General features: G+C 41.1%; 6 protein-coding genes across 6 annotated transcripts in view; all 6 read left to right on the top strand.

Moving 5' to 3' along the window:
* The window catches only part of LOC140628729 (odorant-binding protein-like), a 6,109-nt gene extending 4,451 nt beyond the window's left edge, over positions 1-1,658 (top strand). Inside the window, exons 4-6 of the mRNA XM_072818226.1 lie at positions 32-142; positions 1,128-1,229; positions 1,636-1,658. Coding sequence (XP_072674327.1) covers positions 32-142; positions 1,128-1,229; positions 1,636-1,658 — 236 coding nt within the window. The remainder of the gene's footprint in view (positions 1-31; positions 143-1,127; positions 1,230-1,635) is intronic.
* Positions 1,659-8,370: 6,712 nt separating this feature from the next.
* Positions 8,371-14,273, top strand: LOC140628121 (odorant-binding protein-like). Its single transcript, XM_072817095.1, has 6 exons — positions 8,371-8,448; positions 8,930-9,069; positions 12,207-12,277; positions 12,778-12,888; positions 13,747-13,848; positions 14,251-14,273. The coding sequence occupies exons 1-6, from the start codon at positions 8,371-8,373 to the stop codon at positions 14,271-14,273; spliced, it is 525 nt and encodes a 174-aa protein (XP_072673196.1).
* A 6,704-nt stretch (positions 14,274-20,977) lies between these two features.
* LOC140628122 (odorant-binding protein-like) lies at positions 20,978-26,880 on the top strand. Its single transcript, XM_072817096.1, has 6 exons — positions 20,978-21,055; positions 21,537-21,676; positions 24,814-24,884; positions 25,385-25,495; positions 26,354-26,455; positions 26,858-26,880. The coding sequence occupies exons 1-6, from the start codon at positions 20,978-20,980 to the stop codon at positions 26,878-26,880; spliced, it is 525 nt and encodes a 174-aa protein (XP_072673197.1).
* Positions 26,881-33,584: 6,704 nt separating this feature from the next.
* On the top strand, positions 33,585-39,515 carry LOC140628123 (odorant-binding protein-like). The gene is made up of 6 exons (XM_072817097.1): positions 33,585-33,662; positions 34,144-34,283; positions 37,448-37,518; positions 38,019-38,129; positions 38,989-39,090; positions 39,493-39,515. Exons 1-6 carry the CDS (start codon positions 33,585-33,587, stop codon positions 39,513-39,515), a joined length of 525 nt encoding a protein of 174 aa, XP_072673198.1.
* A 6,709-nt stretch (positions 39,516-46,224) lies between these two features.
* On the top strand, positions 46,225-52,145 carry LOC140628124 (odorant-binding protein-like). The gene is made up of 6 exons (XM_072817098.1): positions 46,225-46,302; positions 46,784-46,923; positions 50,079-50,149; positions 50,650-50,760; positions 51,620-51,721; positions 52,123-52,145. Exons 1-6 carry the CDS (start codon positions 46,225-46,227, stop codon positions 52,143-52,145), a joined length of 525 nt encoding a protein of 174 aa, XP_072673199.1.
* Positions 52,146-58,847: 6,702 nt separating this feature from the next.
* On the top strand, positions 58,848-64,735 carry LOC140628127 (odorant-binding protein-like). The gene is made up of 6 exons (XM_072817117.1): positions 58,848-58,925; positions 59,407-59,546; positions 62,674-62,744; positions 63,245-63,355; positions 64,214-64,315; positions 64,713-64,735. The coding sequence occupies exons 1-6, from the start codon at positions 58,848-58,850 to the stop codon at positions 64,733-64,735; spliced, it is 525 nt and encodes a 174-aa protein (XP_072673218.1).
* The last annotated feature ends 6,862 nt before the right edge of the window (positions 64,736-71,597 follow it).

Here is a 71,597-nt window from a genome sequence, read left to right as displayed (position 1 = left end):
GACTATACATACATATTTTTGTCTCCTACAGATGCTGGTGGCAATTATCATCAAATTCTTGATGTGACCCCAAATGCTCTCATAGGCTATATTGTCAATGTGGATGACAAAGGGAGAATCACAAAATTAGCTTCCTTGGTTGGTATGTATTACGTCCCGACGATTGTCGTGCCCATATAACGCATTCACTGTCGGCATTTTCATTGAGAAAATCAATACCTATGAACATTATTGATTATCCTGCGAACAAACCCTACGTCTATAGGTGCATTGTGTCAAGGATCCTGGAATTATTCTAAAACACAAATGTGGAAACAAGGGCTGGTTGCTGTGGGAGCTCTTAAACCACCATACATTTAAAGACAAGTCGCAATTGTTAAAATTGAAAATTAAACGAAATTGAGTTTTATTAGAAATACTTTCTAGCAGGTCAACAAATATCAAGTCTCGACTAGTGTCAGGTTGACCCCAATTCCTGCGATTTATGACCATTCTTCTCATACACTCTTCAGCCTTGCAGCTGAAGCTTCTCAAATAAACCTTCACCACATTTAATCCTCCCAATGCATTGTTGTGATACTGACTCTTTTGCCTGTGTATAACCACACACAAGCCCTGAGATGGGTGCTGTGGCCTCTGGGACAGTAGGTGTCAATTTGGAAACAGGCATCTGAGAACTGTGGTTTTAATGAAAAACAAACAAGCCAACTAAGCTGTCTCCCATTATCATGGGTGACACGGCTGCTATTGGTCGGAGGGTGAGAACTGTCCTTGCAGTTGCTTTGGGTCCAGAAGCAACGTGCATGTCAGATCTAGATTCTGGGGCACAGGCCGAGGTGCAGTCGATTGGATTTCTTGCTGGATTGGGTCCAAGATTCATGGAGTTCCTACTGCGTCCCTGGAGTCCTGCTGCTGATGCTGGACAGTGCACGGCTGTGCAGTTGGACAGGGTTTCACGGCTCTTACCCACCAAGTCAGGCAGCTGACATTGCCACAAGGGCAATATATGGTCATTGTTTGAGACTCCATGAAGGACTAGATTTCCCCATAAGTGATTCTCCTTCTGTATTTAGAAATTCTTGGGGTTTCTAATGGGCATTTTCCACTTTATGCATGCTGATTTCCAGGCAGAGGAGCTCATGTTAATGAGGAGGACATTGCAAAGTTCAAGAAGCTGAGTAGAGAAAAGGGTATTCCAGAAGAAAATATTATATACTTAGGCAATACTGGTAATGTGACTCCCGATATTTATTTTCTTGAATCTATCCTTCACTCGATACATAGCTCTGCTCAGGGAAAAAAAAAAAAACCTCAATTTCACCTTTCTCTTTCATGAATGATCTTGTATAAAACCTACTACTGAAAAGAAGAAATCATGGGGCACCTGGGTGGCTTGGGTGGTGAAGCTTCCGATTCTTGATTATGGCTCAGGTCATCACTTCTGGGTTGTGGTTGGAGCTCTGCATCGGATGTCATACTTCTGCCTCACCCTCTCATCCTCTTCCTCCTTGCTCTCCCTCTAAAATATTTTTGAAAAAATTTAAATTAAAAAATAGAAGAAATTCTTACAAACATTGGGAAATGGTCGTGATTGGTTCTTCCTTTTTTCACCTTTTGTATTTGTTTTGTTCCCAGACAACTGTCCCAACCATGAATAACAACAGTAACACCAATTCCCCCTAAATATTGTAAGTAACAATGACCTGTCGTGAGTACTGCTATGTCAACTAACCCAATCGTTTTCCGTAGAGAACATTTTCCATTACAAGAGCTCATACTGTTTACCTTGAGTCTGTTGAGGTTGCATATCAGATGGTGTGATGGATGTTAAAAAGCAGTTACAGGGTCAATGCAGCATCATGCAGGGTCATGCCAATGATAGTCATTCAGAGACAAGCAGTGGAGACAGAAGTTGGCAGGGATGACCGAAAAAAGTTGGAGAGCCTCTACCCATGCGGTGTACCACATGCCTTTAAGGCATATTCTCCTGCAGAAGGTGATTTCCTTACAAGGTGATTTTTGAACTTTCTAAAGTCAGGTGAGCCACAAACCACGATGATGGTATAGCCCCAAAGGCCGCCCTGTGTCACTGCTCTTGGGAAGCAATGGAGGATACAAGAGCAATTGGGGACATTAGCTTCCAAGCGACATATAACATCTTGAAGCCACAGAGCTTTTGGAATTGGAAGAGCAGAGTGTGAGTCCTTCAAAGATCCTGTAAAATCATTTTTGATGGGCCATCTCCATGAGCATGCATTCTGAAATTGTCCAGGTCCTGGCAGGGATCTTCATCATGAAAGGTCCCATCCAATGTATATCCACAAAAAAATTCTCGTGGTTCTTCCTATATTGTAGGGATGGAGCGTCTGAAGTTTCCTCGGACCATGTGTGCTGGGTTAACTTGAACCCTTGACATTATACTCCTTGAGGCCCACTGTCGTAGGCTATTATATGGTCAACTCACTTGAACCTTCTGTCCTGTTTCCCTCCCTCTAGCTGTGTCACGTGTCGTCTTCCTCATGGAATCAGATCAACAGTAGGAAGAAAGCACTCCTTATTTCTACTCGGCATCATCTCTCTTTCTTCATAAACATGTTTCCTTTTGCCATTTCATCTCTCTCGCTACCATTCATGCCTATTGGGTGTTACTGGATTTCATGTGATTAAATAAATTGACTAAACATGTGTTCTGTATCTGTGTTTTTGTGGAGATAGTCACTTATTTATAAATACCCAAATATCCACTTTCAATATAACTATCCAGGAATGTATGGCCATGATAGGATCAATATCCCATCAGGGACAGTTTACATTAGGACTAAAGTGCTATAGTGGTGTCATGAAGAGAGGGAGAAAGAGATCTAACCCATCAGGAGAAAGAGGAAATTCTGAAGGATATATTTACTTATAGGGATGAGGCAATCTGGTCAAGAAAATGTTCCCTAGATGCATCTAATCCACCTCAAGGGACGGGCATAGGTGCCCATCACTGAGATTTATACTGAGACTGTCCTGCACAACATGAGTCATAATCCAGGGGAAATGCGACTCTCACAACACCATCACCTATGATCCTGATGAGAAGAACTGATATTTCTTTACAATAAGATTGTCAGTCATCCAAGGTGGGGCAGCAGCTGAGACCTGGTCAATGCCTAGGGTCATGAAGTCGATGTGATACTTGCAGAAACAGTCAGACTGAGGGCTCAGTTGGGAGGCTGCTAACCTCGTACTTGAGATCTAAGGTGTGCCGTTCCGTTCAGCTTCCCAGAGCAGTGGACACTGCGATGTGTAAGGAATGGCCATTCCGACTGCAATAGGCAAACTCGTTGATCAGCTATCTGTGACACACAGGTGTTCAGCATTGAAGAGATTAGCAGTCTGGATGCAAAACTTGTTCTGATGGTTGAGCCAGAGTTCAGAGATCTACTCCAGGCCCAGGAACATAAAATTAGATATAAACAATATTTAAACAATAAATAGTGTTTTTACGTACAGAGGCATAGCCTCCAAATGGGCTGTAGTTTACACATGTCGAAAGCATCAGTAAAGAAGATTATCATGGCTTCTGTTGGAAGTCACAAACATGTCAAGGGCAATGTTTCATTTGTGCTTCTTGAATAAAACAGTGTATGCATTTGGAGTTCTGACTCTGGTTACAAGATTGTGTCTGGAAATGCTGGAGAGTGAAGTAGATCAATCAATCCTCAACCTCGTGGGCATGTTGAAAGGTGAGCCCGGGCAATAATGTGTTTAAAAAACTGTGAACTATACCACACATACCTATATATCATCGTGTGTGTGTATGTGCATATATACATATGCATGAATATTAAGTGTAAAAATTATACATAATTACAGAAATCTGGTAAAAATAAAAGCCAGAATCTGTTTGTTTGTTTTTTTTTACCTAGTTTCTTTCACTTTTTCATGAAGATATGTGTGTGAGACTAATATTAATAAGGAACGGGTGGTTGTCACCACGGATGGTCTGGAAATTAATAATCACAGAAAACATTTAACAAAATGATGTCAACCAAGTGGGCTTGGTTCAAGTCAGAGAGGGCATCGGGACAGAATTCTATATGCATCCTTTAAACTAACTGCCAATAATATTCAAACACCAATGCTGTAAAAGTCTTGGGCAAATGCCTAAATGTTTTATTTCTATGGAAAGCAACGTACAATGTTGTGTTCTCAGGTTGGTCGGGAAGGTAGTTTTAAAGTATGAATATGCAGCAAGGGGATCTAGTTGGAATATGATGATAGAAATTCATGTGCAGGGCAGCCCGGGTGACTCAGCGGTTTAGTGCCACCTTCAGCCCAGGGCAAGATCCCGGAGACCCAGGATTTTGTCCCACGTTGGGCTCCCTACATGGAACCTGCTTCTCCCTCTGCCTGTGTCTCTGCCTCTGTCTCTGTGTCTCTCATGAATATAAATAAATTCTTTAAAAAAAAAAAAGAAATTCGTGTGCGATGCTATTCAACCGCCTCAATGGTACCTCTCTTGTTGTTTCTTTTTACTAAGAGATGGTATGTTTTTGTTGTGTATGGCTTCCTGACATTAAAATGGTTTATTTGGATGTAAGTTTAGACCTTGGTTTCAATAATAGCTGTAGTAGACAGTGGGGTTGCACAATTCTTGCAAATTTCACTATGAGACCTCGTGAGGAGCTAGGAGAGGGCTGGAGCCCACCCCCTGTCATATGCCTACAATCATGCAACGGGGAACTTTGCTCTCATTAAGCAACTGCTTAGCTTGAGGGCAAGTCCTGCTCAAAGTTAGGTGGGTTTGGAACAGTGTAAATCTGCATCAGCTGAAGAAGAGGAAGATGTTTTAAAAAGTTTCATTACTTAACAACTGGTGTGGGGGTCAATCAACTGAGGAATACGCGGGCTGCAGAAGCCATATTTTCCGACGGGGCAATATCACTAGAATGCAATAATTTATCACTTAAGATCGACAACCAAACACAGGACCTTTCACATTTGTCTGAAAGGATAAACGACATAAGAACCTGGCTATCAAACCACGAACGAGGAGCGTATGCTGAAAATAACAAAATCCTGATGAAAGAATTCAATGAAGCCCCAAAGAAAAGGAGAGTCCTCTCATGTTCAGTGGACTGGAAGACTCAAAATAGTAGAGCTATTTCCTCATCAAATGGCTGTTTAGATTCCACACAAGTAGTCTTCTGTGGAATTGTCAGCAGTGACTTTGGCTCATCGAGACAAGTTTATCTTACACTTTATAGAGGAAGCCAAAGATCTAGACTAGATAGAGAGCAATGCTGAAAAGGAAGGATGAAGTTGGAGGACTCATGCAACCTATGCTTAGACTTTTCTGTAAAGCTACACCAAGTAGTAGAATATGCTATTGTGGTAAATAGGCCTACACATCAATGGATAGAAGAGGAAATCTAACAATACGCTCACAGAAATATACCCAAGTGTTACAGAGAAAGCGATTAAAGGAAAAAATAACAGACTTTTCAACAAATTCAGATAGAGGGATTGGAGAAAAACATTACATCTGAATGCAAACCTTACACCTTATGGAAAAGTCAAGTCAGTTTCATCGTCTTTACGAGTTTTGAATTCGCATGCAGTACATCTGAAACTAATATTATATGTGAACTGTGTTTCACCTAAATTGTTTTTCAGGGTAAAACACAATAAACTCCATATAGATCATAAATATGGTAGTCAAGCAAAATTACATCACATTTTTAAAAAGATTTTATTTATTTATTCACAAACACACACACACACAGAGGCAGAGACACAGGCAGAGGGAAAAGCAGGCTCCAGGCTGGGAGCCTGACATGGGACTTGATCCTCGAACCCCAGGATCATGCCTGGGCCATAGGCAGGCACTAAACCGCTGAGTCACCCAGGGATCCCCTGCATCACTTTTTCTAAGGAAATGTGGAGGAAAACCTTAGGACAGAAGTCATTCAAAGAGATTGCAGAATCAACGCCAAAAAATGACAATTTAAAATAGATTCCTCAAATGATCCAGCAAAAAAAAAAAAAAAAAAGTACTATAAGCAACAGGCTTTAGAAAATATTTGCCCATCCCACAGTGACAAGGACATGTATCCTGAGTGTGTAAAGAATTCTCTAAACTCAACAATAGGTAAACAACCAAGAAAACGCAATCAGAAAGGGGGCAAATTACTCCAATATACATTTCATCAATACAAATGCTGTAGGAGATAGGCCAATCACCACTACACACCTAGTAGAATGACTAAAACAACAAATACCGATAACATTTAAACCCGGTGAACAAGCATCAACCCGGGTAGAAATCTAAACTGAAACAGCCACTCTGAAGATTAATCTAGCAGTTTCTGGGTATTTAAGCCAAAACATATTATATATTCTAGCAATCGTACTCTTGTAAGTTTGTCCCCTTAAGGGGAAAAGGGGACACTTAAGTTTACACGTAAGAAAGAGTGCGATCTTGCCATTTGCAACAGTGTGGATGGAGGGAGAGGGTATTACGCTAAGTGAAATAAGTCAGAGAAGGACACATATCAGACAGTTTCATTTTATTTTTTAAATTTATTATTATTTAATTGATTGATTTTTTTGGAGCTCAATTTGTCAACATATAGCATATCACCCAGTGCTCATCTCAAGTGCCCCCCTCAGTGCCCTTCACCCAGTCACCACAACCCCCAGCAAACCTCCCTTTTCATTACCTCTTGTTTTCTTCCCAGAATCTAAAATAGAAATGTATGAACAAACAAACCCAAAGCAAGAAAAGGCCCATAAACACAGCAACCAAACTGGTGGTTGCCTGAGAGGAGGGGTTGGGGGATGTGCAAAACGGGAGAAGAGGAGTGGGAGGCACAGGCTTCCAGTTACGGCATGAACACGTTCGAGGGCAAACACGTGTCATGTCAGAATAACCCACGTGTAGGATTTCATAAGTTGAGGAAATAAATTTAAAAAAAATAGTACAAGGAAGTATCTTCTTTTAGTCTCTGGTTCAGTATAACATGATTTAAGGTATCTTTGCAATACCAGAATTTAATCTAAGGGCACCTGGGTGGCTCAGTGATTGACCATCTGCCATTGGTTCAGGGCATGATCCCAGGGTCCTGGGAGAAGTCTTGTATCGGGCTCACAGAAGGGGCCTGCGTTTCCCTCTGCTTATTTCTCTACCTCTGTGTCTCACGTGAATAGATAAATAAATAATCTCTAAAAAGTAATCTAAATACTTTTATTAGGTTTTATGGCTTGTGGTTTTAAAGTGAGAGAAATGTCTCTAAAGAAGCCCAAAGTTGCACATGTGCATTCCTCTAAGATTTATTATCATTTTGTTTTTTGTCCTTAGCTCTTCCAATCACCTTGAAGATACTTGGGGGCATAATTTGAGCTGGAATCTACTTTTAAAAATATCCTATTCCATGACTGACCAATTCTTACCCCACAGCCCACTCATCATATTCCATAAATGACTAAATGTGAGCAGAGGATTGCAAGATCCATGTTGTTTTCTTATCTTATTTGATTTTTTTCTTATTTCATTTCAATAACCTGTAAGGATGAGGGGCAAGTTCGTTCAATGTTGAGTAAACTGACCATGGTAAGAGTTTCCTAAAAGACTCGTGTTTTATCGACCGATTCCCTGGTTTTATTAAAAGGTGTTAAGGACAAGGTAAGACCTCATTTCTCCAAACTAAGCACTTTCCTACGTGCTTTCCATAGATACATAATTACCTGATGTTCATTATAAGTTCAGAGGGACAGACATGCTCAGGATACTGCACACCTTGGTCACTAAAAAAACACCACGGTGGTGTCACCCCCAGCTCACGCACTTCAGTGACTTGGAAAGACAGGGCGACCAGATGTCTGCATATTTGCATCTTTGCATTTACATTTATGTGTTTACACATGCCAATGCCCACATGTAGGTCTCCCCATCTTTCCCCAAGTAATAGGGAGCAGTTGTGCTGGGGCAGGAAGGTCATCTCCCTGAAACTCATTCAAGAAAAAGTGATGGTGATGTTTGGTTTTTCCAAGACTGACTGAGAAATGTATCCACGTGACAGGAGATATGCAGGCTTGAGCCAAACAAGACTCGAGGCGGAGGAGCTTCTAAATGTCGTTTCTAGAGATACAGGAAAGAGGTACAATATGTCCCGGGTCTGAGACATCCTTGGGATACATCGCAGCCAACCAGGATGTTTATGTTCAGGGTTGCACAATGATCTCGTGTGAAGAATGACAAGAAGTCAAACATTGCCACATCCATAGACATATAGTATATAAAGTGATGAAAACTGAGAATCTCGTCAACAGGTAACCCAACTCTGAGCTTCTGCAGAGGAGGAATCGAGAGGTGCTGGAGACATGAAGATCCTACTGTTGTGTCTTGCACTCGTTTTGGCTTCTGATGCCCAGCTACCCCTTCCTAATGTACTGACACAGGTATTGTGAACACGCTGAGCTGATAAGGTGGTCTTTATGTGTGTGTACGTGTGTCTGGTTTCTGTGGGGAGGGGAGTTTATATGTATATCCAAATGTATGTACTCCAACGTTAGCCGTCTACTTGAAACTCAGAATGCCTCTGTTAATCGTGTCTTTACATATTTCTACTGGATGTGTTCCCTGTGGTCTAGTAATTGCACATTTCTACATTTCTCCTGTAGTATAAGAGAGAATGTGCATCAGCCAATGAGCTGTTGGGGTGGAGGCCTTGCAGTCGATAAGCATGGTTATGCTATTTTAGGAATACGTCGATTTGTGGTTTTGCTATTGGCTTGGGTTTTCCCAGTATTATATAAATTGTGTGTTGTTCAGTAAAGATACTCTGTGCTGATGCAAAAGAGAAAGGAGAGCCATGATGGCCGATGTTGGAGAAAATGAAAAGAAACTGAGGAAAGTTACTGATGGGAACTTTGCTTTTAGGTTTCAGGACCATGGAAGACGTTGTACGTATCATCCAACAACCTTGACAAGATTGGCGAGAATGGCCCGTTTAGGATTTATATGAGAGGTATCAATGTGGACATACCAAGACTCAAAATGTCATTCAATTTTTATGTCAAGTAAGTAAAAATAACATAGACTAAAATTGCCTGTCAATGCTTGGCCCTCAGGGGGCATCTGATTCCAGGTTTGCAGTGAAATGTCAGGAGTGAAAGGGTGTGATGGTCTGAGTTCTTTATCAAGTTAGTACACCTTGTTGTTTAAAGACATGGTTCTCATGCTTCTGTGACCATAGGGTTCCTGACTTTGGCTTTAACAGTCTACCCTAAAAACTCACAAGTAGTAATTTTTAATCATTATTACATTGCTAAATTCACCAGAGCCTTTGTTGCTTCAAGTTATTCATTAAGAGACCACTCTACTGTAGGCATGTATTAAGAACTCAGAAAACTAAGAGAAGATGAGGAAACTTCTTTGTTCTTGTTGAGCTTCATTGGTCAAAACAGAGCCCGATAGAGATCTGTAAACTAGTCTCAACACTATACATGAGAGTGAAGACGGGGTGGAATGAGAGCAGCCAAAAAAGGCCAACGACTGCATGCGGTGAGTTCAAAGAACACTGGCACAGGGCAGGTGTAGGGTGCTTCTGAAGGTGGACTGGGATGTTCAAACAAAGGAGCAAGGGGACAGACGTTGGCACCCAGATCAATGGAAAGGGCCTGAAATCAACGAGAAAATTTGAGCACCTGCACACATTTCTCTCTGTGACTCTGTCTCAGACATGGACACACATCCTTGAAAGTTACTGGTACATTGGAGGTAACCGTAAGCACATACTTTGACGACTCCATCTGCAAATACCAATCATTTCATCCCAACGTTTAAGTTTCCTCAGAAGGTCCCGAGAAGTATACAATGAAGCAAGAGGGATCACTTAATTCAAAGAAATGGAGAGCGTCCAGAACCACCACATCTTGCAAACAGATCCACCGCCCATAAGATTAAAACCTGTATTTACCTTGGAGGTGGAGAGTTAAGTCTTACTTTTTACTGTTTGCTGTCCTTTCAATCCTGATAGAACTGCGCTGCTGACCGGTGCTAGCTTAGGAGTTCAAAAAGGAGGCAGTATAGAGAAACAGGAAAGTTTGCAAGGCGGAGGGGGACTCAAGCAGAAAACAAGATGTGAAGGAAGTATTGCATGCCTGGGCAAACCTACTGGCTGGAGGACTGATGCCAGGAAAGGCTTGAAAATAAGGAGAGAAAGTTATTCGTCTGTCAGGTTGGGGGAGACACGGGAATAAAAGGGAGGATGATGTTTCTAATGATATATATCAAAAACCATGCCTTAGAAGGAACGGAATGAAGTCCGTGTCTGAGGATCGCAGTTGTAAAGCTGTAAGTGGGCTCCAAGATGTCACACACAGTAGAGACAGACTGTGAGGAATGAAAAACCGAAAAGGATGAGCATTAAGACATTACAATAAGAGGGTTATGTTTGGAGGGATGCAGTTATAAAAGTACACATGTAACTGATGACGTATAAGACATGTAATTTTGTTTAACAATCTGTAATAATTATATACACGCCTGCAGTAGAGCCTGCATTCCATTAATAATACTCGAAGGCTTCCCAAAGTTAGTGATGGAAGAATCTGCTGTATATGATACATAATGAGTATAATAACGTGTGCAATGTTAGGTGGTTGTCGAATTGATTATGATAATACATAGGACCCTGGGTGTCTATGTCACATATGCAGAAAATCAAATCACGCACACATCCTGTCTCAACAGATACATAAAGGATTGTCTACAATATACAACACGGTTGGTTATAGGTCATATATGCAGATAATCAAATTAAACAGACCCTATTCCAAAAGATAAATCTGTTAGGATTTATTTATGTATTTATTTATGTATTTATGTATTTATTTATTTATTTAACAAACACCTTATCATCTTTTTGGTCCTGTTTACAGTTTTTGTGTCCGTCTGCATTTTGTGACTGCGTGTAGCCTCTGCTTCTGCAAGGCTTCCTGAAGCGCAGTGTACACATGATTCCGGGCTTGCACGTGAAGGATAGTTCACTCATTTCTCACATATGTGGGCACGTACCGACGTTTTGAGGCAACACGTGAAACATTTCTATTTGCGCTTAAAGCCTCCTTCTTCCCACTGCATTAACTGTCCACCCATGCGGCCATGCAGAGAACACCTGACGTGCTTTTTGCCCGCTGCTCCAGAACTTCACACAGAGGAAGCACACACCCTGCTTTTTCTTTCCTCCTGCTCTCTTTGCTGCCCATGGGGTTTTTAATATTTTTCGCCTCAGCTCCCCATACACGGTAATTTTTGCCATTGCCAAGTGAAAGTACTCCGTACAGTAACAGTGTGTCCGTGGGTACCAAGTGAAAGTACTTGTACTTCGTACAAATAACAGTGTGCAAGTGGATAATTTTTCCACTTTGGGGTTATTTTGAATCAGTCTGATAGGAATAGCTGTGCGGGAATGTTTGGGTTGACGCGGAATGCAGTTCTCTTGGGTTGTGTGCAACTGCTGCATCACAGTACAGGGGCACCTTAACCACAGGAAACTTAAACTGTTTGCTAACTGACAGCGCCTTTTGGATTATCGCCCGTAATAAAGCAGATATTCAATGGCAACATGGTCTTTCTCAACCCTCCTATTGACATTGTCTGTGATTTTATCCAGTGCTGTGAAAGGGAAATAGGATGTCACTGTGGTTTTACTTTGCAGGTCCCTAAGGACACTTGCTCGAACCACGGTTTCCTGTGGCCATCTTCTGTGACATATCTGCTCAAGAAATTGCCGCATTTTAGTTGGATTGTTTCCTCTTTTATTATTTGTCCTGTATGCATTCTTCGATTTTTCCAATATACGTTTTCGTCATATATACTCACAGAGACATTAAAAAAGGTTTCTTATGTATGTGACATATATATAATTGCTGTATGTAATGTACAAAAAGTTTCCATATATAACAAATGTGTATCACATATATTCATCTATTCCTGTATGCGTCTCTATATCAGACCAGTAGGTAGACAAAGACATCCTTGTGAGGTGATATTTGATCCTGGAAAACCTGTTTCTTTTCTTTCCAATATCACACTGTGTATAGGCACTCGGTGATGCCTCATGCAGGGCCTTGTAGGATTGAAACAAAGAAAATGTTAACCACGGAACAAAGTTGGTTTTCATCCATCCACTTGAAGATTTTTTGTTTTTAAGGGTTGACGGAGAGTGCGTTGAAAACTCTGTTGGGGCATCAATAGGACGAGACAATCTTATCAAGGGTGAATGTAAGTACAAGCGTTTTATTACCAGTGTCTTTTTAAATAACATTGTCACTTTCTTTACTCTCACATGACCTTTCCATTTGCCTGAATCATCAATGTTCTCTTGTTTAATTTTCTCCACTTTGTAACCCTTTTTAACCTAGATTTGGACATGGCGAATTTAAGGGAGAGAAACAGGTCTTGGGGAACTAGGCATTGTAACCAGATAATATAACTAGAGAGAGTTGTCTCACATTGTAACTAGAAAACATTTTAGCAACACGGGGAGGTGTGAAATGGCTTAGTGCACGTGTGAAATATTTAATTGCACGAAGGCAATGTGCCCCCTATGCTCCTTGATATGATTGTCACGTTCACTGAGCTGTTGAGGGGACGTAGACACCAATACAAGAATGTGGTGACAGTATGCTAACTACACCTTGGGAAAGCCAATCTCAATAAATTAACCAATGCAATATATAAATTTTGTCTAGACTATACATATATATTTTTGTCTCTTACAGATAATGGTGGCAATTATTTCCGAATTATTGATATGACCCCAAATGCCCACATAGGCTATGATGTCAATGTGGATAGCAAAGGGAAAATCACAAAAGTGGCTTTTTTGATGGGTATGTATTACGGCTGACAATTGTCGTGGCCATACAACACATCCACTGTTGGCATTTTCATTGAGAAAGTCAGTACATATGCACATTACTAATTAATCTGCAAAAAACCTAAGTCTCAAGGTGCCCTACGTCAAGGATCCTGCAATTATTCTAAAACACAAATGTGGAAACAAGGGCTGGTAGCTGTGGGAGCTCTTAAATCACCAGACATTTAACAACAAGTCACAATTATTAAAATTGAAAATTAAAAGAAATTGAGTTTATTAGAAATAGTTTCCTAACAGGTCAACAAATTTCAAGTCTTGACTACACACTCACTGAGATGGGTGCCGTGGCCTCTGGGACAGTAGGTGTCAATTGGGAAATAGGCATCTTAGAACTGTGGTTTTAATGAAAAAACAAACAAACCAACGAAGCTGTCTCCCATACGGGAGACATTACCATTACATCCCATTACCATGGGAGACACGGCTGCTATTGGTCTAGAGGGTGAGAACGGTCCTTCCAATTGCTTTGGGTCCAGAAGCAACGTGCATGTCAGATCTAGATTCTGAGGCACAGGCCGAGGTGCAGTCGATTGGATTTCTTGCTGGATTGGGTCCAAGATTCATGGAGTTCCTACTGCGTCCCTGGAGTCCTGCTGCTGATGCTGGACAGTGCACGGCTGTGCAGTTGGACAGGGTTTCACGGCTCTTACCCACCAAGTCAGGCAGCTGACATTGCCACAAGGGCAATATATGGTCATTGTTTGAGACTCCATGAAGGACTAGATTTCCCCATAAGTGATTCTCCTTCTGTATTTAGAAATTCTTGGGGTTTCTAATGGGCATTTTCCACTTTATGCATGCTGATTTCCAGGCAGAGGAGCTCATGTTAATGAGGAGGACATTGCAAAGTTCAAGAAGCTGAGTAGAGAAAAGGGTATTCCAGAAGAAAATATTATATACTTAGGCGATACTGGTAATGTGACTCCCGATATATATTTTCTTGAATCTATCCTTCACTCGATACATAGCTCTGCTCAGGAAAAAAAAAAACTCAATTTCACCTTTCTCTTTCATGAATGATCTTGTATAAAACCTACTATTGAAAAGAAGAAATCATGGGGCACCTGGGTGGCTTGGGTGGTGAAGCTTCGGATTCTTGATTATGGCTCAGGTCATCACTTCTGGGTTGTGGTTGGAGCTCTGCATCGGATGTCATACTTCTGCCTCACCCTCTCATCCTCTTCCTCCTTGCTCTCTCTCTAAAATATTTTTGAAAAAATTTAAATTAAAAAATAGAAGAAATTCTTACAAACTTTGGGAAATGGTCGTGATTGGTTCTTCCTTTTTTCACCTTTTGTATTTGTTTTGTTCCCAGACAACTGTCCCAACCATGAATAACAACAGTAACACCAACTCCCCCTAAATATTGTAAGTAACAATGACCTTTCGTGAGTACTGCTATGTCAACTAACCCAATCGTTTTCCGTAGAGAACATTTTCCGTTACAAGAGCTCATTCTGTTTACCTTGAGTCTGTTGAGGTTGCATATCAGATGGCGTGATAGATGTTAAAAAGCAGTTACGGGGTCAATGCAGCATCATGCAGGGTCATGCCAATGATAGTCATTCAGAGACAAGCAGTGGAGACAGAAGTTGGCAGGGATGACCGAAAAAAGTTGGAGAGCCTCTACCCATGCGGTGTACCACATGCCTTTAAGGCATATTCTCCTGCAGAAGGTGATTTCCTTACAAGGTGATTTTTGAACTTTCTAAAGTCAGGTGAGCCACAAACCACGATGATGGTATAGCCCCAAAGGCCGCCCTGTGTCTCTGCTCTTGGGAAGCAATGGAGGATACAAGAGCAATTGGGGACATTAGCTTCCAGGCGACATATAACATCTTGAAGCCACAGAGCTTTTGGAATTGGAAGAGCAGAGTGTCAGTCCATCAAGAGTCCTGTAAAATCATTTTTGATGGGCCATCTCCATGAGCATGCATTCTGAAATTATCCAGTTCCTGGCAGGGAACTTCATCATGAAAGGTCCCATCCAATGTACATCCACAAAAAAATTCTCGTGGTTCTTCCTATATTGTAGGGATGGAGCGTCTGAAGTTTCCTCGGACCGTGTGTGCTGGGTTAACTTGAACCCTTGACATTATACACCTTGAGGCCCACTGTCGTAGGCTATTATACGGTCAACTCACTTGAACCTTCTGTCCTGTTTCCTTCCCTCTAGCTGTGTCACGTGTCGTCTTCCTCATGGAATCAGATCAACAGTAGGAAGAAAGCACTCCTTATTTCTACTCGGCATCATCTCTCTTTCTTCATAAACATGTTTCCTTTTGCCATTTCATCTCTCTCGCTATCATTCAGATCCTGTTTGGTGTTACTGGATTTCATGTGATTAAATAAGTTGACTAAACATGTGTTCTGTATCTGTGTTTTTGTGCAGATAGTCACTTATTTATAAATACCCAAATATCCACTTTCAATATAACTATCCAGGAAGGTATGGCCATGATAGGATCAATATCCCATCAGGGACAGTTTACATTAGGACTAAAGTGCTCTAGAGGTGTCATGAAGAGAGGGAGAAAGAGATCTAAAGCATCGAGAAAGAGGAAATTCTGATGGATATATTAAAGGGATGAGGCAATCTGGTCAAGAAAATGTTCCCTAGATGCATCTAATCCACCTCAAGGGACGGGCATAGGTGCCCATCACTGAGATTTATACTGAGACTGTCCTGCACAACATGAGTCATAATCCAGGGGAAATGCCGACTCTCACAACACCATCACCTATGATCCTGATGAGAAGAACTGAGATTTCTTTACAATAAGATTGTCAGTCATCCAAGGTGGGGCAGCAGCTGAGACCTGGTCAATGCCTAGGGTCATGAAGTCGATGTGATACTTGCAGAAACAGTCAGACTGAGGGCTCAGTTGGGAGGCTGCTAACCTCGTACTTGAGATCTAAGATGTGCCGTTCCATTCAGCTTCCCAGAGCAGTGGACACTGCGATGTGTAAGGAATGGCCATTCCGACTGCAATAGGCAAACTCGTTGATCAGCTATCTGTGACACACAGGTGTTCAGCATTGAAGAGATTAGCAGTCTGGATGCAAACCTTGTTCTGATGGTTGAGCCAGAGTTCAGAGAGCTACTCCAGGCCCAGGAACATAAAATTAGATATAAACAATATTTAAACAATAAATAGTGTTTTTACGTACAGAGGCATAGCCTCCAAATGGGCTGTAGTTTACACATGTCGAAAGCATCAGTAAAGAAGATTATCATGGCTTCTGTTGGAAGTCACAAACATGTCAAGGGCAATGTTTCATTTGTGCTTCTTGAATAAAACAGTGTATGCATTTGGAGTTCTGACTCTGGTTACAAGATTGTGTCTGGAAATGCTGGAGAGTGAAGTAGATCAATCAATCCTCAACCTCATGGGCATGTTGAAAGGTAAGCCTGGGCAATAATGTGTTTAAAAAACTGTGAACTATACCACACATACCTATATATCATCGTGTGTGTGTATGTGCATATATACATATGCATGAATATTATGTGTAAAAATTATACATAATTACAGAAATCTGGTAAAAATGAAAGCCAGAATCTGTTTGTTTGTTTTTTTTTACCTAGTTTCTTTCACTTTTTCATGAAGATATGTGTGTGAGACTAATATTAATAAGGAACGGGTGGTTGTCACCACGGATGGTCTGGAAATGAATAATCACAGAAAACATTTAACAAAATGATGTCAACCAAGTGGGCTTGGTTGAAGTCAGTGAGGGCATCGGGACAGAATTCTATATGCATCCTTAAACTAACTGCCAATAATATTCAAACACCAATGCTGTAAAAGTCTTGGGCAAATGCCTAAATGTTTTATTTCTATGGAAAGCAACGTACAATGTTGTGTTCTCAGGTTGGTCGGGAAGGTAGTTTTAAAGTATGAATATGCAGCAAGGGGATCTAGTTGGAATATGATGATAGAAATTCATGTGCAGGGCAGCCCGGGTGACTCAGCGGTTTAGTGCCACCTTCAGCCCAGGGCGTGATCCCGGAGACCCAGGATTTTGTCCCACATTGGACTCCCTACATGGAACCTGCTTCTCCCTCTGCCTGTGTCTCTGCCTCTGTCTCTGTGTCTCTCATGAATATAAATAAATTCTTTAAAACAAAAAGAATTTCGTGTGCGATGCTGTTCAACCGCCTCAATGGTACCTCTCTTGTTGTTTCTTTTTACTAAGAGATGGTATGTTTTTGTTGTGTATGGCTTCCTGACATTAAAATGGTTTATTTGGATGTAAGTTTAGACCTTGGTTTCAATAATAGCTGTAGTAGACAGTGGGGTTGCACAATTCTTGCAAATTTCACTATGAGACCTCGTGAGGAGCTAGGAGAGGGCTGGAGCCCACCCCCTGTCATATGCCTACAATCATGCAACGGGGAACTTTGCTCTCATTAAGCAACTGCTTAGCTTGAGGGCAAGTCCTGCTCAGAGTTAGGTGGGTTTGGAACAGTGTAAATCTGCATCAGCTGAAGAAGAGGAAGATGTTTTAAAAAGTTTCATTACTTAACAACTGGTGTGGGGGTCAATCAACTGAGGAATACGCGGGCTGCAGAAGCCATATTTTCCGACGGGGCAATATCACTAGAATGCAATAATTTATCACTTAAGATCGACAACCAAACACAGGACCTTTCACATTTGTCTGAAAGGATAAACGACATAAGAACCTGGCTATCAAACCACGAACGAGGAGCGTATGCTGAAAATAACAAAATCCTGATGAAAGAATTCAATGAAGCCCCAAAGAAAAGGAGAGTCCTCTCATGTTCAGTGGACTGGAAGACTCAAAATAGTAGAGCTATTTCCTCATCAAATGGCTGTTTAGATTCCACACAAGTAGTCTTCTGTGGAATTGTCAGCAGGGACTTTGGCTCATCGAGACAAGTTTATCTTACACTTTATAGAGGAAGCCAAAGATCTAGACTAGATAGAGAGCAATGCTGAAAAGGAAGGATGAAGTTGGAGGACTCACGCAACCTATGCTTAGACTTTTCTGTAAAGCTACACCAAGTAGTAGAATATGCTATTGTGGTAAATAGGCCTACACATCAATGGATAGAAGAGGAAATCTAACAATACGCTCACAGAAATATACCCAAGTGTTACAGAGAAAGCGATTAAAGGAAAAAATAACAGACTTTTCAACAAATTCAGATAGAGGGATTGGAGAAAAACATTACATCTGAATGCAAACCTTACACCTTATGGAAAAGTCAAGTCAGTTTCATCATCTTTACGAGTTTTGAATTCGCATGCAGTACATCTGAAACTAATATTATATGTGAACTGTGTTTCACCTAAATTGTTTTTCAGGACACAACACAATAAACTCCATATAGATCATAAATATGGTAGTCAAGCAAAATTACATCACATTTTTAAAAAGATTTTATTTATTTATTCACAAACACACACACACACAGAGGCAGAGACACAGGCAGAGGGAAAAGCAGGCTCCATGCTGGGAGCCTGACATGGGACTTGATCCTCGAACCCCAGGATCATGCCTGGGCCATAGGCAGGCACTAAACCGCTGAGTCACCCAGGGATCCCCTGCATCACTTTTTATAAGGAAATGTGGAGGAAAACCTTAGGACAGAAGTCATTCAAAGAGTTTGCAGAATCAACGCTAAAAAATGACCATTTAAAATAGATTCATCAAATGCTCCAGCAAAAAAAAAAAAAAAATGTACTATAAGCAACAGGCTTTAGAAAATATTTGCCCATCCCACAGTGACAAGGACATGTATCCTGAGTGTGTAAAGAATTCTCTAAACTCAACAATAGGTAAACAACCAAGAAAACGCAATCAGAAAGGGGGCAAAATACTCCAATATACATTTCATCAATACAAATGCTGTAGGAGATAGGCCAATCACCACTACACACCTAGTAGAATGACTAAAACAACAAATACCGATAACATTTAAACCCGGTGAACAAGCATCAACCCGGGTAGAAATCTAAACTGAAACAGCCACTCTGAAGATTAATCTAGCAGTTTCTGGGTATTTAAGCCAAAACATATTATATATTCTAGCAATCGTACTCTTGTAAGTTTGTCCCCTTAAGGGGAAAAGTGGACACTTGAGTTTACACGTAAGAAAGAGTGCGATCTTGCCATTTGCAACAGTGTGGATGGAGGGAGAGGGTATTACGCTAAGTGAAATAAGTCAGAGAAGGACACATATCATACAGTTTCATTTTATTTTTTAAATTTATTATTAATTAATTGATTGATTTTTTTTGGAGTTCAATTTGTCAACATATAGCATATCACCCAGTGCTCATCTCAAGTGCCCCCCTCAGTGCCCTTCACCCAGTCACCACAACCCCCAGCAAACCTCCCTTTTCATTACCTCTTGTTTTCTTCCCAGAATCTAAAATAGAAATGTATGAACAAACAAACCCAAAGCAAGAAAAGGCCCATAAACACAGCAACCAAACTGGTGGTTGCCTGAGAGGAGGGGTTGGGGGATGTGCAAAACGGGAGAAGAGGAGTGGGAGGCACAGGCTTCCAGTTACGGCATGAACACGTTCGAGGGCAAACACGTGTCATGTCAGAATAACCCACGTGTAGGATTTCATAAGTTGAGGAAATAAATTTAAAAAAAATAGTACAAGGAAGTATCTTCTTTTAGTCTCTGGTTCAGTATAACATGATTTAAGGTATCTTTGCAATACCAGAATTTAATCTAAGGGCACCTGGGTGGCTCAGTGATTGACCATCTGCCATTGGTTCAGGGCATGATCCCAGGGTCCTGGGAGAAGTCTTGTATCGGGCTCACAGAAGGGGCCTGCTTTTCCCTCTGCTTATTTCTCTACCTCTGTGTCTCACGTGAATAGATAAATAAATAATCTCTAAAAAGTAATCTAAATACTTTTATTAGGTTTTATGGCTTGTGGTTTTAAAGTGAGAGAAATGTCTCTAAAGAAGCCCAAAGTTGCACATGTGCGTTCCTCTAAGATTGATTATCATTTTGTTTTTTGTCCTTAGCTCTTCCAATCACCTTGAAGATACTTGGGGGCATAATTTGAGCTAGAATCTACTTTTAAAAATATCCTATTCCATGACTGACCAATTCTTACCCCACAGCCCACTCATCATATTCCATAAATGACCAAATGTGAGCAGAGGATTGCAAGATCCATGTTGTTTTCTTATCTTATTTGATTTTTTTTCTTATTTCATTTCAATAACCTGTAAGGATGAGGGGCAAGTTCGTTCAATGTTGACTAAACTGACCATGGTAAGAGTTTCCTAAAAGACTCGTGTTTTATCGACCGATTCCCTGGTTTTATTAAAAGGTGTTAAGGACAAGGTAAGACCTCATTTCTCCAAACTAAGCACTTTCCTACGTGCTTTCCATAGATACATAATTACCTGATGTTCATTATAAGTTCAGAGGGACAGACATGCTCAGGATACTGCACACCTTGGTCACTAAAAAAACACCATGGTGGTGTCACCCCCAGCTCACGACTTCAGTGACTTGGAAAGACAGGGCGACCAGATGTCTGCATATTTGCATCTTTGCATTTGCATTTATGTGTTTCCACGTGCCAATGCCCACATGTAGGTCTCCCCATCTTTCCCCAAGTAATAGGGAGACGTTGTGCTGGGGCAGGAAGGTCATCTCCCTGAAACTCATTCAAGAAAAAGTGACGGTGATGTTTGGTTTTTCCAAGACTGACTGAGAAATGTATCCACGTGACAGGAGATATGCAGGCTTGAGCCAAACAAGACTAGAGGCGGACGAGCTTCTAAATGTCGTTTCTAGAGATACAGGAAAGAGGTACAATATGTCCCGGGTCTGAGACATCCTTGGGATACATCGCGGCCAGCCAGGATGTTTATATTCAGGGTTGCACAATGATCTCGTGTGAAGAATGACAAGAAGTCAAACATTGCCACATCCATAGACATATAGTATATAAAGTGATGAAAACTGAGAATCTCGTCAACAGGTAACCCAACTCTGAGCTTCTGCGGAGGAGGAATCGAGAGGCGCTGGAGACATGAAGATCCTACTGTTGTGTCTTGCACTCGTTTTGGCTTCTGATGCCCAGCTACCCCTTCCTAATGTACTGACACAGGTATTGTGAACACGCTGAGCTGATAAGGTGGTCTTTATGTGTGTGTACGTGTGTCTGGTTTCTGTGGGGAGGGGAGTTTATATGTATATCCAAATGTATGTACTCCAACGTTAGCCGTCTACTTGAAACTCAGAATGCCTCTGTTAATCGTGTCTTTACATATTTCTACTGGATGTGTTCCCTGTGGTCTAGTAATTGCACATTTCTACATTTCTCCTGTAGTATAAGAGAGAATGTGCATCAGCCAATGAGCTGTTGGGGTGGAGGCCTTGCAGTCGATAAGCATGGTTATGCTATTTTAGGAATACGTCGATTTGTGGTTTTGCTATTGGCTTGGGTTTTCCCAGTATTATATAAATTGTGTGTTGTTCAGTAAAGATACTCTGTGCTGATGCAAAAGAGAAAGGAGAGCCATGATGGCCGATGTTGGAGAAAATGAAAAGAAACTGAGGAAAGTTACTGATGGGAACTTTGCTTTTAGGTTTCAGGACCATGGAAGACGTTGTACGTATCATCCAACAACCTTGACAAGATTGGCGAGAATGGCCCGTTTAGGATTTATATGAGAGGTATCAATGTGGACATACCAAGACTCAAAATGTCATTCAATTTTTATGTCAAGTAAGTAAAAATAACATAGACTAAAATTGCCTGTCAATGCTTGGCCCTCAGGGGGCATCTGATTCCAGGTTTGCAGTGAAATGTCAGGAGTGAAAGGGTGTGATGGTCTGAGTTCTTTATCAAGTTAGTACACCTTGTTGTTTAAAGACATGGTTCTCATGCTTCTGTGACCATAGGGTTCCTGACTTTGGCTTTAACAGTCTACCCTAAAAACTCACAAGTAGTAATTTTTAATCATTATTACATTGCTAAATTCACCAGAGCCTTTGTTGCTTCAAGTTATTCATTAAGAGACCACTCTACTGTAGGCATGTATTAAGAACTCAGAAAACTAAGAGAAGATGAGGAAACTTCTTTGTTCTTGTTGAGCTTCATTGGTCAAAACAGAGCCCGATAGAGATCTGTAAACTAGTCTCAACACTATACATGAGAGTGAAGACGGGGTGGAATGAGAGCAGCCAAAAAAGGCCAACGACTGCATGCGGTGAGTTCAAAGAACACTGGCACAGGGCAGGTGTAGGGTGCTTCTGAAGGTGGACTGGGATGTTCAAACAAAGGAGCAAGGGGACAGACGTTGGCACCCAGATCAATGGAAAGGGCCTGAAATCAACGAGAAAATTTGAGCACCTGCACACATTTCTCTCTGTGACTCTGTCTCAGACATGGACACACATCCTTGAAAGTTACTGGTACATTGGAGGTAACCGTAAGCACATACTTTGACGACTCCATCTGCAAATACCAATCATTTCATCCCAACGTTTAAGTTTCCTCAGAAGGTCCCGAGAAGTATACAATGAAGCAAGAGGGATCACTTAATTCAAAGAAATGGAGAGCGTCCAGAACCACCACATCTTGCAAACAGATCCACCGCCCATAAGATTAAAACCTGTATTTACCTTGGAGGTGGAGAGTTAAGTCTTACTTTTTACTGTTTGCTGTCCTTTCAATCCTGATAGAACTGCGCTGCTGACCGGTGCTAGCTTAGGAGTTCAAAAAGGAGGCAGTATAGAGAAACAGGAAAGTTTGCAAGGCGGAGGGGGACTCAAGCAGAAAACAAGATGTGAAGGAAGTATTGCATGCCTGGGCAAACCTACTGGCTGGAGGACTGATGCCAGGAAAGGCTTGAAAATAAGGAGAGAAAGTTATTCGTCTGTCAGGTTGGGGGAGACACGGGAATAAAAGGGAGGATGATGTTTCTAATGATATATATCAAAAACCATGCCTTAGAAGGAACGGAATGAAGTCCGTGTCTGAGGATCGCAGTTGTAAAGCTGTAAGTGGGCTCCAAGATGTCACACACAGTAGAGACAGACTGTGAGGAATGAAAAACCGAAAAGGATGAGCATTAAGACATTACAATAAGAGGGTTATGTTTGGAGGGATGCAGTTATAAAAGTACACATGTAACTGATGACGTATAAGACATGTAATTTTGTTTAACAATCTGTAATAATTATATACACGCCTGCAGTAGAGCCTGCATTCCATTAATAATACTCGAAGGCTTCCCAAAGTTAGTGATGGAAGAATCTGCTGTATATGATACATAATGAGTATAATAACGTGTGCAATGTTAGGTGGTTGTCGAATTGATTATGATAATACATAGGACCCTGGGTGTCTATGTCACATATGCAGAAAATCAAATCACGCACACATCCTGTCTCAACAGATACATAAAGGATTGTCTACAATATACAACACGGTTGGTTATAGGTCATATATGCAGATAATCAAATTAAACAGACCCTATTCCAAAAGATAAATCTGTTAGGATTTATTTATGTATTTATTTATGTATTTATGTATTTATTTATTTATTTAACAAACACCTTATCATCTTTTTGGTCCTGTTTACAGTTTTTGTGTCCGTCTGCATTTTGTGACTGCGTGTAGCCTCTGCTTCTGCAAGGCTTCCTGAAGCGCAGTGTACACATGATTCCGGGCTTGCACGTGAAGGATAGTTCACTCATTTCTCACATATGTGGGCACGTACCGACGTTTTGAGGCAACACGTGAAACATTTCTATTTGCGCTTAAAGCCTCCTTCTTCCCACTGCATTAACTGTCCACCCATGCGGCCATGCAGAGAACACCTGACGTGCTTTTTGCCCGCTGCTCCAGAACTTCACACAGAGGAAGCACACACCCTGCTTTTTCTTTCCTCCTGCTCTCTTTGCTGCCCATGGGGTTTTTAATATTTTTCGCCTCAGCTCCCCATACACGGTAATTTTTGCCATTGCCAAGTGAAAGTACTCCGTACAGTAACAGTGTGTCCGTGGGTACCAAGTGAAAGTACTTGTACTTCGTACAAATAACAGTGTGCAAGTGGATAATTTTTCCACTTTGGGGTTATTTTGAATCAGTCTGATAGGAATAGCTGTGCGGGAATGTTTGGGTTGACGCGGAATGCAGTTCTCTTGGGTTGTGTGCAACTGCTGCATCACAGTACAGGGGCACCTTAACCACAGGAAACTTAAACTGTTTGCTAACTGACAGCGCCTTTTGGATTATCGCCCGTAATAAAGCAGATATTCAATGGCAACATGGTCTTTCTCAACCCTCCTATTGACATTGTCTGTGATTTTATCCAGTGCTGTGAAAGGGAAATAGGATGTCACTGTGGTTTTACTTTGCAGGTCCCTAAGGACACTTGCTCGAACCACGGTTTCCTGTGGCCATCTTCTGTGACATATCTGCTCAAGAAATTGCCGCATTTTAGTTGGATTGTTTCCTCTTTTATTATTTGTCCTGTATGCATTCTTCGATTTTTCCAATATACGTTTTCGTCATATATACTCACAGAGACATTAAAAAAGGTTTCTTATGTATGTGACATATATATAATTGCTGTATGTAATGTACAAAAAGTTTCCATATATAACAAATGTGTATCACATATATTCATCTATTCCTGTATGCGTCTCTATATCAGACCAGTAGGTAGACAAAGACATCCTTGTGAGGTGATATTTGATCCTGGAAAACCTGTTTCTTTTCTTTCCAATATCACACTGTGTATAGGCACTCGGTGATGCCTCATGCAGGGCCTTGTAGGATTGAAACAAAGAAAATGTTAACCACGGAACAAAGTTGGTTTTCATCCATCCACTTGAAGATTTTTTGTTTTTAAGGGTTGACGGAGAGTGCGTTGAAAACTCTGTTGGGGCATCAATAGGACGAGACAATCTTATCAAGGGTGAATGTAAGTACAAGCGTTTTATTACCAGTGTCTTTTTAAATAACATTGTCACTTTCTTTACTCTCACATGACCTTTCCATTTGCCTGAATCATCAATGTTCTCTTGTTTAATTTTCTCCACTTTGTAACCCTTTTTAACCTAGATTTGGACATGGCGAATTTAAGGGAGAGAAACAGGTCTTGGGGAACTAGGCATTGTAACCAGATAATATAACTAGAGAGAGTTGTCTCACATTGTAACTAGAAAACATTTTAGCAACACGGGGAGGTGTGAAATGGCTTAGTGCACGTGTGAAATATTTAATTGCACGAAGGCAATGTGCCCCCTATGCTCCTTGATATGATTGTCACGTTCACTGAGCTGTTGAGGGGACGTAGACACCAATACAAGAATGTGGTGACAGTATGCTAACTACACCTTGGGAAAGCCAATCTCAATAAATTAACCAATGCAATATATAAATTTTGTCTAGACTATACATATATATTTTTGTCTCTTACAGATAATGGTGGCAATTATTTCCGAATTATTGATATGACCCCAAATGCCCACATAGGCTATGATGTCAATGTGGATAGCAAAGGGAAAATCACAAAAGTGGCTTTTTTGATGGGTATGTATTACGGCTGACAATTGTCGTGGCCATACAACACATCCACTGTTGGCATTTTCATTGAGAAAGTCAGTACATATGCACATTACTAATTAATCTGCAAAAAACCTAAGTCTCAAGGTGCCCTACGTCAAGGATCCTGCAATTATTCTAAAACACAAATGTGGAAACAAGGGCTGGTAGCTGTGGGAGCTCTTAAATCACCAGACATTTAACAACAAGTCACAATTATTAAAATTGAAAATTAAAAGAAATTGAGTTTATTAGAAATAGTTTCCTAACAGGTCAACAAATTTCAAGTCTTGACTACACACTCACTGAGATGGGTGCCGTGGCCTCTGGGACAGTAGGTGTCAATTGGGAAATAGGCATCTTAGAACTGTGGTTTTAATGAAAAAACAAACAAACCAACGAAGCTGTCTCCCATACGGGAGACATTACCATTACATCCCATTACCATGGGAGACACGGCTGCTATTGGTCTAGAGGGTGAGAACGGTCCTTCCAATTGCTTTGGGTCCAGAAGCAACGTGCATGTCAGATCTAGATTCTGAGGCACAGGCCGAGGTGCAGTCGATTGGATTTCTTGCTGGATTGGGTCCAAGATTCATGGAGTTCCTACTGCGTCCCTGGAGTCCTGCTGCTGATGCTGGACAGTGCACGGCTGTGCAGTTGGACAGGGTTTCACGGCTCTTACCCACCAAGTCAGGCAGCTGACATTGCCACAAGGGCAATATATGGTCATTGTTTGAGACTCCATGAAGGACTAGATTTCCCCATAAGTGATTCTCCTTCTGTATTTAGAAATTCTTGGGGTTTCTAATGGGCATTTTCCACTTTATGCATGCTGATTTCCAGGCAGAGGAGCTCATGTTAATGAGGAGGACATTGCAAAGTTCAAGAAGCTGAGTAGAGAAAAGGGTATTCCAGAAGAAAATATTATATACTTAGGCGATACTGGTAATGTGACTCCCGATATATATTTTCTTGAATCTATCCTTCACTCGATACATAGCTCTGCTCAGGAAAAAAAAAAACTCAATTTCACCTTTCTCTTTCATGAATGATCTTGTATAAAACCTACTATTGAAAAGAAGAAATCATGGGGCACCTGGGTGGCTTGGGTGGTGAAGCTTCGGATTCTTGATTATGGCTCAGGTCATCACTTCTGGGTTGTGGTTGGAGCTCTGCATCGGATGTCATACTTCTGCCTCACCCTCTCATCCTCTTCCTCCTTGCTCTCTCTCTAAAATATTTTTGAAAAAATTTAAATTAAAAAATAGAAGAAATTCTTACAAACTTTGGGAAATGGTCGTGATTGGTTCTTCCTTTTTTCACCTTTTGTATTTGTTTTGTTCCCAGACAACTGTCCCAACCATGAATAACAACAGTAACACCAACTCCCCCTAAATATTGTAAGTAACAATGACCTTTCGTGAGTACTGCTATGTCAACTAACCCAATCGTTTTCCGTAGAGAACATTTTCCGTTACAAGAGCTCATTCTGTTTACCTTGAGTCTGTTGAGGTTGCATATCAGATGGCGTGATAGATGTTAAAAAGCAGTTACGGGGTCAATGCAGCATCATGCAGGGTCATGCCAATGATAGTCATTCAGAGACAAGCAGTGGAGACAGAAGTTGGCAGGGATGACCGAAAAAAGTTGGAGAGCCTCTACCCATGCGGTGTACCACATGCCTTTAAGGCATATTCTCCTGCAGAAGGTGATTTCCTTACAAGGTGATTTTTGAACTTTCTAAAGTCAGGTGAGCCACAAACCACGATGATGGTATAGCCCCAAAGGCCGCCCTGTGTCTCTGCTCTTGGGAAGCAATGGAGGATACAAGAGCAATTGGGGACATTAGCTTCCAGGCGACATATAACATCTTGAAGCCACAGAGCTTTTGGAATTGGAAGAGCAGAGTGTCAGTCCATCAAGAGTCCTGTAAAATCATTTTTGATGGGCCATCTCCATGAGCATGCATTCTGAAATTATCCAGTTCCTGGCAGGGAACTTCATCATGAAAGGTCCCATCCAATGTACATCCACAAAAAAATTCTCGTGGTTCTTCCTATATTGTAGGGATGGAGCGTCTGAAGTTTCCTCGGACCGTGTGTGCTGGGTTAACTTGAACCCTTGACATTATACACCTTGAGGCCCACTGTCGTAGGCTATTATACGGTCAACTCACTTGAACCTTCTGTCCTGTTTCCTTCCCTCTAGCTGTGTCACGTGTCGTCTTCCTCATGGAATCAGATCAACAGTAGGAAGAAAGCACTCCTTATTTCTACTCGGCATCATCTCTCTTTCTTCATAAACATGTTTCCTTTTGCCATTTCATCTCTCTCGCTATCATTCAGATCCTGTTTGGTGTTACTGGATTTCATGTGATTAAATAAGTTGACTAAACATGTGTTCTGTATCTGTGTTTTTGTGCAGATAGTCACTTATTTATAAATACCCAAATATCCACTTTCAATATAACTATCCAGGAAGGTATGGCCATGATAGGATCAATATCCCATCAGGGACAGTTTACATTAGGACTAAAGTGCTCTAGAGGTGTCATGAAGAGAGGGAGAAAGAGATCTAAAGCATCGAGAAAGAGGAAATTCTGATGGATATATTAAAGGGATGAGGCAATCTGGTCAAGAAAATGTTCCCTAGATGCATCTAATCCACCTCAAGGGACGGGCATAGGTGCCCATCACTGAGATTTATACTGAGACTGTCCTGCACAACATGAGTCATAATCCAGGGGAAATGCCGACTCTCACAACACCATCACCTATGATCCTGATGAGAAGAACTGAGATTTCTTTACAATAAGATTGTCAGTCATCCAAGGTGGGGCAGCAGCTGAGACCTGGTCAATGCCTAGGGTCATGAAGTCGATGTGATACTTGCAGAAACAGTCAGACTGAGGGCTCAGTTGGGAGGCTGCTAACCTCGTACTTGAGATCTAAGATGTGCCGTTCCATTCAGCTTCCCAGAGCAGTGGACACTGCGATGTGTAAGGAATGGCCATTCCGACTGCAATAGGCAAACTCGTTGATCAGCTATCTGTGACACACAGGTGTTCAGCATTGAAGAGATTAGCAGTCTGGATGCAAACCTTGTTCTGATGGTTGAGCCAGAGTTCAGAGAGCTACTCCAGGCCCAGGAACATAAAATTAGATATAAACAATATTTAAACAATAAATAGTGTTTTTACGTACAGAGGCATAGCCTCCAAATGGGCTGTAGTTTACACATGTCGAAAGCATCAGTAAAGAAGATTATCATGGCTTCTGTTGGAAGTCACAAACATGTCAAGGGCAATGTTTCATTTGTGCTTCTTGAATAAAACAGTGTATGCATTTGGAGTTCTGACTCTGGTTACAAGATTGTGTCTGGAAATGCTGGAGAGTGAAGTAGATCAATCAATCCTCAACCTCATGGGCATGTTGAAAGGTAAGCCTGGGCAATAATGTGTTTAAAAAACTGTGAACTATACCACACATACCTATATATCATCGTGTGTGTGTATGTGCATATATACATATGCATGAATATTATGTGTAAAAATTATACATAATTACAGAAATCTGGTAAAAATGAAAGCCAGAATCTGTTTGTTTGTTTTTTTTTACCTAGTTTCTTTCACTTTTTCATGAAGATATGTGTGTGAGACTAATATTAATAAGGAACGGGTGGTTGTCACCACGGATGGTCTGGAAATGAATAATCACAGAAAACATTTAACAAAATGATGTCAACCAAGTGGGCTTGGTTGAAGTCAGTGAGGGCATCGGGACAGAATTCTATATGCATCCTTAAACTAACTGCCAATAATATTCAAACACCAATGCTGTAAAAGTCTTGGGCAAATGCCTAAATGTTTTATTTCTATGGAAAGCAACGTACAATGTTGTGTTCTCAGGTTGGTCGGGAAGGTAGTTTTAAAGTATGAATATGCAGCAAGGGGATCTAGTTGGAATATGATGATAGAAATTCATGTGCAGGGCAGCCCGGGTGACTCAGCGGTTTAGTGCCACCTTCAGCCCAGGGCGTGATCCCGGAGACCCAGGATTTTGTCCCACATTGGACTCCCTACATGGAACCTGCTTCTCCCTCTGCCTGTGTCTCTGCCTCTGTCTCTGTGTCTCTCATGAATATAAATAAATTCTTTAAAACAAAAAGAATTTCGTGTGCGATGCTGTTCAACCGCCTCAATGGTACCTCTCTTGTTGTTTCTTTTTACTAAGAGATGGTATGTTTTTGTTGTGTATGGCTTCCTGACATTAAAATGGTTTATTTGGATGTAAGTTTAGACCTTGGTTTCAATAATAGCTGTAGTAGACAGTGGGGTTGCACAATTCTTGCAAATTTCACTATGAGACCTCGTGAGGAGCTAGGAGAGGGCTGGAGCCCACCCCCTGTCATATGCCTACAATCATGCAACGGGGAACTTTGCTCTCATTAAGCAACTGCTTAGCTTGAGGGCAAGTCCTGCTCAGAGTTAGGTGGGTTTGGAACAGTGTAAATCTGCATCAGCTGAAGAAGAGGAAGATGTTTTAAAAAGTTTCATTACTTAACAACTGGTGTGGGGGTCAATCAACTGAGGAATACGCGGGCTGCAGAAGCCATATTTTCCGACGGGGCAATATCACTAGAATGCAATAATTTATCACTTAAGATCGACAACCAAACACAGGACCTTTCACATTTGTCTGAAAGGATAAACGACATAAGAACCTGGCTATCAAACCACGAACGAGGAGCGTATGCTGAAAATAACAAAATCCTGATGAAAGAATTCAATGAAGCCCCAAAGAAAAGGAGAGTCCTCTCATGTTCAGTGGACTGGAAGACTCAAAATAGTAGAGCTATTTCCTCATCAAATGGCTGTTTAGATTCCACACAAGTAGTCTTCTGTGGAATTGTCAGCAGGGACTTTGGCTCATCGAGACAAGTTTATCTTACACTTTATAGAGGAAGCCAAAGATCTAGACTAGATAGAGAGCAATGCTGAAAAGGAAGGATGAAGTTGGAGGACTCACGCAACCTATGCTTAGACTTTTCTGTAAAGCTACACCAAGTAGTAGAATATGCTATTGTGGTAAATAGGCCTACACATCAATGGATAGAAGAGGAAATCTAACAATACGCTCACAGAAATATACCCAAGTGTTACAGAGAAAGCGATTAAAGGAAAAAATAACAGACTTTTCAACAAATTCAGATAGAGGGATTGGAGAAAAACATTACATCTGAATGCAAACCTTACACCTTATGGAAAAGTCAAGTCAGTTTCATCATCTTTACGAGTTTTGAATTCGCATGCAGTACATCTGAAACTAATATTATATGTGAACTGTGTTTCACCTAAATTGTTTTTCAGGACACAACACAATAAACTCCATATAGATCATAAATATGGTAGTCAAGCAAAATTACATCACATTTTTAAAAAGATTTTATTTATTTATTCACAAACACACACACACACAGAGGCAGAGACACAGGCAGAGGGAAAAGCAGGCTCCATGCTGGGAGCCTGACATGGGACTTGATCCTCGAACCCCAGGATCATGCCTGGGCCATAGGCAGGCACTAAACCGCTGAGTCACCCAGGGATCCCCTGCATCACTTTTTATAAGGAAATGTGGAGGAAAACCTTAGGACAGAAGTCATTCAAAGAGTTTGCAGAATCAACGCTAAAAAATGACCATTTAAAATAGATTCATCAAATGCTCCAGCAAAAAAAAAAAAAAAATGTACTATAAGCAACAGGCTTTAGAAAATATTTGCCCATCCCACAGTGACAAGGACATGTATCCTGAGTGTGTAAAGAATTCTCTAAACTCAACAATAGGTAAACAACCAAGAAAACGCAATCAGAAAGGGGGCAAAATACTCCAATATACATTTCATCAATACAAATGCTGTAGGAGATAGGCCAATCACCACTACACACCTAGTAGAATGACTAAAACAACAAATACCGATAACATTTAAACCCGGTGAACAAGCATCAACCCGGGTAGAAATCTAAACTGAAACAGCCACTCTGAAGATTAATCTAGCAGTTTCTGGGTATTTAAGCCAAAACATATTATATATTCTAGCAATCGTACTCTTGTAAGTTTGTCCCCTTAAGGGGAAAAGTGGACACTTGAGTTTACACGTAAGAAAGAGTGCGATCTTGCCATTTGCAACAGTGTGGATGGAGGGAGAGGGTATTACGCTAAGTGAAATAAGTCAGAGAAGGACACATATCATACAGTTTCATTTTATTTTTTAAATTTATTATTAATTAATTGATTGATTTTTTTTGGAGTTCAATTTGTCAACATATAGCATATCACCCAGTGCTCATCTCAAGTGCCCCCCTCAGTGCCCTTCACCCAGTCACCACAACCCCCAGCAAACCTCCCTTTTCATTACCTCTTGTTTTCTTCCCAGAATCTAAAATAGAAATGTATGAACAAACAAACCCAATGCAAGAAAAGGCCCATAAACACAGCAACCAAACTGGTGCTTGCCTGAGAGGAGGGGTTGGGGGATGTGCAAAACGGGAGAAGAGGAGTGGGAGGCACAGGCTTCCAGTTACGGCATGAACACGTTCGAGGGCGAACACGTGTCATGTCAGAATAACCCGCGTGTAGGATGTCATAAGTTGAGGAAATAAATTAAAAAAAAATAGTACAAGGAAGTATCTTCTTTTAGTCTCTGGTTCAGTATAACATGATTTAAGGTATCTTTGCAATACCAGAATTTAATCTAAGGGCACCTGGGTGGCTCAGTGATTGACCATCTGCCATTGGTTCAGGGCATGATCCCAGGGTCCTGGGAGAAGTCTTGTATCGGGCTCACAGAAGGGGCCTGCTTTTCCCTCTGCTTATTTCTCTACCTCTGTGTCTCACGTGAATAGATAAATAAATAATCTCTAAAAAGTAATCTAAATACTTTTATTAGGTTTTATGGCTTGTGGTTTTAAAGTGAGAGAAATGTCTCTAAAGAAGCCCAAAGTTGCACATGTGCGTTCCTCTAAGATTGATTATCATTTTGTTTTTTGTCCTTAGCTCTTCCAATCACCTTGAAGATACTTGGGGGCATAATTTGAGCTAGAATCTACTTTTAAAAATATCCTATTCCATGACTGACCAATTCTTACCCCACAGCCCACTCATCATATTCCATAAATGACCAAATGTGAGCAGAGGATTGCAAGATCCATGTTGTTTTCTTATCTTATTTGATTTTTTTTCTTATTTCATTTCAATAACCTGTAAGGATGAGGGGCAAGTTCGTTCAATGTTGACTAAACTGACCATGGTAAGAGTTTCCTAAAAGACTCGTGTTTTATCGACCGATTCCCTGGTTTTATTAAAAGGTGTTAAGGACAAGGTAAGACCTCATTTCTCCAAACTAAGCACTTTCCTACGTGCTTTCCATAGATACATAATTACCTGATGTTCATTATAAGTTCAGAGGGACAGACATGCTCAGGATACTGCACACCTTGGTCACTAAAAAAACACCATGGTGGTGTCACCCCCAGCTCACGACTTCAGTGACTTGGAAAGACAGGGCGACCAGATGTCTGCATATTTGCATCTTTGCATTTGCATTTATGTGTTTCCACGTGCCAATGCCCACATGTAGGTCTCCCCATCTTTCCCCAAGTAATAGGGAGACGTTGTGCTGGGGCAGGAAGGTCATCTCCCTGAAACTCATTCAAGAAAAAGTGACGGTGATGTTTGGTTTTTCCAAGACTGACTGAGAAATGTATCCACGTGACAGGAGATATGCAGGCTTGAGCCAAACAAGACTAGAGGCGGACGAGCTTCTAAATGTCGTTTCTAGAGATACAGGAAAGAGGTACAATATGTCCCGGGTCTGAGACATCCTTGGGATACATCGCGGCCAGCCAGGATGTTTATATTCAGGGTTGCACAATGATCTCGTGTGAAGAATGACAAGAAGTCAAACATTGCCACATCCATAGACATATAGTATATAAAGTGATGAAAACTGAGAATCTCGTCAACAGGTAACCCAACTCTGAGCTTCTGCGGAGGAGGAATCGAGAGGCGCTGGAGACATGAAGATCCTACTGTTGTGTCTTGCACTCGTTTTGGCTTCTGATGCCCAGCTACCCCTTCCTAATGTACTGACACAGGTATTGTGAACACGCTGAGCTGATAAGGTGGTCTTTATGTGTGTGTACGTGTGTCTGGTTTCTGTGGGGAGGGGAGTTTATATGTATATCCAAATGTATGTACTCCAACGTTAGCCGTCTACTTGAAACTCAGAATGCCTCTGTTAATCGTGTCTTTACATATTTCTACTGGATGTGTTCCCTGTGGTCTAGTAATTGCACATTTCTACATTTCTCCTGTAGTATAAGAGAGAATGTGCATCAGCCAATGAGCTGTTGGGGTGGAGGCCTTGCAGTCGATAAGCATGGTTATGCTATTTTAGGAATACGTCGATTTGTGGTTTTGCTGTTGGCTTGGGTTTTCCCAGTATTATATAAATTGTGTGTTGTTCAATAAAGATACTCTGTGCTGATGCAAAAGAGAAAGGAGAGCCATGATGGCCGATGTTGGAGAAAATGAAAAGAAACTGAGGAAAGTTACTGATGGGAACTTTGCTTTTAGGTTTCAGGACCATGGAAGACGTTGTACATATCATCCAACAACCTTGACAAGATTGGCGAGAATGGCCCGTTTAGGATTTATATGAGAGGTATCAATGTGGACATACCAAGACTCAAAATGTCATTCAATTTTTACGTCAAGTAAGTAAAAATAACATAGACTAAAATTGCCTGTAAGTGCTTGGCCCTCAGGGGGCATCTGATTCCAGGTTTGCAGTGAAATGTCAGGAGTGAAAGGGTGTGATGGTCTGAGTTCTTTATCAAGTTAGTACACCTTGTTGTTTAAAGACATGGTTCTCATGCTTCTGTGACCATAGGGTTCCTGACTTTGGCTTTAACAGTCTACCCTAAAAACTCACAAGTAGTAATTTTTAATCATTATTACATTGCTAAATTCACCAGAGCCTTTGTTGCTTCAAGTTATTCATTAAGAGACCACTCTACTGTAGGCATGTATTAAGAACTCAGAAAACTAAGAGAAGATGAGGAAACTTCTTTGTTCTTGTTGAGCTTCATTGGTCAAAACAGAGCCCGATAGAGATCTGTAAACTAGTCTCAACACTATACATGAGAGTGAAGACGGGGTGGAATGAGAGCAGCCAAAAAAGGCCAACGACTGCATGCGGTGAGTTCAAAGAACACTGGCACAGGGCAGGTGTAGGGTGCTTCTGAAGGTGGACTGGGATGTTCAAACAAAGGAGCAAGGGGACAGACGTTGGCACCCAGATCAATGGAAAGGGCCTGAAATCAACGAGAAAATTTGAGCACCTGCACACATTTCTCTCTGTGACTCTGTCTCAGACATGGACACACATCCTTGAAAGTTACTGGTACATTGGAGGTAACCGTAAGCACATACTTTGACGACTCCATCTGCAAATACCAATCATTTCATCCCAACGTTTAAGTTTCCTCAGAAGGTCCCGAGAAGTATACAATGAAGCAAGAGGGATCACTTAATTCAAAGAAATGGAGAGCGTCCAGAACCACCACATCTTGCAAACAGATCCACCGCCCATAAGATTAAAACCTGTATTTACCTTGGAGGTGGAGAGTTAAGTCTTACTTTTTACTGTTTGCTGTCCTTTCAATCCTGATAGAACTGCGCTGCTGACCGGTGCTAGCTTAGGAGTTCAAACAGGAGGCAGTATAGAGAAACAGGAAAGTTTGCAAGGCGGAGGGGGACTCAAGCAGAAAACAAGATGTGAAGGAAGTATCGCAAGGCTGAGAAATGCCTGGGCAAACCTACTGGCTGGAGGACTGATGCCAGGAAAAGCTTGAAAATAAGGAGAGAAAGGTGTTCATCTGTCAGGTTGGGGGAGACACGGGAATAAAAGGGAGGATTATATTTCTAATGATATATATCAAAAACCATGCCTTAGAAGGAACGGAATGAAGTCCGTGTCTGAGGATCGCAGTTGTAAAGCTGTAAGTGGGCTCCAAGATGTCACACACAGTAGAGACAGACTGTGAGGAATGAAAAACCGAAAAGGATGAGCATTAAGACATTACAATAAGAGGGTTATGTTTGGAGGGATGCATTTATAAATGTACACATGTAACTGATGACGTATAAAACATGTAATTTTGTTTAATAATCTGTAATAATTATATACACGCCTGCAGTAGAGCCAGCATTCCATTAATAATACTCGAAGGCTTCCCAAAGTTAGTGATGGAAGAATCTGCTGTATATGATACATAATGAGTATAATAACGTGTGCAATGTTAGGTGGTTGTCGAATTGATTATGATAATACATAGGACCCTGGGTGTCTATGTCACATATGCAGAAAATCAAATCACGCACACATCCTGTCTCAACAGATACATAAAGGATTGTCTACAATATACAACACGGTTGGTTATAGGTCATATATGCAGATAATCAAATTAAACAGACCCTATTCCAAAAGATAAATCTGTTAGGATTTATTTATGTATGTATGTATGTATGTATGTATGTATTTATTTATTTCTTTATTTATTTAACGAACACCTTATCATCTTTTTGGTCCTGTTTACAGTTTTTGTGTCTGTCTGCATTTTGTGACTTTGCGTGTAGCCTCTGCTTCTGCAAGGTTTCCTGAAGCGCAGTGTACACATGATTCCGGGCTTGCACGTGAAGGATAGTTCACTCATTTCTCACATATGTGGGCACGTACCGACGTTTTGAGGCAACACGTGAAACATTTCTATTTGCGCAGAAAGCCTGCTTCTTCCCTCTGCATTAACTGTCCACCCATGCGGCCACGCAGAGAACACCTGACGTGCTTTTCGTCCGCTGCTCCAGAACTTCACACAGAGGAAGCACACACCCTGCTTTTTCTTTCCTCCTGCTCTCTTTGCTGCCCATGGGGTTTTTAATATTTTTCGCCACAGCTCCCCATACACGGTAATTTTTGCCATTGCCAAGTGAAAGTACTCCGTACAGTAACAGTGTGTCCGTGGGTACCAAGTGAAAGTACTTGTACTTCGTACAAATAACAGTGTGTACGTGGATAATTTTTCCACTTTGGGGTTATTTTGAATCAGTCTGATAGGAATAGCTGTGCGGGAATGTTTGGGTTGACGCGGATTGCAGTTCTCTTGGGTTGTGTGCAACTGCTGCATCACAGTACAGGGGCACCTTAACCACAGGAAACTTAAACTGTTTGCTAAGTGACAGCGCCTTTTGGATTATCGCCCGTAATAAAGCAGATATTCAATGGCAACATGGTCTTTCTCAACCCTCCTATTGACATTGTCTGTGATTTTATCCAGTCCTATGAAAGGGAAATGGGATGTCACTGTGGTTTTACTTTGCACGTCCCTAAGGACCCTTGCTTGGACCACGGTTTCCTGTGGCCATCTTCTGTGACATATCTGCTCAAGAAATTGCCTCATTTTAGTTGGATTGTTTCCTCTTTTATTATTTGTGCTGTATGCATTCTTCCTATTTTTCCAAATATACGTTTTCGTCATATATACTCACAGAGACATGAAAAATTGTTTCTTATGTGTGTGACATATACATAATTGTTGTATGTAATGTACAAAAAGTTTCCATATATAACAAATGTGTATCACATATATGCGTCTATTCCTGTATGCGTCTCTATATCAGACCAGTAGGTAGACAAAGACATCCTTGTGAGGTGATATTTGATCCTGGAAAACCTGTTTCTTTTCTTTCCAATATCACACTGTGTATAGGCACTCAGTGATGCCTCATGCAGGGCCTTGTAGGATTGAAACAAAGAAAATGTTAACCACGGAACAAAGTTGGTTTTCATCCGTCCACTTGAAGATTTTTTGTTTTTAAGGGTTGACGGAGAGTGCGTTGAAAACTCTGTTGGGGCATCAATAGGACGAGACAATCTTATCAAGGCTGAATGTAAGTACAAGCGTTTTATTACCAGTGTCTTTTTAAATAACATTGTCACTTTCTTTACTCTCACATGACCTTTCCATTTGCCTGAATCATCAATGTTCTCTTGTTTAATTTTCTCCACTTTGTAACCCTTTTTAACCTAGATTTGGACATGGCGAATTTAAGGGAGAGAAACAGGTCTTGGGGAACTAGGCATTGTAACCAGATAATATAACTAGAGAGAGTTGTCTCAAATTGTAACTAGAAAACATTTTAGCAACACTGGGAGGTGTGAAATGGCTTAGTGCACGTGTGAAATATTTAATTGCACGAAGGCAATGTGCCCCCTATGCTCCTTGATATGATTGTCACGTTCACTGAGCTGTTGAGGGGACGTAGACACCAATACAAGAATGTGGTGACAGTATGCTAACTACACCTTGGGAAAGCCAATCTCAATAAATTAACCAATGCAATATATAAATTTTGTCTAGACTATACATATATAATTTTGTCTCTTACAGATAATGGTGGCAATTATTTCCGAATTATTGGTATGACCCCAAATGCCTTCATAGGCTATGATGTCAATGTGGATAGCAAAGGGAAAATCACAAAAGTGGCTTTTTTGATGGGTATGTATTACGGCTGACAATTGTCGTGGCCATACAACACATCCACTGTTGGCATTTTCATTGAGAAAGTCAGTACATATGCACATTACTAATTAATCTGCAAAAAAACCTAAGTCTCTAGGTGCCCTACGTCAAGGATCCTGCAATTATTCTAAAACACAAATGTGGAAACAAGGGCTGGTAGCTGTGGGAGCTCTTAAATCACCAGACATTTAACAACAAGTCACAATTATTAAAATTGAAAATTAAAAGAAATTGAGTTTATTAGAAATAGTTTCCTAACAGGTCAACAAATTTCAAGTCTTGACTACACACTCACTGAGATGGGTGCCGTGGCCTCTGGGACAGTAGGTGTCAATTGGGAAATAGGCATCTTAGAACTGTGGTTTTAATGAAAAAACAAACAAACCAACGAAGCTGTCTCCCATACGGGAGACATTACCATTACATCCCATTACCATGGGAGACACGGCTGCTATTGGTCTAGAGGGTGAGAACGGTCCTTCCAATTGCTTTGGGTCCAGAAGCAACGTGCATGTCAGATCTAGATTCTGAGGCACAGGCCGAGGTGCAGTCGATTGGATTTCTTGCTGGATTGGGTCCAAGATTCATGGAGTTCCTACTGCGTCCCTGGAGTCCTGCTGCTGATGCTGGACAGTGCACGGCTGTGCAGTTGGACAGGGTTTCACGGCTCTTACCCACCAAGTCAGGCAGCTGACATTGCCACAAGGGCAATATATGGTCATTGTTTGAGACTCCATGAAGGACTAGATTTCCCCATAAGTGATTCTCCTTCTGTATTTAGAAATTCTTGGGGTTTCTAATGGGCATTTTCCACTTTATGCATGCTGATTTCCAGGCAGAGGAGCTCATGTTAATGAGGAGGACATTGCAAAGTTCAAGAAGCTGAGTAGAGAAAAGGGTATTCCAGAAGAAAATATTATATACTTAGGCGATACTGGTAATGTGACTCCCGATATATATTTTCTTGAATCTATCCTTCACTCGATACATAGCTCTGCTCAGGAAAAAAAAAAACTCAATTTCACCTTTCTCTTTCATGAATGATCTTGTATAAAACCTACTATTGAAAAGAAGAAATCATGGGGCACCTGGGTGGCTTGGGTGGTGAAGCTTCCGATTCTTGATTATGGCTCAGGTCATCACTTCTGGGTCGTGGTTGGAGCTCTGCATCGGATGTCATACTTCTGCCTCACCCTCTCATCCTCTTCCTCCTTGCTCTCTCTCTAAAATATTTTTGAAAAAATTTAAATTAAAAAATAGAAGAAATTCTTACAAACTTTGGGAAATGGTCGTGATTGGTTCTTCCTTTTTTCACCTTTTGTATTTGTTTTGTTCCCAGACAACTGTCCCAACCATGAATAACAACAGTAACACCAACTCCCCCTAAATATTGTAAGTAACAATGACCTTTCGTGAGTACTGCTATGTCAACTAACCCAATCGTTTTCCGTAGAGAACATTTTCCGTTACAAGAGCTCATTCTGTTTACCTTGAGTCTGTTGAGGTTGCATATCAGATGGCGTGATAGATGTTAAAAAGCAGTTACGGGGTCAATGCAGCATCATGCAGGGTCATGCCAATGATAGTCATTCAGAGACAAGCAGTGGAGACAGAAGTTGGCAGGGATGACCGAAAAAAGTTGGAGAGCCTCTACCCATGCGGTGTACCACATGCCTTTAAGGCATATTCTCCTGCAGAAGGTGATTTCCTTACAAGGTGATTTTTGAACTTTCTAAAGTCAGGTGAGCCACAAACCACGATGATGGTATAGCCCCAAAGGGCGCCCTGTGTCTCTGCTCTTGGGAAGCAATGGAGGATACAAGAGCAATTGGGGACATTAGCTTCCAGGCGACATATAACATCTTGAAGCCACAGAGCTTTTGGAATTGGAAGAGCAGAGTGTCAGTCCATCAAGAGTCCTGTAAAATCATTTTTGATGGGCCATCTCCATGAGCATGCATTCTGAAATTATCCAGTTCCTGGCAGGGAACTTCATCATGAAAGGTCCCATCCAATGTACATCCACAAAAAAATTCTCGTGGTTCTTCCTATATTGTAGGGATGGAGCGTCTGAAGTTTCCTCGGACCGTGTGTGCTGGGTTAACTTGAACCCTTGACATTATACACCTTGAGGCCCACTGTCGTAGGCTATTATACGGTCAACTCACTTGAACCTTCTGTCCTGTTTCCTTCCCTCTAGCTGTGTCACGTGTCGTCTTCCTCATGGAATCAGATCAACAGTAGGAAGAAAGCACTCCTTATTTCTACTCGGCATCATCTCTCTTTCTTCATAAACATGTTTCCTTTTGCCATTTCATCTCTCTCGCTACCATTCATGCCTATTGGGTGTTACTGGATTTCATGTGATTAAATAAGTTGACTAAACATGTGTTCTGTATCTGTGTTTTTGTGCAGATAGTCACTTATTTATAAATACCCAAATATCCACTTTCAATATAACTATCCAGGAATGTATGGCCATGATAGGATCAATATCCCATCAGGGACAGTTTACATTAGGACTAAAGTGCTCTAGAGGTGTCATGAAGAGAGGGAGAAAGAGATCTAAAGCATCGAGAAAGAGGAAATTCTGATGGATATATTTACTTATAGGGATGAGGCAATCTGGTCAAGAAAATGTTCCCTAGATGCATCTAATCCACCTCAAGGGACGGGCATAGGTGCCCATCACTGAGATTTATACTGAGACTGTCCTGCACAACATGAGTCATAATCCAGGGGAAATGCCGACTCTCACAACACCATCACCTATGATCCTGATGAGAAGAACTGAGATTTCTTTACAATAAGATTGTCAGTCATCCAAGGTGGGGCAGCAGCTGAGACCTGGTCAATGCCTAGGGTCATGAAGTCGATGTGATACTTGCAGAAACAGTCAGACTGAGGGCTCAGTTGGGAGGCTGCTAACCTCGTACTTGAGATCTAAGATGTGCCGTTCCATTCAGCTTCCCAGAGCAGTGGACACTGCGATGTGTAAGGAATGGCCATTCCGACTGCAATAGGCAAACTCGTTGATCAGCTATCTGTGACACACAGGTGTTCAGCATTGAAGAGATTAGCAGTCTGGATGCAAACCTTGTTCTGATGGTTGAGCCAGAGTTCAGAGATCTACTCCAGGCCCAGGAACATAAAATTAGATATAAACAATATTTAAACAATAAATAGTGTTTTTACGTACAGAGGCATAGCCTCCAAATGGGCTGTAGTTTACACATGTCGAAAGCATCAGTAAAGAAGATTATCATGGCTTCTGTTGGAAGTCACAAACATGTCAAGGGCAATGTTTCATTTGTGCTTCTTGAATAAAACAGTGTATGCATTTGGAGTTCTGACTCTGGTTACAAGATTGTGTCTGGAAATGCTGGAGAGTGAAGTAGATCAATCAATCCTCAACCTCGTGGGCATGTTGAAAGGTAAGCCTGGGCAATAATGTGTTTAAAAAACTGTGAACTATACCACACATACCTATATATCATCGTGTGTGTGTATGTGCATATATACATATGCATGAATATTATGTGTAAAAATTATACATAATTACAGAAATCTGGTAAAAATAAAAGCCAGAATCTGTTTGTTTGTTTTTTTTTTACCTAGTTTCTTTCACTTTTTCATGAAGATATGTGTGTGAGACTAATATTAATAAGGAACGGGTGGTTGTCACCACGGATGGTCTGGAAATTAATAATCACAGAAAACATTTAACAAAATGATGGCAACCAAGTGGGCTTGGTTGAAGTCAGTGAGGGCATCGGGACAGAATTCTATATGCATCCTTTAAACTAACTGCCAATAATATTCAAACACCAATGCTGTAAAAGTCTTGGGCAAATGCCTAAATGTTTTATTTCTATGGAAAGCAACGTACAATGTTGTGTTCTCAGGTTGGTCGGGAAGGTAGTTTTAAAGTATGAATATGCAGCAAGGGGATCTAGTTGGAATATGATGATAGAAATTCATGTGCAGGGCAGCCCGGGTGACTCAGCGGTTTAGTGCCACCTTCAGCCCAGGGCAAGATCCCGGAGACCCAGGATTTTGTCCCACGTTGGGCTCCCTACATGGAACCTGCTTCTCCCTCTGCCTGTGTCTCTGCCTTTGTCTCTGTGTCTCTCATGAATATAAATAAATTCTTTAAAAAAAAAAAAGAAATTCGTGTGCGATGCTGTTCAACCGCCTCAATGGTACCTCTCTTGTTGTTTCTTTTTACTAAGAGATGGTATGTTCTTGTTGTGTATGGCTTCCTGACATTAAAATGGTTTATTTGGATGTAAGTTTAGACATTGGTTTCAATAATAGCTGTAGTAGACAGTGGGGTTGCACAATTCTTGCAAATTTCACTATGAGACCTCATGAGGAGCTAGGAGAGGGCTGGAGCCCACCCCCTGTCATATGCCTACAATCATGCAACGAGGAACTTTGCTCTCATTAAGCAACTGCTTAGCTTGAGGGCAAGTCCTGCTCAAAGTTAGGTGGGTTTGGAACAGTGTAAATCTGCATCAGCTGAAGAAGAGGAAGATGTTTTAAAAAGTTTCATTACTTAACAACTGGTGTGGGGGTCAATCAACTGAGGAATACGCGGGCTGCAGAAGCCATATTTTCCGACGGGGCAATATCACTAGAATGCAATAATTTATCACTTAAGATCGACAACCAAACACAGGACCTTTCACATTTGTCTGAAAGGATAAACGACATAAGAACCTGGCTATCAAACCACGAACGAGGAGCGTATGCTGAAAATAACAAAATCCTGATGAAAGAATTCAATGAAGCCCCAAAGAAAAGGAGAGTCCTCTCATGTTCAGTGGACTGGAAGACTCAAAATAGTAGAGCTATTTCCTCATCAAATGGCTGTTTAGATTCCACACAAGTAGTCTTCTGTGGAATTGTCAGCAGTGACTTTGGCTCATCGAGACAAGTTTATCTTACACTTTATAGAGGAAGCCAAAGATCTAGACTAGATAGAGAGCAATGCTGAACAGGAAGGATGAAGTTGGAGGACTCATGCAACCTATGCTTAGACTTTTCTGTAAAGCTACACCAAGTAGTAGAATATGCTATTGTGGTAAATAGGCCTACACATCAATGGATAGAAGAGGAAATCTAACAATACGCTCACAGAAATATACCCAAGTGTTACAGAGAAAGCGATTAAAGGAAAAAATAACAGACTTTTCAACAAATTCAGATAGAGGGATTGGAGAAAAACATTACATCTGAATGCAAACCTTACACCTTATGGAAAAGTCAAGTCAGTTTCATCATCTTTACGAGTTTTGAATTCGCATGCAGTACATCTGAAACTAATATTATATGTGAACTGTGTTTCACCTAAATTGTTTTTCAGGATACAACACAATAAACTCCATATAGATCATAAATATGGTAGTCAAGCAAAATTACATCACATTTTTAAAAAGATTTTATTTATTTATTCACAAACACACACACACACAGAGGCAGAGACACAGGCAGAGGGAAAAGCAGGCTCCATGCTGGGAGCCTGACATGGGACTTGATCCTTGAACCCCAGGATCATGCCTGGGCCATAGGCAGGCACTAAACCGCTGAGTCACCCAGGGATCCCCTGCATCACTTTTTATAAGGAAATGTGGAGGAAAACCTTAGGACAGAAGTCATTCAAAGAGATTGCAGAATCAACACCAAAAAATGACAATTTAAAATAGATTCCTCAAATGATCCAGCAAAAAAAAAAAAAAAAAAGTACTATAAGCAACAGGCTTTAGAAAATATTTGCCCATCCCACAGTGACAAGGACATGTATCCTGAGTGTGTAAAGAATTCTCTAAACTCAACAATAGGTAAACAACCAAGAAAACGCAATCAGAAAGGGGGCAAAATACTCCAATATACATTTCATCAATACAAATGCTGTAGGAGATAAGCCAATCACCACTACACAACTAGTAGAATGACTAAAACAACAAATACCGATAACATTTAAACCCGGTGAACAAGCATCAACCCGGGTAGAAATCTAAACTGAAACAGCCACTCTGAAGATTAATCTAGCAGTTTCTGGGTATTTAAGCCAAAACATATTATATATTCTAGCAATCGTACTCTTGTAAGTTTGTCCCCTTAAGGGGAAAAGGGGACACTTGAGTTTACACGTAAGAAAGAGTGCGATCTTGCCATTTGCAACAGTGTGGATGGAGGGAGAGGGTATTACGCTAAGTGAAATAAGTCAGAGAAGGACACATATCAGACAGTTTCATTTTATTTTTTAAATTTATTATTAATTGATTGATTTTTTTTGGAGCTCAATTTGTCAACATATAGCATATCACCCAGTGCTCATCTCAAGTGCCCCCCTCAGTGCCCTTCACCCAGTCACCACAACCCCCAGCAAACCTCCCTTTTCATTACCTCTTGTTTTCTTCCCAGAATCTAAAATAGAAATGTATGAACAAACAAACCCAAAGCAAGAAAAGGCCCATAAACACAGCAACCAAACTGGTGGTTGCCTGAGAGGAGGGGTTGGGGGTTGTGCAAAACGGGAGAAGAGGAGTGGGAGGCACAGGCTTCCAGTTACGGCATGAACACGTTCGAGGGCGAACACGTGTCATGTCAGAATAACCCACGTGTAGGATTTCATAAGTTGAGGAAATAAATTAAAAAAAAATAGTACAAGGAAGTATCTTCTTTTAGTCTCTGGTTCAGTATAACATGATTTAAGGTATCTTTGCAATACCAGAATTTAATCTAAGGGCACCTGGGGGGCTCAGTGATTGACCATCTGCCATTGGTTCTGGGCATGATCCCAGGGTCCTGGGAGAAGTCTTGTATCGGGCTCACAGAAGGGGCCTGCGTTTCCCTCTGCTTATTTCTCTACCTCTGTGTCTCACGTGAATAGATAAATAAATAATCTCTAAAAAGTAATCTAAATACTTTTATTAGGTTTTATGGCTTGTGGTTTTAAAGTGAGAGAAATGTCTCTAAAGAAGCCCAAAGTTGCACATGTGCGTTCCTCTAAGATTGATTATCATTTTGTTTTTTGTCCTTAGCTCTTCCAATCACCTTGAAGATACTTGGGGGCATAATTTGAGCTAGAATCTACTTTTAAAAATATCCTATTCCATGACTGACCAATTCTTACCCCACAGCCCACTCATCATATTCCATAAATGACCAAATGTGAGCAGAGGATTGCAAGATCCATGTTGTTTTCTTAGTTTATTTGATTTTTTTCTTATTTCATTTCCATAACCTGTAAGGATGAGGGGCAAGTTCGTTCAATGTTGACTAAACTGACCATGGTAAGAGTTTCCTAAAAGACTCGTGTTTTATCGACCGATTCCCTGGTTTTATTAAAAGGTGTTAAGGACAAGGTAAGACCTCATTTCTCCAAACTAAGCACTTTCCTACGTGCTTTCCATAGATACATAATTACCTGATGTTCATTATAAGTTCAGAGGGACAGACATGCTCAGGATACTGCACACCTTGGTCACTAAAAAAACACCACGGTGGTGTCACCCCCAGCTCACGAACTTCAGTGACTTGGAAAGACAGGGCGACCAGATGTCTGCATATTTGCATCTTTGCATTTACATTTATGTGTTTACACGTGCCAATGCCCACATGTAGGTCTCCCCATCTTTCCCCAAGTAATAGGGAGACGTTGTGCTGGGGCAGGAAGGTCATCTCCCTGAAACTCATTCAAGAAAAAGTGACGGTGATGTTTGGTTTTTCCAAGACTGACTGAGAAATGTATCCACGTGACAGGAGATATGCAGGCTTGAGCCAAACAAGACTAGAGGCGGACGAGCTTCTAAATGTCGTTTCTAGAGATACAGGAAAGAGGTACAATATGTCCCGGGTCTGAGACATCCTTGGGATACATCGCAGCCAACCAGGATGTTTATATTCAGGGTTGCACAATGATCTCGTGTGAAGAATGACAAGAAGTCAAACATTGCCACATCCATAGACATATAGTATATAAAGTGATGAAAACTGAGAATCTCGTCAACAGGTAACCCAACTCTGAGCTTCTGCGGAGGAGGAATCGAGAGGCGCTGGAGACATGAAGATCCTACTGTTGTGTCTTGCACTCGTTTTGGCTTCTGATGCCCAGCTACTCCTTCCTAATGTACTGACACAGGTATTGTGAACACGCTGAGCTGATAAGGTGGTCTTTATGTGTGTGTACGTGTGTCTGGTTTCTGTGGGGAGGGGAGTTTATATGTATATCCAAATGTATGTACTCCAACGTTAGCCGTCTACTTGAAACTCAGAATGCCTCTGTTAATCGTGTCTTTACATATTTCTACTGGATGTGTTCCCTGTGGTCTAGTAATTGCACATTTCTACATTTCTCCTGTAGTATAAGAGAGAATGTGCATCACCCAATGAGCTGTTGGGGTGGAGGCCTTGCAGTCGATAAGCATGGTTATGCTATTTTAGGAATACGTCGATTTGTGGTTTTGCTGTTGGCTTGGGTTTTCCCAGTATTATATAAATTGTGTGTTGTTCAGTAAAGATACTCTGTGCTGATGCAAAAGAGAAAGGAGAGCCATGATGGCCGATGTTGGAGAAAATGAAAAGAAACTGAGGAAAGTTACTGATGGGAACTTTGCTTTTAGGTTTCAGGACCATGGAAGACGTTGTACATATCATCCAACAACCTTGACAAGATTGGCGAGAATGGCCCGTTTAGGATTTATCTGAGAGGTATCAATGTGGACATACCAAGACTCAAAATGTCATTCAATTTTTACGTCAAGTAAGTAAAAATAACATAGACTAAAATTGCCTGTAAATGCTTGGCCCTCAGGGGGCATCTGATTCCAGGTTTGCAGTGAAATGTCAGGAGTGAAAGGGTGTGATGGTCTGAGTTCTTTATCAAGTTAGTACACCTTGTTGTTTAAAGACATGGTTCTCATGCTTCTGTGACCATAGGGTTCCTGACTTTGGCTTTAACAGTCTACCCTAAAAACTCACAAGTAGTAATTTTTAATCATTATTACATTGCTAAATTCACCAGAGCCTTTGTTGCTTTAAGTTATTCATTAAGAGACGACTCTGCTGTAGGCATGTATTAAGAACTCAGAAAACTAAGAGAAGATGAGGAAACTTCTTTGTTCTTGTTGAGCTTCATTGGTCAAAACAGAGCCCGATAGAGATCTGTAAACTAGTCTCAACACTATACATGAGAGTGAAGACGGGGTGGAATGAGAGCAGCCAAAAAAGGCCAACGACTGCATGCGGTGAGTTCAAAGAACACTGGCACAGGGCAGGTGTAGGGTGCTTCTGAAGGTGGACTGGGATGTTCAAACAAAGGAGCAAGGGGACAGACGTTGGCACCCAGATCAATGGAAAGGGCCTGAAATCAACGAGAAAATTTGAGCACCTGCACACATTTCTCTCTGTGACTCTGTCTCAGACATGGACACACATCCTTGAAAGTTACTGGTACATTGGAGGTAACCGTAAGCACATACTTTGACGACTCCATCTGCAAATACCAATCATTTCATCCCAACGTTTAAGTTTCCTCAGAAGGTCCCGAGAAGTATACAATGAAGCAAGAGGGATCACTTAATTCAAAGAAATGGAGAGCGTCCGGAAGCACCAAATCTTGCAAACAGATCCACCGCCCATAAGATTAAAAGCTATATTTACATTCGAGGTGGAGAGCTGTTTCTTTTTACTGTTTGCTGTCCTTTGAATCCAGATAGAACTGCGCTGCTGACCGGTGCTAGCTTAGGAGTTCAAACAGGAGGCAGTATAGAGAAACAGGAAAGTTTGCAAGGCGGAGGGGGACTCAAGCAGAAAACAAGATGTGAAGAAGTATCGCAAGGCTGAGAAATGCCTGGGCAAACCTACTGGCTGGAGGACTGATGCCAGGAAAAGCTTGAAAATAAGGAGAGAAAGGTGTTCATCTGTCAGGTTGGGGGAGACACGGGAATAAAAGGGAGGATTATATTTCTAATGATATATATCAAAAACCATGCCTTAGAAGGAACGGAATGAAGTCCGTGTCTGAGGATCGCAGTTGTAAAGCTGTAAGTGGGCTCCAAGATGTCACACACAGTAGAGACAGACTGTGAGGAATGAAAAACCGAAAAGGATGAGCATTAAGACATTACAATAAGAGGGTTATGTTTGGAGGGATGCATTTATAAATGTACACATGTAACTGATGACGTATAAGACATGTAATTTTGTTTAATAATCTGTAATAATTATATACACGCCTGCAGTAGAGCCAGCATTCCATTAATAATACTCGAAGGCTTCCCAAAGTTAGTGATGGAAGAATCTGCTGTATATGATACATAATGAGTATAATAACGTGTGCAATATTAGGTGGTTGTCGAATTGATTATGATAATACATAGGACCCTGGGTGTCTATGTCACATATGCAGAAAATCAAATCACGCACACATCCTGTCTCAACAGATACATAAAGGATTGTCTACAATATACAACACGGTTGGTTATAGGTCATATATGCAGATAATCAAATTAAACAGACCCTATTCCAAAAGATAAATCTGTTAGGATTTATTTATGTATGTATGTATGTATTTATTTATTTATTTATTTATTTATTTATTTAACGAACACCTTATCATCTTTTTGGTCCTGTTTACAGTTTTTGTGTCTGTCTGCATTTTGTGACTTTGCGTGTAGCCTCTGCTTCTGCAAGGTTTCCTGAAGCGCAGTGTACACATGATTCCGGGCTTGCACGTGAAGGATAGTTCACTCATTTCTCACATATGTGGGCACGTACCGACGTTTTGAGGCAACACGTGAAATATTTCTATTTGCGCAGAAAGCCTGCTTCTTCCCTCTGCATTAACTGTCCACCCATGCGGCCACGCAGAGAACACCTGACGTGCTTTTCGTCCGCTGCTCCAGAACTTCACACAGAGGAAGCACACACCCTGCTTTTTCTTTCCTCCTGCTCTCTTTGCTGCCCATGGGGTTTTTAATATTTTTCGCCACAGCTCCCCATACACGGTAATTTTTGCCATTGCCAAGTGAAAGTACTCCGTACAGTAACAGTGTGTCCGTGGGTACCAAGTGAAAGTACTTGTACTTCGTACAAATAACAGTGTGTACGTGGATAATTTTTCCACTTTGGGGTTATTTTGAATCAGTCTGATAGGAATAGCTGTGCGGGAATGTTTGGGTTGACGCGGATTGCAGTTCTCTTGGGTTGTGTGCAACTGCTGCATCACAGTACAGGGGCACCTTAACCACAGGAAACTTAAACTGTTTGCTAAGTGACAGCGCCTTTTGGATTATCGCCCGTAATAAAGCAGATATTCAATGGCAACATGGTCTTTCTCAACCCTCCTATTGACATTGTCTGTGATTTTATCCAGTCCTATGAAAGGGAAATGGGATGTCACTGTGGTTTTACTTTGCACGTCCCTAAGGACCCTTGCTTGGACCACGGTTTCCTGTGGCCATCTTCTGTGACATATCTGCTCAAGAAATTGCCTCATTTTAGTTGGATTGTTTCCTCTTTTATTATTTGTGCTGTATGCATTCTTCCTATTTTTCCAAATATACGTTTTCGTCATATATACTCACAGAGACATGAAAAATTGTTTCTTATGTGTGTGACATATACATAATTGTTGTATGTAATGTACAAAAAGTTTCCATATATAACAAATGTGTATCACATATATGCGTCTATTCCTGTATGCGTCTCTATATCAGACCAGTAGGTAGACAAAGACATCCTTGTGAGGTGATATTTGATCCTGGAAAACCTGTTTCTTTTCTTTCCAATATCACACTGTGTATAGGCACTCAGTGATGCCTCATGCAGGGCCTTGTAGGATTGAAACAAAGAAAATGTTAACCACGGAACAAAGTTGGTTTTCATCCGTCCACTTGAAGATTTTTTGTTTTTAAGGGTTGACGGAGAGTGCGTTGAAAACTCTGTTGGGGCATCAATAGGACGAGACAATCTTATCAAGGCTGAATGTAAGTACAAGCGTTTTATTACCAGTGTCTTTTTAAATAACATTGTCACTTTCTTTACTCTCACATGACCTTTCCATTTGCCTGAATCATCAATGTTCTCTTGTTTAATTTTCTCCACTTTGTAACCCTTTTTAACCTAGATTTGGACATGGCGAATTTAAGGGAGAGAAACAGGTCTTGGGGAACTAGGCATTGTAACCAGATAATATAACTAGAGAGAGTTGTCTCAAATTGTAACTAGAAAACATTTTAGCAACACTGGGAGGTGTGAAATGGCTTAGTGCACGTGTGAAATATTTAATTGCACGAAGGCAATGTGCCCCCTATGCTCCTTGATATGATTGTCACGTTCACTGAGCTGTTGAGGGGACGTAGACACCAATACAAGAATGTGGTGACAGTATGCTAACTACACCTTGGGAAAGCCAATCTCAATAAATTAACCAATGCAATATATAAATTTTGTCTAGACTATACATATATAATTTTGTCTCTTACAGATAATGGTGGCAATTATTTCCGAATTATTGGTATGACCCCAAATGCCTTCATAGGCTATGATGTCAATGTGGATAGCAAAGGGAAAATCACAAAAGTGGCTTCATTGGTTGGTATGTATTACGGCTGACAATTGTCGTGGCCATACAACACATCCACTGTTGGCATTTTCATTGAGAAAGTCAGTACATATGCACATTACTAATTAATCTGCAAAAAAACCTAAGTCTCTAGGTGCCCTACGTCAAGGATCCTGCAATTATTCTAAAACACAAATGTGGAAACAAGGGCTGGTAGCTGTGGGAGCTCTTAAATCACCAGACATTTAACAACAAGTCACAATTATTAAAATTGAAAATTAAAAGAAATTGAGTTTATTAGAAATAGTTTCCTAACAGGTCAACAAATTTCAAGTCTTGACTACACACTCACTGAGATGGGTGCCGTGGCCTCTGGGACAGTAGGTGTCAATTGGGAAATAGGCATCTTAGAACTGTGGTTTTAATGAAAAAACAAACAAACCAACGAAGCTGTCTCCCATACGGGAGACATTACCATTACATCCCATTACCATGGGAGACACGGCTGCTATTGGTCTAGAGGGTGAGAACGGTCCTTCCAATTGCTTTGGGTCCAGAAGCAACGTGCATGTCAGATCTAGATTCTGAGGCACAGGCCGAGGTGCAGTCGATTGGATTTCTTGCTGGATTGGGTCCAAGATTCATGGAGTTCCTACTGCGTCCCTGGAGTCCTGCTGCTGATGCTGGACAGTGCACGGCTGTGCAGTTGGACAGGGTTTCACGGCTCTTACCCACCAAGTCAGGCAGCTGACATTGCCACAAGGGCAATATATGGTCATTGTTTGAGACTCCATGAAGGACTAGATTTCCCCATAAGTGATTCTCCTTCTGTATTTAGAAATTCTTGGGGTTTCTAATGGGCATTTTCCACTTTATGCATGCTGATTTCCAGGCAGAGGAGCTCATGTTAATGAGGAGGACATTGCAAAGTTCAAGAAGCTGAGTAGAGAAAAGGGTATTCCAGAAGAAAATATTATATACTTAGGCGATACTGGTAATGTGACTCCCGATATATATTTTCTTGAATCTATCCTTCACTCGATACATAGCTCTGCTCAGGAAAAAAAAAACTCAATTTCACCTTTCTCTTTCATGAATGATCTTGTATAAAACCTACTATTGAAAAGAAGAAATCATGGGGCACCTGGGTGGCTTGGGTGGTGAAGCTTCCGATTCTTGATTATGGCTCAGGTCATCACTTCTGGGTTGTGGTTGGAGCTCTGCATCGGATGTCATACTTCTGCCTCACCCTCTCATCCTCTTCCTCCTTGCTCTCTCTCTAAAATATTTTTGAAAAAATTTAAATTAAAAAATAGAAGAAATTCTTACAAACTTTGGGAAATGGTCGTGATTGGTTCTTCCTTTTTTCACCTTTTGTATTTGTTTTGTTCCCAGACAACTGTCCCAACCATGAATAACAACAGTAACACCAACTCCCCCTAAATATTGTAAGTAACAATGACCTTTCGTGAGTACTGCTATGTCAACTAACCCAATCGTTTTCCGTAGAGAACATTTTCCGTTACAAGAGCTCATTCTGTTTACCTTGAGTCTGTTGAGGTTGCATATCAGATGGCGTGATAGATGTTAAAAAGCAGTTACGGGGTCAATGCAGCATCATGCAGGGTCATGCCAATGATAGTCATTCAGAGACAAGCAGTGGAGACAGAAGTTGGCAGGGATGACCGAAAAAAGTTGGAGAGCCTCTACCCATGCGGTGTACCACATGCCTTTAAGGCATATTCTCCTGCAGAAGGTGATTTCCTTACAAGGTGATTTTTGAACTTTCTAAAGTCAGGTGAGCCACAAACCACGATGATGGTATAGCCCCAAAGGGCGCCCTGTGTCTCTGCTCTTGGGAAGCAATGGAGGATACAAGAGCAATTGGGGACATTAGCTTCCAGGCGACATATAACATCTTGAAGCCACAGAGCTTTTGGAATTGGAAGAGCAGAGTGTCAGTCCATCAAGAGTCCTGTAAAATCATTTTTGATGGGCCATCTCCATGAGCATGCATTCTGAAATTATCCAGTTCCTGGCAGGGAACTTCATCATGAAAGGTCCCATCCAATGTACATCCACAAAAAAATTCTCGTGGTTCTTCCTATATTGTAGGGATGGAGCGTCTGAAGTTTCCTCGGACCGTGTGTGCTGGGTTAACTTGAACCCTTGACATTATACACCTTGAGGCCCACTGTCGTAGGCTATTATACGGTCAACTCACTTGAACCTTCTGTCCTGTTTCCTTCCCTCTAGCTGTGTCACGTGTCGTCTTCCTCATGGAATCAGATCAACAGTAGGAAGAAAGCACTCCTTATTTCTACTCGGCATCATCTCTCTTTCTTCATAAACATGTTTCCTTTTGCCATTTCATCTCTCTCGCTACCATTCATGCCTATTGGGTGTTACTGGATTTCATGTGATTAAATAAGTTGACTAAACATGTGTTCTGTATCTGTGTTTTTGTGCAGATAGTCACTTATTTATAAATACCCAAATATCCACTTTCAATATAACTATCCAGGAATGTATGGCCATGATAGGATCAATATCCCATCAGGGACAGTTTACATTAGGACTAAAGTGCTCTAGAGGTGTCATGAAGAGAGGGAGAAAGAGATCTAAAGCATCGAGAAAGAGGAAATTCTGATGGATATATTTACTTATAGGGATGAGGCAATCTGGTCAAGAAAATGTTCCCTAGATGCATCTAATCCACCTCAAGGGACGGGCATAGGTGCCCATCACTGAGATTTATACTGAGACTGTCCTGCACAACATGAGTCATAATCCAGGGGAAATGCCGACTCTCACAACACCATCACCTATGATCCTGATGAGAAGAACTGAGATTTCTTTACAATAAGATTGTCAGTCATCCAAGGTGGGGCAGCAGCTGAGACCTGGTCAATGCCTAGGGTCATGAAGTCGATGTGATACTTGCAGAAACAGTCAGACTGAGGGCTCAGTTGGGAGGCTGCTAACCTCGTACTTGAGATCTAAGATGTGCCGTTCCATTCAGCTTCCCAGAGCAGTGGACACTGCGATGTGTAAGGAATGGCCATTCCGACTGCAATAGGCAAACTCGTTGATCAGCTATCTGTGACACACAGGTGTTCAGCATTGAAGAGATTAGCAGTCTGGATGCAAACCTTGTTCTGATGGTTGAGCCAGAGTTCAGAGAGCTACTCCAGGCCCAGGAACATAAAATTAGATATAAATAATATTTAAACAATAAATAGTGTTTTTACGTACAGAGGCATAGCCTCCAAATGGGCTGTAGTTTACACATGTCGAAAGCATCAGTAAAGAAGATTATCATGGCTTCTGTTGGAAGTCACAAACATGTCAAGGGCAATGTTTCATTTGTGCTTCTTGAATAAAACAGTGTATGCATTTGGAGTTCTGACTCTGGTTACAAGATTGTGTCTGGAAATGCTGGAGAGTGAAGTAGATCAATCAATCCTCAACCTCATGGGCATGTTGAAAGGTAAGCCTGGGCAATAATGTGTTTAAAATACTGTGAACTATACCACACATACCTATATATCATCGTGTGTGTGTATGTGCATATATACATATGCATGAATATTATGTGTAAAAATTATACATAATTACAGAAATCTGGTAAAAATAAAAGCCAGAATCTGTTTGTTTGTTTTTTTTTACCTAGTTTCTTTCACTTTTTCATGAAGATATGTGTGTGAGACTAATATGAATAAGGAACGGGTGGTTGTCACCACGGATGGTCTGGAAATTAATAATCACAGAAAACATTTAACAAAATGATGGCAACCAAGTGGGCTTGGTTGAAGTCAGTGAGGGCATCGGGACAGAATTCTATATGCATCCTTTAAACTAACTGCCAATAATATTCAAACACCAATGCTGTAAAAGTCTTGGGCAAATGCCTAAATGTTTTATTTCTATGGAAAGCAACGTACAATGTTGTGTTCTCAGGTTGGTCGGGAAGGTAGTTTTAAAGTATGAATATGCAGCAAGGGGATCTAGTTGGAATATGATGATAGAAATTCATGTGCAGGGCAGCCCGGGTGACTCAGCGGTTTAGTGCCACCTTCAGCCCAGGGCAAGATCCCGGAGACCCAGGATTTTGTCCCACGTTGGGCTCCCTACATGGAACCTGCTTCTCCCTCTGCCTGTGTCTCTGCCTTTGTCTCTGTGTCTCTCATGAATATAAATAAATTCTTTAAAAAAAAAAAAGAAATTCGTGTGCGATGCTGTTCAACCGCCTCAATGGTACCTCTCTTGTTGTTTCTTTTTACTAAGAGATGGTATGTTCTTGTTGTGTATGGCTTCCTGACATTAAAATGGTTTATTTGGATGTAATTTTAGACCTTGGTTTCAATAATAGCTGTAGTAGACAGTGGGGTTGCACAATTCTTGCAAATTTCACTATGAGACCTCATGAGGAGCTAGGAGAGGGCTGGAGCCCACCCCCTGTCATATGCCTACAATCATGCAACGAGGAACTTTGCTCTCATTAAGCAACTGCTTAGCTTGAGGGCAAGTCCTGCTCAAAGTTAGGTGGGTTTGGAACAGTGTAAATCTGCATCAGCTGAAGAAGAGGAAGATGTTTTAAAAAGTTTCATTACTTAACAACTGGTGTGGGGGTCAATCAACTGAGGAATACGCGGGCTGCAGAAGCCATATTTTCCGACGGGCCAATATCACTAGAATGCAATAATTTATCACTTAAGATCGACAACCAAACACAGGACCTTTCACATTTGTCTGAAAGGATAAACGACATAAGAACCTGGCTATCAAACCACGAACGTGGAGCGTATGCTGAAAATAACAAAATCCTGATGAAAGAATTCAATGAAGCCCCAAAGAAAAGGAGAGTCCTCTCATGTTCAGTGGACTGGAAGACTCAAAATAGTAGAGCTATTTCCTCATCAAATGGCTGTTTAGATTCCACACAAGTAGTCTTCTGTGGAATTGTCAGCAGGGACTTTGGCTCATCGAGACAAGTTTATCTTACACTTTATAGAGGAAGCCAAAGATCTAGACTAGATAGAGAGCAATGCTGAAAAGGAAGGATGAAGTTGGAGGACTCATGCAACCTATGCTTAGACTTTTCTGTAAAGCTACACCAAGTAGTAGAATATGCTATTGTGGTAAATAGGCCTACACATCAATGGATAGAAGAGGAAATCTAACAATACGCTCACAGAAAATATACCCAAGTGTTACAGAGAAAGCGATTAAAGGAAAAAATAACAGACTTTTCAACAAATTCAGATAGAGGGATTGGAGAAAAACATTACATCTGAATGCAAACCTTACACCTTATGGAAAAGTCAAGTCAGTTTCATCATCTTTACGAGTTTTGAATTCGCATGCAGTACATCTGAAACTAATATTATATGTGAACTGTGTTTCACCTAAATTGTTTTTCAGGATACAACACAATAAACTCCATATAGATCATAAATATGGTAGTCAAGCAAAATTACATCACATTTTTAAAAAGATTTTATTTATTTATTCACAAACACACACACACACAGAGGCAGAGACACAGGCAGAGGGAAAAGCAGGCTCCATGCTGGGAGCCTGACATGGGACTTGATCCTTGAACCCCAGGATCATGCCTGGGCCATAGGCAGGCACTAAACCGCTGAGTCACCCAGGGATCCCCTGCATCACTTTTTATAAGGAAATGTGGAGGAAAACCTTAGGACAGAAGTCATTCAAAGAGATTGCAGAATCAACACCAAAAAATGACAATTTAAAATAGATTCCTCAAATGATCCATCAAAAAAAAAAAAAGTACTATAAGCAACAGGCTTTAGAAAATATTTGCCCATCCCACAGTGACAAGGACATGTATCCTGAGTGTGTAAAGAATTCTCTAAACTCAACAATAGGTAAACAACCAAGAAAACGCAATCAGAAAGGGGGCAAATTACTCCAATATACATTTCATCAATACAAATGCTGTAGGAGATAGGCCAATCACCACTACACACCTAGTAGAATGACTAAAACAACAAATACCGATAACATTTAAACCCGGGGAACAAGCATCAACCCGGGTAGAAATCTAAACTGAAACAGCCACTCTGAAGATTAATCTAGCAGTTTCTGGGTATTTAAGCCAAAACATATTATATATTCTAGCAATCGTACTCTTGTAAGTTTGTCCCCTTAAGGGGAAAAGGGGACACTTGAGTTTACACGTAAGAAAGAGTGCGATCTTGCCATTTGCAACAGTGTGGATGGAGGGAGAGGGTATTACGCTAAGTGAAATAAGTCAGAGAAGGACACATATCATACAGTTTCATTTTATTTTTTAAATTTATTATTAATTGATTGATTTTTTTGGAGCTCAATTTGTCAACATATAGCATATCACCCAGTGCTCATCTCAAGTGCCCCCCTCAGTGCCCTTCACCCAGTCACCACAACCCCCAGCAAACCTCCCTTTTCATTACCTCTTGTTTTCTTCCCAGAATCTAAAATAGAAATGTATGAACAAACAAACCCAAAGCAAGAAAAGGCCCATAAACACAGCAACCAAACTGGTGGTTGCCTGAGAGGAGGGGTTGGGGGATGTGCAAAACGGGAGAAGAGGAGTGGGAGGCACAGGCTTCCAGTTACGGCATGAACACGTTCGAGGGCGAACACGTGTCATGTCAGAATAACCCACGTGTAGGATTTCATAAGTTGAGGAAATAAATTAAAAAAAAATAGTACAAGGAAGTATCTTCTTTTAGTCTCTGGTTCAGTATAACATGATTTAAGGTATCCTTGCAATACCAGAATTTAATCTAAGGGCACCTGGGTGGCTCAGTGATTGACCATCTGCCATTGGTTCTGGGCATGATCCCAGGGTCCTGGGAGAAGTCTTGTATCGGGCTCACAGAAGGGGCCTGCTTTTCCCTCTGCTTATTTCTCTACCTCTGTGTCTCACGTGAATAGATAAATAAATAATCTCTAAAAAGTAATCTAAATACTTTTATTAGGTTTTATGGCTTGTGGTTTTAAAGTGAGAGAAATGTCTCTAAAGAAGCCCAAAGTTGCACATGTGCGTTCCTCTAAGATTTATTATCATTTTGTTTTTTGTCCTTAGCTCTTCCAATCACCTTGAAGATACTTGGGGGCATAATTTGAGCTAGAATCTACTTTTAAAAATATCCTATTCCATGACTGACCAATTCTTACCCCACAGCCCACTCATCATATTCCATAAATGACCAAATGTGAGCAGAGGATTGCAAGATCCATGTTGTTTTCTTATCTTATTTGATTTTTTTCTTATTTCATTTCCATAACCTGTAAGGATGAGGGGCAAGTTCGTTCAATGTTGACTAAACTGACCATGGTAAGAGTTTCCTAAAAGACTCGTGTTTTATCGACCGATTCCCTGGTTTTATTAAAAGGTGTTAAGGACAAGGTAAGACCTCATTTCTCCAAACTAAGCACTTTCCTACGTGCTTTCCATAGATACATAATTACCTGATGTTCATTATAAGTTCAGAGGGACAGACATGCTCAGGATACTGCACACCTTGGTCACTAAAAAAACACCACGGTGGTGTCACCCCCAGCTCACGACTTCAGTGACTTGGAAAGACAGGGCGACCAGATGTCTGCATATTTGCATCTTTGCATTTGCATTTATGTGTTTCCACGTGCCAATGCCCACATGTAGGTCTCCCCATCTTTCTCCAAGTAATAGGGAGCAGTTGTGCTGGGGCAGGAAGGTCATCTCCCTGAAACTCATTCAAGAAAAAGTGACGGTGATGTTTGGTTTTTCCAAGACTGACTGAGAAATGTATCCACGTGACAGGAGATATGCAGGCTTGAGCCAAACAAGACTCGAGGCGGACGAGCTTCTAAATGTCGTTTCTAGAGATACAGGAAAGAGGTACAATATGTCCCGGGTCTGAGACATCCTTGGGATACATCGCAGCCAACCAGGATGTTTATGTTCAGGGTTGCACAATGATCTCGTGTGAAGAATGACAAGAAGTCAAACATTGCCACATCCATAGACATATAGTATATAAAGTGATGAAAACTGAGAATCTCGTCAACAGGTAACCCAACTCTGAGCTTCTGCAGAGGAGGAATCGAGAGGCGCTGGAGACATGAAGATCCTACTGTTGTGTCTTGCACTCGTTTTGGCTTCTGATGCCCAGCTACCCCTTCCTAATGTACTGACACAGGTATTGTGAACACGCTGAGCTGATAAGGTGGTCTTTATGTGTGTGTACGTGTGTCTGGTTTCTGTGGGGAGGGGAGTTTATATGTATATCCAAATGTATGTACTCCAACGTTAGCCGTCTACTTGAAACTCAGAATGCCTCTGTTAATCGTGTCTTTACATATTTCTACTGGATGTGTTCCCTGTGGTCTAGTAATTGCACATTTCTACATTTCTCCTGTAGTATAGGAGAGAATGTGCATCAGCCAATGAGCTGTTGGGGTGGAGGCCTTGCAGTCGATAAGCATGGTTATGCTATTTTAGGAATACGTCGATTTGTGGTTTTGCTGTTGGCTTGGGTTTTCACAGTATTATATAAATTGTGTGTTGTTCAATAAAGATACTCTGTGCTGATGCAAAAGAGAAAGGAGAGCCATGATGGCCGATGTTGGAGAAAATGAAAAGAAACTGAGGAAAGTTACTGATGGGAACTTTGCTTTTAGGTTTCAGGACCATGGAAGACGTTGTACATATCATCCAACAACCTTGACAAGATTGGCAAGAATGGCCCGTTTAGGATTTATATGAGAGGTATCAATGTGGACATACCAAGACTCAAAATGTCATTCAATTTTTACGTCAAGTAAGTAAAAATAACATAGACTAAAATTGCCTGTAAGTGCTTGGCCCTCAGGGGGCATCTGATTCCAGGTTTGCAGTGAAATGTCAGGAGTGAAAGGGTGTGATGGTCTGAGTTCTTTATCAAGTTAGTACACCTTGTTGTTTAAAGACATGGTTCTCATGCTTCTGTGACCATAGGGTTCCTGACTTTGGCTTTAACAGTCTACCCTAAAAACTCACAAGTAGTAATTTTTAATCATTATTACATTGCTAAATTCACCAGAGCCTTTGTTGCTTCAAGTTATTCATTAAGAGACCACTCTACTGTAGGCATGTATTAAGAACTCAGAAAACTAAGAGAAGATGAGGAAACTTCTTTGTTCTTGTTGAGCTTCATTGGTCAAAACAGAGCCCGATAGAGATCTGTAAACTAGTCTCAACACTATACATGAGAGTGAAGACGGGGTGGAATGAGAGCAGCCAAAAAAGGCCAACGACTGCATGCGGTGAGTTCAAAGAACACTGGCACAGGGCAGGTGTAGGGTGCTTCTGAAGGTGGACTGGGATGTTCAAACAAAGGAGCAAGGGGACAGACGTTGGCACCCAGATCAATGGAAAGGGCCTGAAATCAACGAGAAAATTTGAGCACCTGCACACATTTCTCTCTGTGACTCTGTCTCAGACATGGACACACATCCTTGAAAGTTACTGGTACATTGGAGGTAACCGTAAGCACATACTTTGACGACTCCATCTGCAAATACCAATCATTTCATCCCAACGTTTAAGTTTCCTCAGAAGGTCCCGAGAAGTATACAATGAAGCAAGAGGGATCACTTAATTCAAAGAAATGGAGAGCGTCCAGAACCACCACATCTTGCAAACAGATCCACCGCCCATAAGATTAAAACCTGTATTTACCTTGGAGGTGGAGAGTTAAGTCTTACTTTTTACTGTTTGCTGTCCTTTCAATCCTGATAGAACTGCGCTGCTGACCGGTGCTAGCTTAGGAGTTCAAAAAGGAGGCAGTATAGAGAAACAGGAAAGTTTGCAAGGCGGAGGGGGACTCAAGCAGAAAACAAGATGTGAAGGAAGTATTGCATGCCTGGGCAAACCTACTGGCTGGAGGACTGATGCCAGGAAAGGCTTGAAAATAAGGAGAGAAAGTTATTCGTCTGTCAGGTTGGGGGAGACACGGGAATAAAAGGGAGGATGATGTTTCTAATGATATATATCAAAAACCATGCCTTAGAAGGAACGGAATGAAGTCCGTGTCTGAGGATCGCAGTTGTAAAGCTGTAAGTGGGCTCCAAGATGTCACACACAGTAGAGACAGACTGTGAGGAATGAAAAACCGAAAAGGATGAGCATTAAGACATTACAATAAGAGGGTTATGTTTGGAGGGATGCAGTTATAAAAGTACACATGTAACTGATGACGTATAAAACATGTAATTTTGTTTAATAATCTGTAATAATTATATACACGCCTGCAGTAGAGCCAGCATTCCATTAATAATACTCGAAGGCTTCCCAAAGTTAGTGATGGAAGAATCTGCTGTATATGATACATAATGAGTATAATAACGTGTGCAATGTTAGGTGGTTGTCGAATTGATTATGATAATACATAGGACCCTGGGTGTCTATGTCACATATGCAGAAAATCAAATCACGCACACATCCTGTCTCAACAGATACATAAAGGATTGTCTACAATATACAACACGGTTGGTTATAGGTCATATATGCAGATAATCAAATTAAACAGACCCTATTCCAAAAGATAAATCTGTTAGGATTTATTTATGTATTTATGTATTTATTTATTTATTTAACAAACACCTTATCATCTTTTTGGTCCTGTTTACAGTTTTTGTGTCCGTCTGCATTTTGTGACTGCGTGTAGCCTCTGCTTCTGCAAGGCTTCCTGAAGCGCAGTGTACACATGATTCCGGGCTTGCACGTGAAGGATATTTCACTCATTTCTCACATATGTGGGCACGTACCGACGTTTTGAGGCAACACGTGAAACATTTCTATTTGCGCTTAAAGCCTCCTTCTTCCCTCTGCATTAACTGTCCACCCATGCGGCCACGCAGAGAACACCTGACGTGCTTTTCGTCCGCTGCTCCAGAACTTCACACAGAGGAAGCACACACCCTGCTTTTACTTTCCTCCTGCTCTCTTTGCTGCCCATGGGGTTTTTAATATTTATCGCCACGGCTCCCCATACACGGTAATTTTTGCCATTGCCAAGTGAAAGTACTCCGTACAGTAACAGTGTGTCCGTGGTACCAAGTGAAAGTACTTGTACTTCGTACAAATAACAGTGTGCACGTGGATAATTTTTCCACTTTGGGGTTATTTTGAATCAGTCTGATAGGAATAGCTGTGCGGGAATGTTTGGGTTGACGTGGATTTGCAGATCCCTTGGGTTGTATGCAACTGCTGCATCACAGTACAGGGGCACCTTAACCACAGGAAACTTAAACTGTTTGCTAACTGACAGCGCCTTTTGGATTATCGCCCGTAATAAAGCAGATATTCAATGGCAACATGGTCTTTCTCAACCCTCCTATTGACATTGTCTGTGATTTTATCCAGTGCTGTGAAAGGGAAATGGGATGTCACTGTGGTTTTACTTTGCACGTCCCTAAGGACCCTTGCTCGGACCACGGTTTCCTGTGGCCATCTTCTGTGACATATCTGCTCAAGAAATTGCCGCATTTTAGTTGGATTGTTTCCTCTTTTATTATTTGTGCTGTATGCATTCTTCCTATTTTTCCAAATATACGTTTTCGTCATATATACTCACAGAGACATGAAAAAAGGTTTATTATGTGTGTGACATATATATAATTGTTGTATGTAATGTACAAAAAGTTTCCATATATAACAAATGTGTATCACATATATTCATCTATTCCTGTATGCGTCTCTATATCAGACCAGTAGGTAGGCAAAGACATCCTTGTGAGGTGATATTTGATCCTGGAAAACCTGTTTCTTTTCTTTCCAATATTACACTGTGTATAGGCACTCGGTGATGCCTAATGCAGGGCCTTGTAGGATTGAAACAAAGAAAATGTTAACCACGGAACAAAGTTGGTTTTCATCCATCCACTTGAAGATTTTTTGTTTTTAAGGGTTGACGGAGAGTGCGTTGAAAACTCTGTTGGGGCATCAATAGGACGAGACAATCTTATCAAGGCTGAATGTAAGTACAAGTGTTTTACTACCAGTGTCTTTTTAAATAACATTGTCACTTTCTTTACTCTCACATGACCTTTCCATTTGCCTGAATCATCAATGTTCTCTTGTTTAATTTTCTCCACTTTGTAACCCTTTTTAACCTAGATTTGGACATGGCGAATTTAAGGGAGAGAAACAGGTCTTGGGGAACTAGGCATTGTAACCAGATAATATAACTAGAGAGAGTTGTCTCAAATTGTAACTAGAAAACATTTTAGCAACACTGGGAGGTGTGAAATGGCTTAGTACACGTGTGAAATATTTAATTGCACGAAGGCAATGTGCCCCCTATGCTCCTTGATATGATTGTCACGTTCACTGAGCTGTTGAGGGGACGTAGACACCAATACAAGAATGTGGTGACAGTATGCTAACTACACCTTGCGAAAGCCAATCTCAATAAATTAACCAATGCAATATATAAATTTTGTCTAGACTATACATATATATTTTTGTCTCTTACAGATAATGGTGGCAATTATTTCCGAATTATTGATATGACCCCAAATGCCCTCATAGGCTATGATGTCAATGTGGATAGCAAAGGGAAAATTACAAAACTGGCTTCATTGGTTGGTATGTATTACGGCTGACAATTGTCGTGGCCATACAACACATCCACTGTTGGCATTTTCATTGAGAAAGTCAGTACATATGCACATTACTAATTAATCTGCAAAAAAACCTAAGTCTCTAGGTGCCCTACGTCAAGGATCCTGCAATTACTCTAAAACACAAATGTGGAAACAAGGGCTGGTAGCTGTGGGAGCTCTTAAATCACCAGACATTTAACAACAAGTCACAATTATTAAAATTGAAAATTAAAAGAAATTGAGTTTATTAGAAATAGTTTCCTAACAGGTCAACAAATTTCAAGTCTCGACTACACACTCACTGAGATGGGTGCCGTGGCCTCTGGGACAGTAGGTGTCAATTTGGAAACAGGCATCTGAGAACTGTGGTTTTAATGAAAAACAAACAAACCAACTAAGCTGTCTCCCATACGGGAGACATTACCATTACATCCCATTACCATGGGAGACATGGCTGCTATTGGTCTGGAGGGTGAGAACGGTCCTTCCAATTGCTTTGGGTCCAGAAGCAACGTGCATGTCAGATCTAGATTCTGAGGCACAGGCCGAGGTGCAGTCGATTGGATTTCTTGCTGGATTGGGTCCAAGATTCATGGAGTTCCTACTGCGTCCCTGGAGTTCTGCTGCTGATGCTGGACAGTGCATGGCTGTGCAGTTGGACAGGGTTTCACGGCTCTTACCCACCAAGTCAGGCAGCTGACATTGCCACAAGGGCAATATATGGTCATTGTTTGAGACTCCATGAAGGACTAGATTTCCCCATAAGTGATTCTCCTTCTGTATTTAGAAATTCTTGGGGTTTCTAATGGGCATTTTCCACTTTATGCATGCTGATTTCCAGGCAGAGGAGCTCATGTTAATGAGGAGGACATTGCAAAGTTCAAGAAGCTGAGTAGAGAAAAGGGTATTCCAGAAGAAAATATTATATACTTAGGCGATACTGGTAATGTGACTCCCGATATATATTTTCTTGAATCTATCCTTCACTCGATACATAGCTCTGCTCAGGAAAAAAAAAACTCAATTTCACCTTTCTCTTTCATGAATGATCTTGTGTAAAACCTACTATTGAAAAGAAGAAATCATGGGGCACCTGGGTGGCTTGGGTGGTGAAGCTTCCGATTCTTGATTATGGATCAGGTCATCACTTCTGGGTTGTGGTTGGAGCTCTGCATCGGATGTCATACTTCTGCCTCACCCTCTCATCCTCTTCCTCCTTGCTCTCTAAAATATTTTTGAAAAAATTTAAATTAAAAAATAGAAGAAATTCTTACAAACTTTGGGAAATGGTCGTGATTGGTTCTTCCTTTTTTCACCTTTTGTATTTGTTTTGTTCCCAGACAACTGTCCCAACCATGAATAACAACAGTAACACCAACTCCCCCTAAATATTGTAAGTAACAATGACCTGTCGTGAGTACTGCTATGTCAACTAACCCAATCGTTTTCCGTAGAGAACATTTTCCGTTACAAGAGCTCATTCTGTTTACATTGAGTCTGTTGAGGTTGCATATCAGATGGCGTGATAGATGTTAAAAAGCAGTTACAGGGTCAATGCAGCATCATGCAGGTCATGCCAATGATAGTCATTCAGAGACAAGCAGTGGAGACAGAAGTTGGCAGGGATGACCGAAAAAAGTTGGAGAGCCTCTACCCATGTGGTGTACCACATGCCTTTAGGCATATTCTCCTGCAGAAGGTGATTTCCTTACAAGGTGATTTTTGAACTTTCTAAAGTCAGGTGAGCCACAAACCACGATGATGGTATAGCCCCAAAGGGCGCCCTGTGTCTCTGCTCTTGGGAAGCAATGGAGGATACAAGAGCAATTGGGGACATTAGCTTCCAGGCCACATATAACATCTTGAAGCCACAAAGCTTTTGGAATTGGAAAAGCAGAGTGTGAGTCCATCAAGAGTCCTATAAAATCATTTTTGATGGGCCATCTCCATGAGCATGCATTCTGAAATTATCCAGGTCCTGGCAGGGATCTTTATCATGAAAGGTCCCATCCAATGTACATCCACAAAAAAAAAATTCTCATGGTTCTTCCTATATTGTAGGGATGGAGCGTCTGAAGTTTCCTCGGACCGTGTTTGCTGGGTTAACTTGAACCCTTGACATTATACACCTTGAGGCCCACTGTCGTAGGCTATTATACGGTCAACTCACTTGAACCTTCTGTCCTGTTTCCCTCCCTCTAGCTGTGTCACGTGTCGTCTTCCTCATGGAATCAGATCAACAGTAGGAAGAAAGCACTCCTTATTTCTACTCGGCATCATCTCTCTTTCTTCATAAACATGTTTCCTTTTGCCATTTCATCTCTCTCGCTATCATTCAGATCCTGTTTGGTGTTACTGGATTTCATGTGATTAAATAAGTTGACTAAACATGTGTTCTCTATCTGTGTTTTTGTGCAGATAGTCACTTATTTATAAATACCCAAATATCCACTTTCAATATAACTATCCAGGAATGTATGGCCATGATAGGATCAATATCCCATCAGGGACAGTTTACATTAGGACTAAAGTGCTATAGAGGTGTCATGAAGAGAGGGAGAAAGAGATCTAACCCATCAGGAGAAAGAGGAAATTCTGATGGATATATTTACTTATAGGGATGAGGCAATCTGGTCAAGAAAATGTTCCCTAGATGCCTCTTATCCACCACAAGGGAAGGGCATGGGTGCCCATCACTGAGATTTATACTGAGACTGTCCTCCACGACATGAGTCATAATCCAGGGGAAATGCGACTCTCACAACACCATCACCTATGATCCTGATGAGAAGAACTGAGATTTCTTTACAATAAGATTGTCAGTCATCCAAGGTGGGGCAGCAGCTGAGACCTGGTCAATGGCTAGGGTCATGAAGTCGATGTGATACTTGCAGAAACAGTCAGACTGAGGGCTCAGTTGGGAGGCTGCTAACCTAGCACATGAGATCTAAGATGTGCCATTCCATTCAGCTTCCCAGAGCAAATGGCCATTCCGACTGCAATAGGCAAACTCATTGATCAGCTATCTGTGACACATAGGTGTTCAGCATTGAAGAGATTAGCAGTCTGGATGCAAAACTTGTTCTGAAGGCTGAGCCAGAGTTCAGAGATCTACTCTAGGCCCCAGGAACCTAAAATTAGATTTAAACAATTTTAAATAGAATAAATAGTGTTTTTACTTACAGAGGCATAGCCTCCAAATGGGCTGCAGTTTACACACGTTGAAAACTTCAGTAAAGAATATTATTCTGTCTTTTGTTGGAAGTCAGAAACATGCGAAGGGCAATGTTTCATTTGTGCTTCTTGAATAAAAGAAGTGTATGCATTTGGAGTTCTGACTCTGGTCACAAGAGTGTGGAAATGCTGGGGAGTGAACTAGATCAATGAATCCTCAACCTCGTGGGCGTGTTGAAACATGGGCCCTGGCAATAATGTGTTTAAAAACCTGTGAACTATAACACACATACCTATATACCATCGTGTGTGCATGTAATATATACACATACATTTTAAGTCATTAAAATTACAGAAATCATGCAAGAATAAAAGTCAGCATTTTTTGGCCTAATTTCTTTCTCTCTTTCATGAATGTCTGTTGTAAGACCGATGTTAATCATGAAAGTGGGTTTGTCTCCACAGACTTTATAGAAATATATAATCACAGAAAAGTATTAAAGTTTTGCCAACCATTTAACACTTTGGATGAAATGGGTACATTTCTTGAAACACAGGTTACCAAAGTTGACACAAGAGGAAGAAGAATCCTTCCATAGTCCTTCATCTACTAGAGAAACTGGATTTGCCCTCATAATATTTTCCATAAAGAAGCTGCTTTTCCAGAGGATTTCAATAGGAAAGCCTTTCAAACACACAAAGAACAGAAGGTCATTGAATTTAGAGAAATTTTTCAGAAAGACAAAAAGAAGACTCTTGTCCTACTCATCCTATGAGGTCAGCATAACTGAAATCCCCAAAGTTCACAGACTTCCAATAGATACATGAACATATGAGTTCATATTAAAATATCTCCCGGGATGCCTGGGTGGCTCAGCCAGTTAAGCTTTATATACATGTTTTTGGCTCAGGTCATAATCTCAAAGTTGTGAAATTGAGCCCTGTGATGGGCTTCTGTGCTCACGGGGAATCTCCTTGAGGTTCCCCCCTCCCTCTTCTCCCCACCCCACCACCATCTAAAGATAAATAAATTACTATTTCAAAAAAAATATTTCCCATCCCAACTTACACCTTTACGTCCCCTAGCCAGTACTGGATACTCTCATGAGATCGGTATAAATTCTGCGTAACACATACACACGCATTGTCATGAATACACACAGATAGTAACATACTTGAGTGCAGGCTTTGTTTTACAAAACATGAGAAAATACAAACAGTATCCTACTTATGTTTTTCTACCCAGGGAATAATGATTTTAGATATGATCCATATGTTGATTCACTGAGATCTAATTTATCATTTTTAATGTCTTCCATTTTCCATTTTTTAAAAAGATCTTATTCTTGAGAAAGAGAGAAGAGAAAGAGGCAGAGACACAGGCAGAGGGAGAAGCAGGCTCCATGCAGGGAGCCCCATGTGGGACTCGATCCCGGGACTCCAGGATCAAGCCCTGGGCCAAATTCAGACGCTAAAGTGCTGAGCCACCCAGGGGTCCCTCCATTTTCCATTTTGACTGTGTCCTAGTCACCAGAATGTTAAATTTACCTTTAAATCTTTTAATGTTACAAAGAACAAAGCAGTGAACAATTTTTATATGTATAAATAATAAAACTTTCTTAAATGGAAAGGCCTTACCAATGTGAATGCACACTGGAATTGTGATGCACACTACCAAGTTAACCTCTCAAAACACCATTGCATGTTGCATTGTGAGTTCCCAGCATGTTCTTCCCACAGATCATCATTGAACTCACTCTTCCAACTACCATCAGAGCTTTGCTCAAAACCCTTTCCTAGGATCTAGTGTGTCCTTCCCAAAGTGGATTCTAATATACTTTATATGCCAACTGGGCATAAAAATTTCTTCATCCTAGAACCTAGGAACAGGTTACGTATTTGGCCATCACTGCTTAGTTTATGTGTTCTGTGTACTTTCGCCAGAGGATAACTCACTGGATCATGACCGGAGTCTGCTGACGCTTGCTGAGTTGTGAGGTTTGGGCTGTTGTTGGCACAGCACAGACACCGATCAATATTTATGTACTGAACACACTCAAACACTGGATAGGAGGAATCTTCTAGAAGACACATTCTTCATAATGCAAACTTGGAGAAACATTTATAATACGGGGGTGCCGAGGTGGCTCAGTTGGTTAAGCTTTGGATTCTTGGTTTTGGCTCAGGTCATGAGCTCTGAGTTGTGGGATGAAGCCCAGCATTTGGGCTCCATGCTCAGCACTGAATCTGCTAGTCCTTCTGCCTATGCTCCTCCTCCTGCTCACTCTCTTTCTCTCAAATAAATAATTTCTTTAAAAAATGTTTATAATATTTTGGATTATACTATGTTTTTTAGTATGTTACTGTAAGGCAACAAAAAAATTAAGTCACTTTACAGATAACTAACCACTCCTGTTCTGAAACTGAGTGCATACAACTTGAGAAGAGCTAGGATGTGACTCACTGCTGCTCATATTTGCTTTTGGTTTGAAAATGGCAATAGGTAATAAACACCAATACCTCAGGCATGGGGAGGGTGGATGAACCCAATTCCTGTCTAGCTGACATGAAACATTCTGATGACAGACTATGTCCAAAGCCTGACTGATTAAGATATCATAACAGGAGTTAAGTGTCCATCATTTAGTAAAACAAACACACACAGTGAAATTAGGACAAATAACAAACAGAAATCCAGTGAAAACCACCCACAAAAGAATGTAAAAGCATAAGTAAACAGCATAAAAAGACAATGAGGACCTTTCTTTCTGGAAGCTGTCCTCTCTGAAATTTATAGGCTGTCATTCCAGTCATGTCCATGTCTATTTGTATGCTTAAATTTTCCAGAAGCTTCCAGAAGGATTAGAAAGGTCTTAGAATATGTCACATTTTTAAAAAAAAGTTTATTTAAGTAATTTCTACATCCAACATGGGACTTGAACTCACAACCCTACGATCAAGACTTGCATGCTCTTCCAACTGAGCCAGCCAGGTGCCCCAGATTTTTTAAATATGTCTCTTTTTCTTTCCAAATGGATGACTCTGAAGGATTCTTGAAGGTATATTCCTGTGTCTTTTTTTAAAGATTCTATTTATTTATTTGAAAGACAGCACACAGCCTGGAAGGGTGGGGCAGGGGGAGAAGCAGACTTCCCTCATGCAGGGCTCCATCCCAGGATCCTGGGTCATGACCTGAGCTAAAGGCAGCTGCCTCACTGACAGAGTCACCCAGATGCCCATATTCCCATGTGTTTTATTGAACCTGGTATCTTTTTTCTTTTCTTTTTTTCTTTATTTTTAATAATAAATTTATTTTTTATTGGTGTTCAATTTGCCAACATACAGAATAACACCCAGTGCTCATCCCATCAAGTGCCCCCCTCAGTGCCCGTCACCCATTCACCCCCACCCCCCGCCCTCCTCCCCTTCCACCACCCGTAGTTCGACTCCCAGAGTTAGGAGTCTTTATGTTCTGTCTCCCTTTCTGATATTTCCTACCCATTTCTTCTCCCTTCCCTTCTATTCCCTTTCACTATTATTTATATTCCCCAAATGAATGAGAACATATGTTTGTCCTTCTCCGATTGACTTACTTCACTCAGCATAATACCCTCCAGTTCCATCCACGTCGAAGCAAATGGTGGGTATTTGTCGTTTCTAATGGCTGAGGAATATTCCATTGTATACATACACCACATCTTCTTTATCCATTCATCTTTCGATGGACACCGAGGCTCCTTCCACAGTTTGGCTACTGTGGACATTGTTGCTATAAACATCAGGGAGCAGGTGTCCCGACGTTTCACTGCATCTGCATCTTTGGGGTAAATCCCCAGCAGTGCAATTGCTGGGTCATAGGGCAGGTCTATTTTTAACTCTTTGAGGAACCTCCACACAGTTTTCCAGAGTGGCTGCACCATTTCACATTCCCACCGACTGTGCAAGAGGTGAACCTGGTATCTTTATATTTCCCTTTATCTGTCTCTGATTCAACTAGTTGCAGTGTGGGTGGGCAGGGGGTGGAGAAGCCATGTGACTTCCACTTCCTTCCAGACACATCTGGGCAAGTGCACCTATGCTTTCTAGACCCTTCGTCATTGCCCAGCTTTGTTGGTAATGGTTCTTTCATTCTCTTTCTTTTTTTAAATATTTTATTTATTTATTTATTCATGAGACACACACACACACAGAGAGAGAGACAGAGAGAGGCAGAGACATAGGCAGAGGGAGAAGCAGGCCCCATGCAGAGAGCCCGACATGGGACTCCATCCCCGGTCTCCAGGATCACGCCCTGGGCTGAAGGCGGCACTAAACTGCTGAGCCACCTGGGCTGCCCGGTAATGGTCCTTTCTATGTAAGCCGTATTCCACTGAGTTTAATCCAGTGTCGCTTAGACATGGCTCTGGGTTCTGGGTTCATAACAGGTGCTCTGGTATTTCTGTTCAACAAGAAATGCTCCTTTTATATACTGTAAGATTACTCAAATTTATCCAAACAAACAGAAACAGACCCCTGGGAACACACCGAAACTCACTGATTAACCAGTTGTAGGCACTGGGGATGCAGCCAATACCAAAGTCCAGACTAAGACTTGGTGACATTCACTCCTCAGTGAAGGCAGACTGCATATTAGAAGGAGAATGAATACAACAAAGGGAGGAGAAAGCAGTTAGGGAGTGTTAGGGAGTTGATACCCTATAGGCATGGGCATGTGGCTAGAACAATAAGAGAGATGAAGAAACCTGAAGATGGGATTAAAAAGCCAATGGTATATGGATCCCTTAGCTACCACAGGGCTTGAGGCTTTATCCTGTTGGAGAGGAACACATGAATGCATAGTAACCAGGATATCTCAATCCTGGCACAACTGGGTCTTTGGCTGGATGGTTCTGTGTGTTAGGGGCCTTCCTGTGCAGTGTAGAATGTCTGGCAGCATATTCAATGTCCATCCCACTAAATGGAATGTGTCAACACACTCTGCTCCCTTTTTGACAAATGAAGATATCCCCAGACATGTCCAAGGGTCTTTCTGGATAGGCAGGTTGGCCTCT

This window comes from Canis lupus, chromosome X, assembly GCF_048164855.1.
Source record: "Canis lupus baileyi chromosome X, mCanLup2.hap1, whole genome shotgun sequence".
NCBI lineage: Eukaryota > Metazoa > Chordata > Mammalia > Carnivora > Canidae > Canis > Canis lupus.
This window is presented reverse-complemented; position numbering and strand designations above follow the sequence as displayed.

Coding starts and splice junctions, on each gene's coding strand:
- LOC140628123 (XM_072817097.1), top strand. CDS start 33,585: ATGAAGATCCTACTGTTGTGTCTTGCACTCGTTTTGGCTTCTGATGCC. Junction 37,519..38,018: donor CAATCTTATCAAGGCTGAAT/GTAAGTACAAGC, acceptor TGTCTCTTACAG/ATAATGGTGGCAATTATTTC. Junction 39,091..39,492: donor TATATACTTAGGCGATACTG/GTAATGTGACTC, acceptor TTTTGTTCCCAG/ACAACTGTCCCAACCATGAA.
- LOC140628121 (XM_072817095.1), top strand. CDS start 8,371: ATGAAGATCCTACTGTTGTGTCTTGCACTCGTTTTGGCTTCTGATGCC. Junction 12,278..12,777: donor CAATCTTATCAAGGGTGAAT/GTAAGTACAAGC, acceptor TGTCTCTTACAG/ATAATGGTGGCAATTATTTC. Junction 13,849..14,250: donor TATATACTTAGGCGATACTG/GTAATGTGACTC, acceptor TTTTGTTCCCAG/ACAACTGTCCCAACCATGAA.
- LOC140628127 (XM_072817117.1), top strand. CDS start 58,848: ATGAAGATCCTACTGTTGTGTCTTGCACTCGTTTTGGCTTCTGATGCC. Junction 58,926..59,406: donor TTCCTAATGTACTGACACAG/GTATTGTGAACA, acceptor CTTTGCTTTTAG/GTTTCAGGACCATGGAAGAC. Junction 62,745..63,244: donor CAATCTTATCAAGGCTGAAT/GTAAGTACAAGT, acceptor TGTCTCTTACAG/ATAATGGTGGCAATTATTTC.
- LOC140628124 (XM_072817098.1), top strand. CDS start 46,225: ATGAAGATCCTACTGTTGTGTCTTGCACTCGTTTTGGCTTCTGATGCC. Junction 46,924..50,078: donor TCATTCAATTTTTACGTCAA/GTAAGTAAAAAT, acceptor TTTGTTTTTAAG/GGTTGACGGAGAGTGCGTTG. Junction 50,150..50,649: donor CAATCTTATCAAGGCTGAAT/GTAAGTACAAGC, acceptor TGTCTCTTACAG/ATAATGGTGGCAATTATTTC.
- LOC140628122 (XM_072817096.1), top strand. CDS start 20,978: ATGAAGATCCTACTGTTGTGTCTTGCACTCGTTTTGGCTTCTGATGCC. Junction 21,677..24,813: donor TCATTCAATTTTTATGTCAA/GTAAGTAAAAAT, acceptor TTTGTTTTTAAG/GGTTGACGGAGAGTGCGTTG. Junction 24,885..25,384: donor CAATCTTATCAAGGGTGAAT/GTAAGTACAAGC, acceptor TGTCTCTTACAG/ATAATGGTGGCAATTATTTC.